The sequence below is a fragment of the Callospermophilus lateralis genome, chromosome 6 (genome assembly GCF_048772815.1).
Source record: "Callospermophilus lateralis isolate mCalLat2 chromosome 6, mCalLat2.hap1, whole genome shotgun sequence".
NCBI classification, from domain to species: domain Eukaryota; kingdom Metazoa; phylum Chordata; class Mammalia; order Rodentia; family Sciuridae; genus Callospermophilus; species Callospermophilus lateralis.
In genome coordinates this window covers 103,299,465-103,371,553 of record NC_135310.1, presented here as the reverse complement: position 1 = coordinate 103,371,553, position 72,089 = coordinate 103,299,465, and the positions used below count along the sequence as shown (strand labels likewise).

The 72,089-nt window shown below is 39.5% G+C and overlaps 1 protein-coding gene across 2 annotated transcripts; it reads left to right on the top strand.

Moving 5' to 3' along the window:
• Window positions 1–16,379: 16,379 nt before the first annotated feature.
• Paqr8 (progestin and adipoQ receptor family member 8) lies at window positions 16,380–65,886 on the top strand. 2 transcript variants are annotated; one of them, XM_076860087.2, is made up of 4 exons: window positions 16,391–16,439; window positions 22,480–22,510; window positions 45,002–45,150; window positions 63,847–65,886. In XM_076860087.2, exon 4 carries the CDS (start codon window positions 63,876–63,878, stop codon window positions 64,938–64,940), a length of 1,065 nt encoding a protein of 354 aa, XP_076716202.1. In that variant the 5' UTR covers window positions 16,391–16,439; window positions 22,480–22,510; window positions 45,002–45,150; window positions 63,847–63,875; the 3' UTR covers window positions 64,941–65,886. The 2 variants fall into 2 exon arrangements, with proteins under 2 accessions (XP_076716203.1, XP_076716202.1); XM_076860088.2 differs by lacking the exon at window positions 22,480–22,510 and having other exon boundaries at window positions 16,380–16,439.
• Window positions 65,887–72,089: the final 6,203 nt, after the last annotated feature.

Genomic DNA, 72,089 nt, shown 5'->3' with positions numbered 1-72,089 from the left:
TGCTTAGGGCCTTGGCTAAGTTGCTGAGACTGGCTTTTCACTTGTGATCTTCCTGCCTTAGCCTCCCTTAGCTGCTGGGGTGTGCACCTCCAAGCCTGGCTCCTTAGCCCCAGTATTAAGAAATGATACAGAGAGATCTCATATACCCTTTACCCAGTTCCCCCCAATGGTAATATCATGCATAATTCTACAATATTAAAACAGGAAACTGATATTGATACAACCCACCCATTTTGTTTAAATGTCACCCATTTTGTATACACCTATTTGGGTGTGTGAGTATGTGTGTGCACGTGCAGCTCTATACCGTTTATCACAAGTACAGATTGGTGTGGCTACCAACATAATCAAGATACTTAAAAGTTCCATCATCATCCATAAATCTGCTCTCCATTTCTATAGTTCCCCTATTCCAATGATATTGTATAAGTGGATCATTCAGTAAATAACACTTTGAGATTGCTTTTTTTTCACTTGGCCTGATTCCTTTGAGATCGATCCAAGTTTTGCCTTGTATTGATGATTTGTCCTTTTTCTTGCTGAGTAGAACTCCGTGATGTGATGTACCACAGTTTGTTCAACTTTTTTTTTTTTTAAGTTGAAGGACATTTGAGTTTGAGTTATTTAGAGTTTAGGACTGTTATGAATACAATTGCTATGAAAATTAATGTAAAGACCAAATGGAAACTAAACAAATGTTAGTTGCAGCCCACTAAACTGATTTCATGACCAACTAATGAACATGACCTGCAATTTTTTGGGTTTTTTTTTTGTGACTCAGGAATTTTTATACTAGTTAAAAGAACTCTTGGATTTATTCAGACATAGAAGTTCAGTATCTAGTATTCTTGTGCATATATAAAAGAAAAATATATGTAAACTATATATGCAATTTAAAAAGAAGTATTTCCTGTAACAAGAACAAGGTTAGTTTAGCCACACTAACCTTGTTCTTGTTACAGGAAATACAAAAATAATGGTAATGGAAAGAGACAAATGGCACTTTTACAGATGTAGAAGAGTGAGGTTTATTCAGCACTGGTGCAGGCTCAAAAGAGTTCTCTCTGAGGGCTGAGCACAGCCCTTTGTTCTCAGTATCTTTTATACAGCACAGACTTGCAGGTTTCAAGACTTTCTCATGCAAGTAGCCTTGATCCCACCTCCTTCCTTCAGGCAGCTCTGGTTCCTGCCACAGGTGCTGAGCAAGCATAATTACAGAAGCAGAAACTAGCGGGTTGTAGCTCTTTACAAAGATAAAAAGAAATATCTTAGGAGGGAATTGCTGCTTCATTCTCAAACCAAAGACAGGTCTTGCTTTCCTCACACATGGCTCTACTTTTGTTCAGGCTGTCCTTTGTGCTCTCCCTAAAACTTCTTTGTCTATTGAAGTCCTTCTTATTAATGTAAGTTAGAAATGTGTTTGAATACAAATAAGGGGAAACTTGACCACAGTACCTTCAATTTTTTTTTTTCCTTGACCTAACATGTATTGCTTAGATCAAGAATCGACAATTTCATGTAGGCTCAGATAGTAAAGATTTTAAGTAAATATTGCAGGATAAGAGGCAATTGAAAATATTATGGAGGCAATTGAAAATTTTAAGTAAATATTGCAGGATAAGAGGCAATTGAAAATATATAACAGGAGAAAAAACTCCTTCACTGCCCCATTTGCTTGAGGTGGGCACACTTTGCAGCTAGTTGTCTTCTCTTAGAGATATTCTTGGAAGAAAGAGCTTATTGGTTCAAGAAGGAGGGGTCTGGCCAGCTGAGTGCATAATGGGAATGGCAACTTCCATGGTCATTTTCACTCTGCCCCAGTGACACCTACAGTCCAATATGTCCTCGTCTATTCCTGGCAAGCCCAGCCAATTCAGCTTGGGCAGCGGTGACTTTCAGGATGACCTTCAGGCTTACTAACTTTTGGACTGAGAGATTACTACCCAGTGGCCAGCAGTTGTCAATGGTAATGTCCCAGTATATTTATGGCAACAAAAATATAAAAACAACAGCACTGACAATACATAGCTATTCACTAGGACATAAATGCTGGGAGCAGAAGGGGAAGTAAACGTAGAAGAAGATGGCCTGGCTCAGTCTTTATTGCCCACAGTTGCTAGCCTGTTTAGGCAGTGCCCCTAAATCAAACAAGACAGATTTGGCACAGGGATTGTAGTTGGACAACACTTGTTTAGAGCCAGGTAATTGTTTGTTATAGTTTGGGTGGCTTGAAGATACCAGGACTATCATCTCTGTGATTCTCTTGATCTTTCCCTCATGATCCTAAGATGACTGCTTCTGCACCAACCATCACATTTACACTGAAGTCAAAAGGAGGAAAAATAGGAAGAGACTATGATGGTCTTCTTTACTAGCAAAAAAGATTTTTTTTCCCCCAAAGCTGCATGCAGCAGATTTTCTTTAAGTTGCATGGGCCAGAACTGGGTCTATAGCTCCAGTCTTAGGCAATGTTTAGTTTGGATTACATTTCCATCCCTGTGGCCATAGGGGTAGGAAATTATGATTGTCCAGTCTGAGACCATTCCCTTCCCATAAATGAAGGGTTAAGATTGTTAGCACTACAAGGTGAAGACAGGGGTGAATTCGGAGTCACTATAATTTTACTAAATTGAAGTATGATTGTGAAGTCATTATACATGGATTTTTAAATACTGCTACCCTGGCAGAATTCTGGGCAGTATAAAAAATGAGCAAATGCTTTTACCTTTGAGAAGTATATAGCCTGGGAAAAACATAGTTATTTGGTTAAATATAACTATTTTGGTGACAAATGAAAAATGTGTAATAAAATATGGAAGACATTATATTCTGAATAAAAGGCTCAGAAGTTAAGTCTACAGTATATTTTGCATAAATGAATTGAAACAAAGAATATTTAAATGCTTGTATCCACAGGTGCATTAAAAGTTGTGACCCAGATGAGGTAAAAATGCAGAGCCCCTCCTTACCTTGAGAGGACTGATCCCACCTCCTGAGTTTATCCAGTTTGAAGTTTTAGAATATGCCCATGGACCAGAGATACTGTGTCCTGACAGACCTGGGGAGTGTTTGCAGGCTGTGATTTTGTTTCACCTGGGCACACTCAGAGCATCGGCTAGACATTAGGCATTTACTACACCTGGAAGGACACATGCTACCATCAGCCTGTTTGGGATTCAGCCAAAGAACCATTTCACACCCTGTGCTATAGGACATCCCTGATGACTCAAGACATTCTAGGTTTCCTCATTTTCCAAGTTTACCCCAAGATGAAGAGTGCAAAAAGTGGCGTGGAAACCACAATGAAATGAGAAGATGGTTTGTCCTGATAAGGTGGAGTCATCACATAGAAATGGTCAGAGGGCTTGGCAGCTGCAAAGCAAAGAGCAGAAAATCCTTTTAATGTGTCCTAGCCAGCTCAGTTTTGTCTTTATTTAATAATTATTGCATTCAACCACTATACCACAAGGCACATCAATCCCTGCTTGTCCACCACAGTTGAAATCTCCTAGCAATCGAACAAGCATTGATTCAGTATGGCCATGCACCCATTAAACCGCAGTTATACTTTTCTTGCTAATCAAAATAATCCGAATAAACAGTAAGAACATTGGTTCATATTTCTGTGAAATTAAATAATGCAAACATTTCCCATCTTTGCACAATGCCAGGGCTGTAAATTGAAGGAGAGGGTGCTGAAGGGTAAGGCTCACGGAGTGAAAGAGACCCACAGTCTCCACCCTGACATCTATGTGAAACCACAAGGTTCTTTAGCTTTCTGGATCTGTTATCTCATCTATCAAATGATAATGTAATTTCTACCATCTCTTCCATTCTGTTTTTTAAATCTTTATGCCTATATTGAAAGCATTCTGAATGTGTCTAGCTCTTTTGTTTATAGGTAACAAAAACTCCCTTGAGCTGGTCAAAGCTAAAAAGAGGTATTTATTAGAAACTCTACTGTACAAGGAATGGCATGTTAGTAAACTTTCTTTCACTCAAAGAAAATCGATTTCTATTCCTCCCTCCCATTGTGCTGGCAGGAACATGAGACATGAGGTGTGTGCAGGTGCAGGGGTGTGGATCTGAGAAGCAGAAATATTCAAAATATTTTATGATCACAGGAGCCACAAAGGTACAAACCAGTTGAACATCAATCACCCTGGGTGAACAGGGAGGAGAATTGGCAGAATGGGAGAGGGGTGAGAGGAAAATAATAAAACACAGGTATCTCTTTTCCTTTCTGATTCTTTCCCCCCAATAAATGATAATATTAGCACCTCAACACATGAACAGCACATAAAGATAGATGAGCAGTTAATGGAACTCCAGGGCTGACGCAGCCAGCTGGTAAGAATGAAGGGGAAACAGGGCCTTAAATGCCCCTACGACTCCAGCTCCATCTCTTGTACTGCTTTCTCCTTAGCACTATTTCACTGGTTTCTTTCTCTTACCTGCTCAGCTTAGTTTTGTCTGGTTTTCCAGTTTGCAAACTTCTAGTATCTTCTGAAATCACTTTCTGTTGTTGTATAATATATCACATAGGCTAAGGATAAGCCAAATCCAAATTCCCCATAGAGGAATGTAACTGGGAAAGCCTGGGTCATGTATTCTTTACTTGAAGAATCTAATTGTGACAAAGGTGGCATATTGGGGGAAAAACATCTGCTGGAATCCTAGAGCTTTTTGTATGTAGATGGTGGCACAGGAAGTATATTGAAAATATTTAACAACTGATATGATGATCTGGGTACTAAGCATTGAGAATAGATGCCAGCCATAAGTCACTTATTGGTCCTAGAGCTGGACCAAAGCATTCTAAGCTGGATATTGTTCTGGGACAGGGGAAGAGGACGAGTTCTAAGAAAAGGCAGAATAATTGTTGTGACTTGAGTTAATTCAAGAGCAGCCCATTATAGAATCCATTATAGAAAAAAATATATAGTCAAACCCATTTAAAAAACAAAATTGTAGTGTTTCTGGAAACTTTGCAGTAATTAGAGAGATTAAGTACCATTTTGGTTTCTATTCAATTGTAGATAAGAATCTCATATAATAATATGCTGAGTTTTGCAAATAGTAAAAGAAAAATACAGCATGAGATAGATTCCCCTTACCTTACCAAGAATTTTCAATGACAGAGAATTAAGATGGAGATTTTACAGAACCTGGAATGTAATCATGTAGATCACACAGTGAGTGCCCTAGGAGTCAGAGCAAAGAGATTCCTGGGGGTCTAGACTGTTCAAGGGCACCTTCAGGAAGTAGCTGAGGATATTTTCCATGGGTTTTTTTTGACATAAAGGTTTTCCAAATTCTATGAGTTGATGAAGGCACCCATGTTTTGGACTCTGAGAGACATACACAAAGGTCTGGGAGAGTCTCCTAAGTCTAGGATGAGAATGCAAAAAAACTTTGCTAAAGATTAAACACCAGCAAGGTGTGAAGATGCATGCCTTTAGTACCAAGTACTCCTGAGGCGGAGGTAGAGGATCACTCAAGCCCAGGAATTTGAGACCAGCCTGGGAAGTACCTGGAGAACTCATCTTTAAAACAAAACAAAAACTGATTGAACACCAGCCTTCTGAATACAGTACTGAGACATCCTATAATATAGGTGGACCTTGAAACGTCATGCTAGGTGGAAAAAGTAAGACACAAAAGTCACATTGTATGTAGTATGATTCCGTCTATAGGAAGTATCTAGAAGAGGCAAATCCATAGACTCAGAAAGATAATTTGTGGTTGTCAAGGGGCAGTGGAAAGAGGGAATGGAGAGTGACTGCAAATGGGGCATGGGATTTCTTTTGAGGATGATGGAAATGTTCTGGAGTTAGACAACCAATGATAATTCACTTAATGAATTTCTTGGTATTGTACATAGATTTCAATAAACAATAAAAGCAGTAACAAAACCCAAAGCTACCAGCTTTCTGTTAGAAATAACTTCTGTGTCTTTCATCCCCTTTGCTTCATTCTCTATATTTATCCTACCCACACCTGTGCTATGAATGTCCACCTATTCACTGACAGCCACCTAATCTGTCTTACCAGACTAAAATCCTCCCCTGGGCTTGAGTTGCAGCTAAATATCTTCCTTTGAGATTCTAGAGACACCTCAAACCCAATGCAATGAAAACAAAACTGCAGTTTGGGACTCAAAACTTCTTTTCCTCCTTTGCTTCCTCTCTTATATGGTAGCTACCCAACCACCAGTCTTTCAGGCTACGAATGTGAGTCATTCTTTACGTCATTCATTTGTTGGTCCATTCAGCCAATCACCTGTGTCTATCAGGTACTGTGTGTTTCAGCCTTCATGGAGTGGCACAGAAGACTTTAATAAGAAATGTTAACCCAGTGAGATGTGAATTCGATTTTGGAAATACAAGAATCTACATGAACGCAGAGTACAGGAACTCCACCTTCTACCTCTTGTCAATCACTAAACTCTATTGATTTTGCCTTCTAGATACCTCTTGAATCTTGGCATTTGCTTGGTCATCCACAACACCTCACCTTTCTTCAGGCTCTCCAACTGCTCCCAAACTTGTCTTCTTGTCCCCATTTGTCATGTCCTCAGCCTTCCCCACCACTACCAATAGCAGGATTTTTCAAAAACTAAACATCATGTAAGTTCCCTGCTTATAACTTTTTATCTCTCATACCAAACACCCCAATACCTGAGGGCTATAAAATAGTCCCTTCAGAACAAAGGCCCACAAAAATAGTGCTGATGATATGAAGTGGGGTTACCTCTTTTCCCCACCTCTGGGGAAAATCTTCACGTAGTTCAAGTTCCTTCCTAGAACATGCAAAGTTCTTCATTCATAAGACCTCTGTTTACTTCTCAAGTCTCACATCTTGTCAGATGGGATATATTTTCTTTGTCCTCAGTCTCTCCCAATCCCCACGGGCTGTGCATCACCAAGCTGAGAATACTACCTAAGGTAGAGAAGTTGTCAGATTTTCTTTTAATGTAATAATTTGCTATAATCTCAGCTACTCAGGAGGCTGAGGCAGGAGGCACTCAAATTCAAGGCAGAACATAACAAGATCCTATTTCAAAATAAAAAACAAAGAGAGCTTGGGGTATAGCTCAATGGTAGAGAGCCCCTGGGTTCAATCCCCCAAATAATAATAATAATAATAATAATAATAAGCAGCAAATGTTTTGTTAGCAGGTAGCTAAACTAGACCACCTGGAAGACCTGATGATCTTTAGATATTTGACCCTGAGACCAGTTCATGGGCTCTCTTCCCCAAACTCTAGATTTGAAGCTTCTGACCCAGTCCAGCAGCAGAAGTGAATAAAAAAAACTAAGACAGTTTTATAAGAAGAGGTGGAGTCCTGAGCAGAGCTGGAAGACGAGAGAATGAGAAAATTTAAATGGATTAAAGAACTGGAGAAGGAGAGAGGAAAGGAAATCAGAGAGGAAAGATGACTGGCTGACCCTAGCTCATACAAGGCAACAGGGCCACTGTGGAAATTGATGCTACACATAGGTGCTAGTTAGGGGGATTGGTGGGGTGAGTGGGGAGGAGCCCCTCTTGAACACCTATTTTACAAAGGATTTTACATGAGTCAGAACATGCCCCTGGAGCCAAAAATAAAGGACTGTGTTTACTTTTTTTACATTCCCTATGTATGATTAAGTGATTCATAGTAAAAGCATTTGGTCATGGACTGTTCTGTCTCTTCCTTCTGTGTTGAAGGAGGTGAGCAGGAGTTGTACCCATATGTGCCCTACAAGCTGGCCATTGTCATTTCCTGCAAGTGTTGTGCTGCTATGTGCCTCTGTGCTTTCTGCACTTGCTGCCCTTGGCTTGGAAGCCTTTCCACACCTATTGTCTGCATATCAGACTCAGCTTCATGACTCACCTTAGAGCTGTTGCTAACCCTCCCAGCACTAAAACATGAGGAGACTAGAGAGCTACATGACCCTTTTGTTTTCCCCTAACATCCAGTGTACCTCTCTTAAGTCCTGTAACACAATGCTGTGATTATTTGTTTAAATATGTCTTCTCTACTAAATGGGAGGGTGGGGATTGCATTATATTAATCTCTTTATCTGGGTCTTAGTAACTAGGAGGTTTCTAATAAATATATCCTGGATAGACAAAAGAATTAATAATAGAATATTAAATATTGAATAACAGCATTGTGTCTTTTTTGTCCCCAGACTAAATCTTATTCAGGGTTCCCAGGGCATCCCAATAAGGTGCTTTCCTTCTAACCTATGTTAGAAATATAGAGGGATCAGAGCACATTGGATTTGTCAAAAGAGGAAGCGAGAGATTTAAAGCAGGCCCCATCCTGCTGCAAAGTTTGCTGGACACAGTCACAAAAAAATTTAGAGCAGCTGACATAATTCTCTTTCAGCTTTGATTTAATAGATAGGATGGAGATGTTGCCTTTAAAGAGGAATGTGGGAGAAAGGGAGACTGCTCAGATCCAGCGTGACTTGTTGAAGGAGCCAGTTGTGCCCATTAAGTAGTTAGGAGAAGGGACACATTGCCTATGTGTCCCCTCAGTGTCCCCTCCAAGAGCCTCTCAGGTTCCTGGAAGTTTGAGTGTGTGGAGTCTGAACCCCCTGCCACCCATTCCTGCTGCACCATTAATGATGGAGTATTCTGACAGTTCATGGTTGCCTTTAGCAGCTTACCTCCTTTAGCATCTAATTTGAGAGACAATAAAGATTCCTATTTGTTGTTGTTATGAGCTCTTAAGCACAGGGTGCTCACAAAGCACCCATACATCACCATTGCAATTGCTATAATTGACTTCACTATATTTTTGTCCTATGATAATCTGTAATTAATTGTAGCCCATTAGAATTATACTTTGGTACAGAGCAATGAACAACAGCATTCATTCATTTATGTATTTATTTTATTAAGGACATTTAAAAATACTAAAAATTAAGTTTTGGAAATATCATTACGAATGTACAGCTTTTTCTTTCTCTTTTTTCTTATTTTGATATGTATATTTATTTAATCATGCTGCACTATATTCTGCTTTGCCTTGCGAAATTGTAGAAAAACAGATTGCATATTTCTCTGTGTCATGTGTTCTACATGATTTTTGAAGACTGTAAGTATTCCATCACATGCATGATTAAGTAGAGTTAATTTAGTCTCCAGTCATCATGTCTTACTTCAGGGACTACTTACCCTGTGAGCTTCCTGCTAGTACTTCCCTTTGGTGTTGCCAAAATTCTAAGACTTTAGTTAAAATCCCCACGCTGTCAGGTGATTCTTGGACACTCTCAGAAACATCAGGGCGAAAGACCCAACAAAGCCTGGTCAGACTCCACAAAGTTGGGCCTTTGTACCCCGAGTGGTTTTCAGGGTCCTTCTCGGATGCCCTTAGTTCTGGAGAATCCCAGGATGGTGGGAAGGATAATCAGAGAAATTTAATTTAATTGGGAGGAAGCACAAAACAAAAGAATTTTACCTTACTTTGAACTATCCAGGATGTTCCTTTAGTGGGCTAAATTCTTGCCACTCAGTTTAATTCAATACTTTAAAAAATTGATAGTCTATTACTTAGCACATCCTATCAGGGACTCAGAATTACTCCTGCTCATTCTTTTTTCTTAGTGTCTCCCTCTCTTTCAGATGGGGACACATGTTTCTCCTTAATTGCTTTTCTGTCCTCATTGTTTTCATCCCTGATGTATATCTGTTTCTTCTAGTCCATTTCTAGGTCATTGTAGCATCCTCCAAGGGTTCTGGAGCAAATGATCATGAACTTCTTGGCCAAGTGGATTCCTGATGTGCTAAGCGGTCACATTATTTTTTCAGCACACATTATGTGCTATGTCACATGGGTATGACTGTGAATACCACATGCATAAATCTAATTCTGTAGGAGCTTACAATCTAATGGAGGAGCCAAAGAAGTAAAAAGAGAAATAGAAAATAATCCAAAAGTATCACAAGAGAAATCAGCTCAAGATGCTACATCAAGATGCTGAACCGAGGTCACCCTTGGCCAAACCCAACACTTTTCCAACATCCATAGGGGTACAAATATGAACTGAAGAAGACTCCCCGTACATCTGTCCCTGTCCTGTGATTTTACCTCAGTCTCATCTATTTTGAGAGGCCTTACAGATGTCCAGTTCTGGCTCCCCAGCTAACCTTTTCACAGTGAAACCAGACTTAGTAAACATGAGCTGAATTACACTGGTCAATTGTTGGATTGATTTTTTTTTTCTTTTTAAATCATTAAAATCCTGAAACCAAGCCAGAATCAAGCATGAATAATGCAATTGTTACTCTTCTTGTCCAAGATTGCCATTTTCATCTTCCCATTCTATTAAAAGGGACTGAGAGCCAAGATAAGTCTTCCTGAGATGGGCTTCAACTAAAGAGCTATGGACAGAACACTCTGTCCCTGTGGGGGATTCTGACCCTCAGCAGTTCAACAAAGGGCAATCTGTGCCTTTGCTCATTAGCCTAACTGAGATGATAAATGTTGGACTGAAATGAGCCATTGGGAGTTGTGCACTTCTATGCAGTTATTAGCACACTAACTGGAGGTGTGACAAAGCCCAGGAATTCAGGCCTCAGTTTTCTCATTCTGTGTGAGTTTACACAACTCTCCTTCTCTAATCCTGAATCTGAGAAAGTTTCTTCCAAAATCTTCTTTTATAACATTGTCCAAATTGAAATGGAATTGAGCAGAGTAAAAAACGTTTTATTTCTCCAAACTTTTGGCATTAGTCTGAAGTTCAATTCTTCTCATTTTCCATATGCTCAGGGGTTTCGCACCTCTTTCTCTCCCCGAGGATATAATGAATAAAAATCTTGAGCAAAATGAATGAAATGAATGAAATTGACAAGACCTTTAAAGAGGGGGAGTCACAGCCATTCATCATGAGGCTTTTTAGTTACAAATGCCCACTGAAGAATAAGGAAAGGTCTTATTTTCATATCCATATTTTTGCCATTAAAACTGTGACACAATTATGCACTGTATTTCCTAAATTTTTGTTTAGAAGCCAGTGTGAGAATTAACACACACATTAAATGTTGTTGCAATTTAGGAATTCACATTATTTTGTTAATAATATAAAAAGTTCCCGATTGGTCATTTTATCATTCATTCCTATAGTTTGGCATCTGAAATTCTTCAGTCACAAACTAGTTACAGCAGAGAGTGGGAGATCAGATGCAAGGCATCATAATTTTAAATGTGCGCAAGTTTACTGAGTGCCCAGGAACAATTTCTCCATCTTCTCTTTTGTTTATAGTAGTCAATTGACTTGCTCTCATAATTGTTATTTAGAAGTGAAAAGGAAAAAAAAAAAAGAGTGAAAAACTGTAGAAGAAAATCAAATTAGCTTTAGGGAGCCCCAACCATTTTACCACTAAATTAGATAAAATAGCCACACGGTACAAGGAAACTATTATTCTTATTTATTTTAAAATTGATTGAACCATAGTTCTTCAGCATCCTGTATGTGAAAGAGGTGAACTTAATATCATAGCTGCTTTCTCCAGTTGGCTGCTGGAAGGGAGTCTCAATAGGAAAACCAGGATGGAGGCTTCTTTCATGATGGAATGTCAAGGAATCAATAGATTTGATTTCAGGATTCAAAAGTATAGATGTTCAGGTTTCTCCAAATTCCTCCCAAGTAGTTCCCTTAAATAGTACATACTTTCTTCAAGTAGAAAGTATTGAAACAAAGATCTCATAAATAACACTTGAATCCAGCAATTGCCTTTTTACCCACACTTATCACCATATCATGTGATAGGCACAATGCTGAGTGCATTACAGGGGTCATTTCATTTAATTTGAGCCCGTAACTAGATGCAGTGAGTAGAATGATGCTTATAGCTACAGCTACAAATCCTGAAATGCAAAAAGGTTCAATTATTCACTGAAGGTTCTAACAGTAGTTCTGGATCTCAAACTCAGGCTGAACTAACTTCCAAGCTCACACTTAACCAGAATCCAAAGTGCTCTCCTTTTCTTTGCCATGGTAGTCTTTCCATAAGATATAAAAAGGAGTAGTTTTGATTTGCATTTCTCTAATTACTAGAGATGATGAACATTTTTTTCATATATTTGTTGATCAATTCTATTTCTTCTGAGAAATGTCTATTCAGTTCCTTAGCCCATTTATTAATTGGGTTATCTTTTCTTTCTTTCTTTTTTTTTTTGGTGTTAAATTTTTTGAGTTCTTTATATATCCTGGAGATTAGAGCTCTCTCTATCTGATGTGCATATCTAGTAAAGATATTCTCCCACTCATTGGGCCCTATCTTCACATTCTTGATTGTTTCCTTTGCAGAGAAGAAGCTTTTTAATTTGAATCCATCCAATTTATTGATTCTTGATTTTATTTCTTGCACTTTAGGAATGTGGTTAAGGAAGTCAGAATGTAATCCAACATGATGAAGATCTAAGAAACTGAACGGACACTTCTCAGAAGAAGATATACATTCGATTGACAAATATATGAAAAAATGTTCAATTTTTCTAGTAATTAGAGACATGCAAATCAAAACTACTCTAAGATTTCATCTCACTCCATTTAGAATGGAAATTATCAAGAATACAAACAATAATAAGTGTTGTCGAGGGTATGGAGAAAAATATACATTCACACATTGCTGGTGGCACCGTAAATTGGTGCAACCCCTATGGAAAGCAGTATGGAAATTCCTTAGGAAATTTGGAATGGAACCACCATTTGACCCAACTATCCCACTCCTCAGTCTATACCCAAAAGACTTAAAATCAGCATACTATAGTGATACAGCCACATCAATGTTCATAGCAGTTCAATTCACAATAGCTAAACTGTGGAACCAACCTAGATGCCCTTCACCAGATAAATGGATAAAGAAATGAAATATTGGGCTGGGGATGTGGCTCAAGTGGTAGCGCACTCGCCTGGCATGCGTGCGGCCCGGGTTTGATCCTCAGCCCCACATACAAAACAAAGATGTTGTGTCCGCCAAAAAAAAAAAAAAAAAAACCCTAAAAAAATAAATATTAAAATTCTCTCTCCTCTCTCTCTCTCTCTCTCTCTCTCTCTCTCTCCTCTCTCTCTCTCTCACTCTCACTCTCTCTTTTAAAAAAAAGAAATGAAATATTACTCAGCGTTAAAAGAGAATAAAATTATGGCATTTGCAGGTAAATGGATGAAATTGGAGAATATCATGCTAAGCGAAGAAAACCAATCCCAAAAAAGCAAAGGCTGAATGTTCTCTGATAAGTGGATGCTGATCATAACGGGGGAGGGGTATGGGGAGAATGGAAGAACTTCGGGCAAAGGGGAGGGAGAGAAGGAGAGGGGGCAGGGGAGCAGGAGCAGGAATGATAGTGGAATGTACGACTCACCTGTGGTATGACTCTACATTGTTCACAACCAGAGAAATGAAAAGGTATGCTCTATTTGTGTATAATGAATAAAAATGCATTGTGCTACTATCATGTATAACTAATTAAAACAAATTAAAAAGATATAAAAAGGAAAACAATTATAACTAGAGCTTTTAAACAATTCTATATGTTGTATAAGTTTCCACGAGTAGGTCTTATTATAGGTCTTCATTTAGGATCGACCAGTAGAAACCAATATAGACCAGGATATTCCAGGCAAATGGTTTTATCTCAGCCACACTTCCAATTCCTCATGTTCCCATCCCTTTGTACTTCACATGAATGTATGAAATTTAGTAACAAGATGCCATCACATGCACTTGAAGCTCCTTGGAAAGGGATGCCATGTAAACACAGAGTAAAAGTACTATAAAAAACAGTGTCAGTCTAGTATGTATACAACAAAAAATAGACCAAATTATTTTGTTAGCGATAGGGACAAAATAACTCTTTAATCTTGCACATTTTTTTAAAAATCATTTTGCATGTTGCCCATGTCTATGGCTTTCAAGGGCAATCTGAAAGGGAAGTGGTGACTGGTCAGCCTTCTTATTGAGAACATACTGCAATATCCAAGATTTTTTTTGCCTATTTCTAGCTTTTAGAAAAATCTCAGGTCAAATTTTATTTCACAATTGGAAAGTTACATGGAGGGAGGTTTAGCAGTGCATTTCCTTCCATAGATCAAAGAGCACCCTGATTGTTTTTTTTTTTTTTATGAAGGATTAATAGGCTTTAATTATTATTCAAAAATAGAAAGGTCACTCTAGAACTCTTTTTTCCAGAGTTATCAAAATATTACTTTCTGCCTAAAGTGAAGTAGGTTATCATCTTACAGTGGAAAAATGGAAGGGGCTTGCATGAAAATCAAGTAGGGTTTTTTGTTGTTGTTGTTGTTTTTGGAACTGTAGATGGAACCCAGGGGCACTTTACCACTGAGTCACATCACCAGTCCTTTTGGACAGCTGAGGCTGTCCTGGAACTTGTGATCCTCCCGTCTCAGCTTCCTCTTCCTGAGTCACTGGGATTAGGAAACCAAGTAATTTTAACAGGCATAAAGCGCCTCCTTTTTTGTTTTGTTTTGTTTTATCCCTGCCCCTCACCCCCACCCAGAGTCTCCCACACTGAACTACATCCCTAGCCCTTTCCATTTTTTTTTTTTTTTTTTTTCAATTTCGAGATAGGATCTTACTATGCTGCCCAGGCTGGCCTCAAACTTGCAATCCTACTGCCTCAGTTTCTGGTGTAGTTGGGATTTCAGGTGTTTGACACCAAGCTCTAGGAGAAACTACTATTCTTAATTTAGTGGCTCCAGATAGCTTCATTTGGTAAACAGAACTTTCTCTCACATAGATAACAATGCCTGACATCCATTACACTTTACATGCAGGCTTACACCTGCCTTTTGATAAAAGATGAAAAGAACAGTTGAAAAGGGATTAGAGGACTTGTTAGTCTCCTAGTAAAACTTCATACTCCAGATAGAGGAACTCTGGAGGAAAAAAAAAAAAAAAAAACATGCAAGAACATCAACAATGGGTTTCACAGCTCCTCTGTTCTTACTGGATAGATCATTGTAATTGGATTGAGACTGTGAATAGGACTTCTGATTTCCTGGCCTGTAATTTTGTTTCTAGAGAGGCTCAGAGTGGCAGAGGAGGGAGTTTTCACCTTCTCTTCATCAACTCTGTTGTACAATTGTAATCTTGGCTTAAAAACAAATGAATGCCAACTAAGGTTAAAGGCCCATATTTTTGAGGATATGGAAGAAGTTCCCTGACAATTTTCCTGATTCTGACTGTGCTTCAAACCTGCCAAGTAAGTGCTCAGTCTAAAATGTCTTCATTTATGGAATTGAAATAGTCCTGTTAGATAATCTGCTTTCTTTGCTTCATGATATTTTGCTGAGGATAAATCAAAGAATGACTTGGATATAGCTCAGTTGGTAGAAAGCTTGCCTCACATGCACAAGGCCCTGGGTTCAATTCCCAGCACACACACACACACACACACACACACACACACAAAAGTGACTTTAAAAATGTCTTGAACAGGAAAAACATTATAAAAAGTGTAAAATGTTGTTAGACGCGTCACTAAAACAAGGGAAAATTTCTAGGAATCAACAGACCAAAATTAGGCCTGTCTCGGAATAGTGAGATGAGGTGGGTGGAACCCCTATAGTAACATTAATACAGCCCATCTCCGCAGGATTGGATCCGATTCTTTTCTTCAAAAAATACAGACTGCTCTGTAACAGCAAAACCGATTCGATTGGTTAACTGATGGTCCTACTACTTAAGCGTATTTTTCTCATGGGAAAATAGAGCATTGTGGGTGAGGGGCAAGTCGGGTCACTGGTGCCAGGACCTAATGGAGTTCTCTATATGGAAGATGGGTTGGTAGAAGTGGGTTTCTTGTCCTGATGGTGTAAGATGTGGTTTGTGTGATGAGCCTTGCACGGGTGTGTTTGCAAAGGCCTTCGTGATGTATTACAGCATGATTTATTTCATGGGCATGACCCTCAATGCTCACAACAGGGCGGTGAAAGAATGAAGGCCAGGATTTAAATCAGTCTTGAAATGGCAGCTTAAGTTTGTTGTTTCCCCTCCCGAGAGATTTGGAAAACAGCCCCCTGGGATGGGTTCCTGGAAAGAATCTTAAGTGCGGTTGGCTGGTCCTATCCTCAACCCACGGATTGTTGTTGTTGTTGTTGTTGTTTCCTTGCAAAGGTGGTTACAAGAGTCTGAGCCCCCAGTGGTAGGAAGCAGCGTCAGTCAACTTCCTTGGCAGCAGTGGCGGCTGCAGTCGGGTGTGCGCTGGGGCTGAGCTGGGCTGCGCTGGGCTGCGCATCCCGCCCCGGGGCCGAGAAGGGGCGGAGCCAGCGCTGGCAGATCTCCTCCTCCCGGCCGCTCCCCCATGCTGAGTCCTAGGCAGTCAGTCGCCTGCTGGAGGCTGGTAACCGGGAGCTGAGCTGGGAGTGCAGGCTGGACACGGCCCGGCTGCGCGCACCCGATAGCCGCCGCCCCTGCGGGTGAGTCCCGCCGCGGAAGGCGAAGAGCGGCCAGGGCTGGGGATCAGGAGGGGATGCTGAAGAGCCTCGGGCCTGAGTTCAGGAGGCGGGGACTGCAGGATCGCGCCATTGGGGAGCTACAGGACTAGAGGCTGAAGGGGGGTCCAGAACCGCAATGTTGGGGAACCCGAACCCGGGGCGAGGGTTAGGACGCCGGTGTTGGAGAGTTTCAGTAACCGAACCTGGAAGGCAGAATACCGGGCAAGACTGTGGTGTTGGGGAGCCCGGAGCTCGGAAAGGCTGGGGTGGGCGGGGGGTCGTCTGTGATATTTGGGAGCTACGGAGCCGGAGTCCTGAGAACTGGGGATGGGGTAGGTGTCAGGATCGCGACACGCGGAAGATTGGGAGGGCGGAACGAGGGGCGCCCTGCCGGCATTCTTGGGGCGCCCTCCGCAGGGCTGAGGGGAACTGAACCTGAGAAGGGAGTGCCCGGAGAAGAAGAACGGGATGGGATGGGGGACTCGAGGGAGGGAGCCCTGGAAAGAGCCGGGTTGGGCGGTGCGTGTAGCTTCTTGCTGGAAATATGGGGGTTCTTCTCCGAGAAGATGGAAGTGATGGGTGCAAAGATCGGAGCTGTGTTGAGAATTGGGGGCGGCTGGTTTATGGGCGGGGTGGTGGGTGGGGTTGGAGGGTGGAGAATGCCGCGGCTGGGTGTCGGAAGTGGCTAGTGGGGCTGGGACCCAGGGAACCTGTCAGCCATGAGAAAGCAGTCTTCCCCTGGAACCTGGTCGTTGACACCTCGAGAGGGCATCTGCTAGAGAGAGGAAGAATGGGTAACTCCAGAGAGAGAAGAGTAGGGACCCAACGCTCTCAGACCTCCGGGAGTTACCTGTGGGCTCCCTGGTGTGAGGACCTGGAGGCGGCCAGAGCATCACAGCTTGCTGTGTAGCTGCGTGGCCCCTGGTACTGATGGACAGGAGGAAGGCCAAGGAGACCTGCGATCCGGATTGGGCTGTTTATCTTGCTCTAAATTGCACCCTATATTTCTGACCTGGCTTAAAAATTATTTTGTCCAGGGACCCGATCAGAAGAGTCTGTGCTAGAAATAATAGTTACGGAGTGAGATTTCAAATAAACAGATAATATCTATAGTATGTGTACCTTAGGCGTAACTCATATAATAAAGGTGTGTGTAATTTTTAGATACACACACTACTTGCTCCTCTGCTTCCTCAGAGGCTGTTTTGGAGCAAAAACTGGAGGAGACTGACAACACACACACACACACACACACACACACAACAGCCCACAAATGCACTACATTCCACAGCCCAGTAAACACGAGGAGTATTGTAGTTTGGGATTGTTTGTGTCAGTGAAGCTTTTCTTTACTGCAGTTAATAGGAAGTTGCCTGTATGGAAGGTCGACTGCCCTTGACTGCCCTGTACCCATCAGCCACAGCCTGTACCCATCCCTGAGCCGCTATACCCTCGGCCAAGTCAACTGAAACGGAGCCAGACTGCTTGGCCTTAGCACTTAATGGGATGGGGTAACCAAGTGTGTATATAAAAACGATCAGATGGCAGAGCTTGATCTGATAGTTTATTTTTTTATTTTCTGTTGTCTTGGGTGCACAACTCCCTTCAATTATTTAAATAATGTTTGACTAACTTTTATTAATATATCGTATATTGCTAATTATGTATTGTAATTAGTTTATTTGCTCTAACAGCTACTCAGGAAGACCCAGGGTCTGTGAATCCTATTAAGTGGATTTATTCATTGCAAGATACCTAGGTTTGGGACAGAGAAAAGGTGTTCCTTCCTCTCTTCCTTCTGTGCTATGTGTATAGGTCCATCTTCTGACACACACTGAGACTGATTAACTTTTTAGGAGGAGTGTTTTGGGCACTAGCATTTGTTGCTGGTTCTGATCTCCTCAGCTTCTTCATAAAAAGGAAATCTCCTCAGTAATTATGCAAGTTAAAGGGAAAGGGAAGTATTCATTTTGCAAGTATCATTTTAAGACAAGTTTTGTTTCATTAAGGAGGTATATGTGTTATTAAGTGGTCAGAATCTTGCACCAAAAATCTGCATTATCATTGCAGCAGCATATTTATTCACTTGGGCATAAAGCTGGCTGATGCTTCCAATTCTTTATCCAAATGTTAAAATAAATATGCCAGTATTTATACATTCAGATGAGTATTTCTCCCTTTCAGATGTCTCCTCTTGGCAAACCACGTACTAATCTTGGTGATGCTGTCATTGCTGGGAATAATTTTGGAGCTCCTGCTTTGTAGTTGCCTTCTGAGTTTGCAGCACATTTACCGAATTGCCTCAGTGATGGTCAACCTTCTTCAGTTGGGAAGGAGCCAAACACCTAGTGGGTCAACTTGGGCTTCTGGGGTAGAAAATTGAGGTTATAGCATAAAGTGTGCCTATTAAAATAATGAAAATTCTCACGAAGGGCTGGTAATTCTAAAAGGTATATGTTTTCAGAATGGGAAAAATAATTACTCCAAAGTACAATCCTCACTTGGGTATTTATGCTCTAGTATGTGTGAGAATAAAACCTGGTTGTATCAGTTGATTGTTATACCTTATAGCATATTGGGCTAGAGGAAATAAACCTTTCTTTTCCCCTTCTTGATATTCTTTGCTAGGCAGTTTCCATTACTGCATATTTTCAGAAAGCAAAACAAATAAGAGACTTGTTTTCTCACACACAAAAAAGATACTCAGAAAGCCACTTATTCCAAGTAATGCCTTGTGATTGAGTCTTCATATGAAAGAATTTTACAGAAGCAAGTGGAAGAGAATGATTTCTGAAAATTCCTTTCAACTTTAGGATTCTAGGCCATGCAACATGAGAAATTAACTAAACATGCAGCTTTTCTTCTATTTCCATAAATTCTACCCCCCTTTTTAGATTTTATGTCATAAATTTTCAGGCAGTCATGGCTTAAATCTGATCTAGCTATGGTCTTGGACAAGTTGTTTCACTTCTTTCAGCCTCAGTTTTCTTATCTTAAAAAGAAGTTACTAATAGTTATGTGTCTCATGGGGTTATGATAAAGATTAAATAAGATTTATACATGTAGAATACCTAGCTTGGTGCCTGACACATAATGAATGCATTGAGGATTTATTTTTATTATTAAAATTATTTATTAGTAGCTTTATATAAACATTTCTTTGAATCCATGTAAAAACTTATAATTTTTCAAGTAACGATTTTCCTTTTATCTGAGTTGTAACAACTGAACATGTACATGAGAATATTTTGTTTTTACCCTCTTATCATCTTAGGAGTATTTAAAGGACAACCTTAAAAACAACCAGTTAGTTACTTTATTTTGAATCCTTATGTTTTAAAAATGAATATACCAGTTAGGACTGTGCATTACAGTTTGGTGTGGTAGTTAAAATCTGAAGGAAAAAGGAGCTTTAAAGCCTCTGCTATAATTTTTTCTCTGATCCAATGAAAATATTTTTCTAATGAAATACTTATCATTCTCTTGCCATGTATTGAAAAGGATGATTCCAGTAAACATCCCTTTAGTTAAAACATGAGTTTGCTATACTTTGTTTTTTTAAAGGACATGGAAGAATGGCTTGGCACTAAATTCTCAGCTCTTTTGTAAATCTTGGTGTGAATTTTTTTCAAATTTATGTATTTTATTTAATATATAGATATGTTAGCAAGATGAAAAACAATTTTATGCTAATTTTAATCAGATGTTAAGGGATTGCTATGAAATAGGTTGTGTTTCATGAAATACTCAACGTTTTATGAGAGTTCCCTGGGGTTTAGCAAGGGAGACACAAGACACAGGCTTTGACCTCCAGAAGTTCACATAATGTGCTCTCTCATGACTGTACATTGTTAGCCAAAGGTTTTTCTCCTAATGGCTTATAGGGCTAAGCATTACTATGGATTTCACTGTAAGTTCTTTTCTTTCAATTTCCTGGAGAAGTCTAAACAGGTAGATCTCTCAAGAGTGTTCATATTTTTAAAAAATATTTATTTTTTAGTTGTACACAACACCTTTATTTTGTTTATTTATTTTTATGTGGTGCTGAGGATCCAACCCAGGGCCTCATACGTGCTAGATGAGCGCTCTACCGCTGAGCCACAGCCCTAGCCCCCGAGAGTATTAATATTTTTGAGGTTGATTAACTCTTTTAGGATGAGATCTCTGTGTATCTAGATGCTACGAAAGGAAGTGATATCTATGAAAGTACTTACTGAATTGTAACTCTAGCAATACTTTCCTGGAGGGTTGTGTATGGTTCTTGCTTTCTCTTCTTAATGATGACTTATGTACTTGTCAAGTAAGGAACATAATATACAGGGTGGTTTATCCCATCACAGTGGTTCTTCATGAAGAGAGAGGTTGATCTTGTCCACTCCCTGGAGATTTCTAGTAATGTCTGGAGACATTTTTTATTGTTATAACTGGAGTAGGAGGGATGTTATTGGCATCTAATGCTGCTAGGCGTCCTAGAAAGCACAGGACAGCCCCTAACAATAAAGAACACTCTGGTCAGTGGTGTGGAGAAACTCTGGCCTAGAACCTGGGATTTGGGGTGAGGATTAACCTGTGCTAGCACCCTGGCACCCAGGTATTGACTATACTATCTAGATGAATTATTCAACCTGAACATCTATAACATGCACATCTGCAGAGATATTGTGAAATTAAATGATAGGGTTTATGAAGTGCTGAACACATTGGAGGTCCTTACTATTATGACTGGTTTGTAGATCTGGGTTAAGACCTAGGGACTATGCTTCAAACAGACATAGCTTTTTTTTTTTTTTTTTTAACTCATTGTATACAGAAAGAAGCCAAGTTTCTTGATCCATCCATGTGTCCAAAGGTAGGGCAGAGGAATATACTTCTTGTTCCTTTTGCATTCTGGCCCAGGTTCTACCAACAGCTAGATATAGTCTGCAGGTCACACCAACCAAATGAACAGGACAGTTCTTCAGACTTGTCTTGTGTAGAGGAAAGATGAACCCAGGATGAAGTTCTCTGTTTCCATCTGGGCTACACCTGGAAGAAGGAGACAGCCAGGCTATGGAACTCCTTCTCACTGAGCTTATCTCCCAGACTACAGAAGGCTCTTCTCAGATCCCTGTCTACTCTTGGTCTGAGCTTCCTCTGCTGTGTGAGCAGGCAAGGAGGACTGGCAGTTTCTCTCAGTTTTTCTTTAGCTCCTTGTATTGAGCACAGAATTCTTGCAGGGGATCTCCTTACTTTTAACAAAATATTCCAATCCACGTTTGTTTTTGTTTTGCATGGCATTATCCTGCCATCTGAGAGGGGAAAGCCCAGATTCCATTTTAATCTCCATTTCTTTCTATTTTTCCTCACCACCCTGGAGCCATATGAGTGAGTAATCAATTCACAATAACATGCTGATCTTCAGGACAGAGATGGGGGTGGAGGTGAGGCAAATTCCAGGCCACAGAGTGTTTAGCAGACTGAGACTAAATAACAGTGGTTACTTGGCTGTGAGCTAGAAACCATTAGAGCTGTATAATAGGATAACCTGAGGCTGCCCCAACTCCACCTCAAACCACTGATTCAGTCTCAGTGGGTAGGGCCTGGGCATCAGATTTTTTAAGTGCATCATTTTTAAGTGCATCATTCATCAGATGATTCTGATGCCCATTGAAAGTTTAAGGACAAAAACCACTGCCTTCTGAAATTAAGGACCAGCATTTAAAAAGGAGAGAAAAGAGAATAGAATTTAAAATATCAAAATAAAGCATTGTTTTGTTAAGCTTTTGCTTTAGTGATAGGTGTATACTGGCTTGCTTTTGATGAGGTATAGTGTAAAGAAGTTTTAAAAAAACATTGTTTTAGAGTTTTACCAGTGTTTAATTAATATTGATAAATTTACCTTGTTCAGTACATCTGTGTGTTTATCTGCAGGACAGTTTTCAAAGTGTTTTCATATATCTTGTCAATTATATCTTTGCTACCATCCTATGAGACATCAAGAGCAGATACCATCATATTTATTTTTATTTTTATTTTTTTGCAGATGATGAATTTACAGCTTGAAGTTGGAGAGGGTAAGAAATTTGTCAAAGTCATAAGAGAAAATGGCAAAAACAGGGGCTGGGGTTGTGGCCCAGTGGTAGAGTGCTTGCCTAGCATGCATGAGGCACTGGGTTCGATTCTTAGCTCCGCATATAAATAAATAAAACAAAGGTCCATTGGCAACTATAAAAATTATTTAAAAAATTATTAAAAAGAAAATGGAAAAAACAGGAACTTGAACCCAGGGCTTCTGATGACTGCTACAGGGCTCTGTCCATCATATCTTTCCGCCTCTTCTGATTTAGCAGACTCTATGAGAAAGAATGGAGCTACAAGTAGAATATGAGTCTGGATTCAGCATTACAAGATAATTACTATTAACTGAGCATTTATCAGTGTCAGGAAATGTATTTATATTACTTTATTTAATTCTCAGAACAACCCTGTGAAATACATATATTATTAGTCCCATCTCACAGATGAGGAAACTGATATGCAGAGAGTTGTGACTTACCCAAAGAGTAGAGTAGACTTTACTCAAATAAAATTCTCAATTGCTTTAGTACTAGCATGTTGGCATTTCTCTAGATTTAAGATTCCTGGTCTTATCAGACACAATGGTATACACTTGTCCCAGGGAGGTTGAGGCAGGAGGATTGCGAGTTTAAGACCTATCTCAGCAACTTAGTGAGGCCCTAAACAACTTAGTAAGACCCTGTCTCACTATTATTAAATAATAATAATAATAATAATAATAATAATAATAATAATAAATGGGCTTGGGAGGTAGCTCTGGGGTAAAGTACCTGGGGGTTCAATCTCTAGTACAATAAAACAAAAGACTCCTTGTTTCTTTTTTTTTTTAATATTTATTTTTTGTAGTCGTATTTGGACACAATAACTTTATTTTATTTATTTATATTTGGTGCTGAGGATTGAACCCAGGGACTTGAACATGTGATGTGAGCGCTCTACCACTGAGCCATATCCTCAGCCCCAAGACTCCTTGGTTCTTAAGGAGGAAGAAAATGGCCCTACTACCTGAAGCTTTCATTCAGCTTTCCTTGTGTGTCTGGAGTCTTCTACCCTCCAGTGATTGAGAGAGAGAACCCCTCTGTTACTCAGACCTATTTTGTGACACTTGTCCATGCTGTTTGTGATACCTAATGCTGTGAATCATTGAAATTCATGCTGTGACTTGGGTAGACCTAGCTGAAGAGAAACCTGAACACTAACCCTTGTGTGAGTGATATCTTGGTAGACTTGCCTGTGGTCTCGGAATCAGAGGATACCTTTTCATTCATTTATTTATCAAATACTGAAGCCAGCAGGTGCAAGGGTCTATGCTAAACACGGGGAAGAAATGATAAGCAAAAGTATAATCCCTGCTGTATGGAGGTTACAGTTTGGAGGTGGGTTTTAAAGATGATACTTTGCTTCAAAAAATGGGTGGAGAAAGTAAATATCATGACTTTTTAATGCTTGTATGCAGGACTAACACTACCAGGGCAAAGCAAATCTCAAGTCCTATGTAAGTTGGAGGGCATCAGTTAATTACCTGCTCAGAAGCTTATAGTGGATGAGTTAGACTTCATGTGATCTCATGTAAATTTAAAAAATGTCCCTTCCTAAAAGGTGGGGAGTCTTCTTGCTGCATTAGGTCAACTGAGTTAGATGATCAGGTTGAACTGAGCCATGGTTGAAGGGAGATTTTCTTCTCTGCAGGTCTGAGAAAGTACCATAAGCTTCAATAGTCTATTCTTAGACTATTCTTAGACTATCCCTACTTTCCTGTGTGTGGAGAATTCAATACCACATCAGAGAAGTATTTGTGGAATGAACAAATTAATGATAATTATGATGATTTTTAATGTATAATAGAGGTAATAGATGACATCAAGATTTTAAGAAGAGTATATAAGGTTTACTTCCCTTTGTAGAGAACCCAAAGACCATTAAAGTCTTTGCTAAGGGATTTCCAGCTTTATTATTTATACTTCTCCCATCCATTGACATGCTTAGCAATATATAGAGAGTGACATTCAACAAACATTTCATAATAAAAACAATAGTCTTGCTGGACTTGAATTGGATCATATTTTTCTCTTTATTTTTTTACTTCTTATAATTTTCTTTCAGTTTAAAAGATAATGTCACAAGACATTTACAGGACATTTATATGTCTTATGCTATGTGATTCATACATAGGATAGGATATATGTACTGATGGTTATAACATAGTTATCCATATATCACAGCTCTATGGAGAAGTCAGTGCACCTGCATCAAAATTTTGTCACATGAAATAGAAGGAAAATATTGAACTGTTTCTAATTATGTGGCAATCCATCTCATGGCCTGGAGAACCTTGGGGTCTAAATACTAATCAAATTCCAAAAGTGATAATAATACATCTATACATAAAGACTCCCAGAGACATAGAATAATTACTATGTTTTCAGCAATTACTATGTTCCAGTTATTATACAATGTACTTTACTTGCTTTATCTTTAATCCCTGCAAAGACCTTGGGAGGGTTTGCAAATGAGAAAACAGAGATGAAGTGGCCAACCCAAGGCTAAGAGAGTTAGTGTCAGAGCTGGAATGGCAAATTCCTTGTTTGTGAGGGCCCATGGAATAGAGTTTGGGAATCCTGATTTAATAAAGGGCTCCCTTAATATCTAGCCTGGGATTAGTTAGGAGGAGATTAGTTCTATCTGTCCAGCTCATTACCCTAAGAAATTTCAGAAGTTGGGGCTGACTCTGAATTGTTATCCCCGAACCTACTGGAGGCATAAACCTAGGATTTAGAGTGGGTTCGTTAAAAATTTTTTTTCATTATTTCATATACCTACATGTGTATGTGTGGCAAATTGCTAACAGATCATGAAAATTAAGAAGTGTTTTTCTTTGGGCTGGGGTGATAGCTCAGATTGGAGTCGCCCACCAGCTCATCTACAGCTAACTTGTGATTGTGTGTGTCTGTGAAAAATATGGGGTAGCTGGGCACGTTGGTGCACACCTGTAATCCCAGCAGCTCAAGAGGCTGAGACAGGAGGATCTCGAGTTCAAAGCCAGCTTCAGCAAAAAAAGCAAGGTATTAAGCAACTCAGTGAGACCCTGTCTCTAAAAAAAATACAAAATAGGGCTGGGAATGTGGCTCAGTGGTTAAGTGCCCTTGAGTTCAATACTCTGTAATACCACCCCCCCTGCCAAAATGGGCTAATAAATACTTAATGAATGTGGTTGATTTAGTAAACTTCCAAAGCATAGAGAACTAATAACAACTTTTTATTCTTATTTTTGATGGTGAAAGTTTGGGCACTCATGGATGGCCTTGAGTGACCGTGAAGTTCTCAGTGTATCTTACCTTTCCGCCTCATGCTGGTGACCCATGCATGTCTCTAGAGAGGCAGGCTAGTCTCATGATGCCCATGTGACCTGGGAACAATGTCTTTAAAACCCTTCCTGATCTATAACAGATTCTATTTATTGAGCACATGTTGTGTGCTAAGAGTTTTACTGTAGTCTTTCTCTTGCTCTCTCTCTTCTCTCTCACACTATAGAAACTTTCAAACAGACAGAAGTGGACAGAATGGTATAATAAGCCCCTAGGTGCTCATCCTCCCACTTCAGTAATTATCAATCCATGGCCAACTTCTTTTGTGCATACCTTACCTCCAGGTTATTTTGAAGCTAATCTTAGATATAGTATTTGTGAATATTTGAGAATCTGATTCTAAAAGATAAGGGCTCTTCTTATAATTTCTTACACTTCAAAACAATCCCATTGATGAGGTACCATTTTCATCTCTGTTTTACAGATGAGGACCATGAGACACAAAGAGGTTAAGTGACTTGCCCAGGTCACCCGACTTGTAAGTGGCAGAGACAACATGCACACCCAAACTGCCTAACTCCAGAGCCTGTCCTTTGTCATATGGTTGTCACTGGATCCCTTCTGCTGTAGCTAATCCTCAAACTATAGAACTGGATCCTGAGACTATAAGCAAACTCCCAGGGACATGACTATTGATTTCCACGAATTCAGCTACCCCACCATTGCTGCAAATTGGGTCTTAGGTACAAAGGCACCGAATGACTATGAAAAGCCTGAGTGGTCATCTCCAGGAATGAAAAGACTAGCTTGAAAGAATAATGGATTCTATTTAGGCAGGAAAACTGACAAAGCCGTTAAGCCATTATTTTTACATTGTTTGAATAATGTTGGAGAAATAATCCACAGTGAAAAAGGACTCAGTAGAAAATGTGACTGTCATTGGGTGACAGCTACTAGGGAGCTAGAAAGCTTTTTTTGAAATGAATTATTCTTTGGTTTGCTCTTTTGGCAGAAGGAATCAAAATCTCCCCACTGAGTCTTTTCAGTTTGTTTCTAGCACAGCTAATTGTGTTTACTTGCCTCCAGAACCACGTGCCTGCCTCTTCTCCCTTGCCTTTTCTTGAGGTCTCTCGCCTGCTGTGTACTGCTTTTACTGCCAAAAATGTTCTTCTCACCTGGGAGCCATTTGGTTGACAACACCAAGAATACATTGGGAGCTTAATTCTGCCTCCCCGGAGATCTGAGATCTTGGGAGCCCCTGGCACCCAAGCTTGCTATGAAGAGAAGAGTGAGAGTAAAATTAGATAATCTATGAAAGTAAGCATGTCTTTTGTTTTACATCCATCCACTTCAGCCATCAAATGTTAAAAACAGAGCAGAGAGCAAGTAAATACTATCTATTGATTGGTCAAAAGAGTTTTGCTAGTTCCAGTTCAAGAAACTGATTTTTCCATTTTTTTTCTTTTCCAAACAAATATCACATTGACTTTTCTGCTTAATGCTTTTCTGTCTCATTGGAATCACTGAAATTTGCTTGATTCTTAAGCCTCGGTTTCCTTTCCTTCCCTCTCTCCAGCCCAGTCCCATCACAGAAGCCATGTAACTTCTGGAGAACTACTTGTCTCTTTCTTCATTCTTTTACCTGTTGAGCACTAAGGTATAGTACTTGTCACGGTGCAATTGAGGAAGAACCCAGAAATTCCACCTTTGTCCCTTCATGGGAATATGCCAACACAGACCTCTCAGATGGTGTTCTTTTCATGGACCATGTATTTTCCTTAACATTTGCTGCTGCAAATATTTTTAGGTTTTCTTTATTGATACTTCTGCTTAAAAAAAAAAAAAGTCTAGTGGGAAAAACAGTGGAACACAAGCTCTCTATAGTATTTACTCAGGGATGGCAAGTTATGGCTCAGTGCCACAGCTCTCTCTTGAGCCTGGCCTCCCTTAAAGAGCCTGTGTTAGACATTCCCTCTGAGCTCCTGTCCAGGCCAGAATGCCCCTCAATACATTATTCCAAGGTTATCATTGAGCAATAAGGGTTGACATGAATGATGAAATATATTTGCCATTTCCTAAATAAGTGGTCTGGAAAGCTCTTCCCATACTGAAATTCTGTGAGCCTTTCGCCTGTGATCACAGTAGGTCTCTAAATGGTTCTCTTCTTGACTAAGAATCAGATCAAAGGAAGGGGAAATGTTATCACTCAAAAATGCCAAACTATTTCTGGGAAGCAGGTGACAAGAGAAAATGTTTTAAACACTGATGGTTATTAGAGGATTTGGAGGTCAAACTCTTCCTTTTGCCTCATAGTAGGCCCTACATTGAGTTTGTTTGTTGGCTGGTAAGCCAGTAAGACTAAATAAAGTCATTCTTATTTTGGGAGAAAAGGAATATTTAATGTGGTGGTCACAGGAAATAAAAGGAAATCAAAACCAGAGCCTATCCTTAATGAGTTCCTAATCTGGTATTAGGTGTTGTATTGAGCTGAATTTAGATTCATTGTAGTGAATGAATCCACTTGATATCTCCACTCAGCTATAACCATAACCCTAGTTTTAACTAACTCATTCTCAATTCACATAATTCTCTTTATTTTTGAAGAAATATGAAGGTATTAGGAATAACAGAACTTCCTTGACAGAAGATGTTTTAATGTTCATGACTATGTTATACTTAATGTATTGGGTAGTAAGAATGGCTTAGGGGAAACCAGAGTCACCAGAAATAATTTCCAGTTGATAAACTGTGCAGGCAGAAGCTGCACAGTCTGTTCCAGGCCTGCCTGTCTCTAGAAAGATTGACAGAGGATGCCATGCTGTCGTCTGCCTGGTTAAGATCAGGCCATGTGTGCACCAGTGTTTTTCTTTTGTTGTTTGACTAACAGCACATTCTTTTAAAGGAAAAATCAAACCCAGGCACTGTTTTTGAATGGTCTGATTTGACAGCAAGAATGGACAGAGCTGTTTGTCCATTTTAGAAGTCTCAACTCTATATTGGGGGTTGGGGAAGGGAGGAGTGAAAACCCCATATAGATCTGGCAATGCATTATACTGACCAAGTATTTTAAGGGTAGTTTTTAAAAATCAGGTGAGATTTAGACTCCCCCACTCCCCAGTAAAGATATACTTTTACCATATTAATTTTATCTAAAACTCATACTTCAGAAGAAATCACTTCTTGCTTACTGTTATTACTTTTTGCATTTTTTCGGATGTCACATAAAAAGAGGCTAAAAATAATTATTTGCTTGTCTTTTGGGAATGTTGAAGTAACTGAATTCCCTGGAGAGACGAGTGGCGGGTGAGGCTAAAAGAGCGAGTTGGTTGGTGAATGCAACTTTTCAGTAGATATGACGATTCTTTGTCAAAGAGAGTGCTGTGGTGATGGAAATGAAACTGCAAATGCTGACCTTGAATTTTCTGGTAACACAGAGTGCTTGTCTCTTCCTAGCTCCAATGATCTGTGCATTTGCCCAAATAGCTTCTTGCTGGCATTGTATCCTTTGTTTGCTAAAGTCACATTGGAGGCTTTAAAATGTTTCCTTTTGGCTTTAAAATTATATCTGTGGTGGTGAGGGTGTACTGGGGATGGAACTCAGGGCCTCACTTATGCTAGGAAAGCACTGTACCACTGAGTTATATCCCAAACCCTTTTTAATTTTGAGACAGGGTCTCACTAAATTGCCTATACTGGTTTCAAGCTCAGTCACTTGAGTAGCTGGGAAATTAGGATTACAGGCATATACCACCACATCTGGCAAAATGTATCATATTTGTATGTTAATGTGATAGCAAAATAATATAATATTGTCTATAAAACAATAAACTTAATCCATTAAGTCCCTAGTTTTCAATTCTGCAAATATTCCAATGAAATTGACACAGGTGCATAACAATAGGTTGAAAATCATAATCTAGAGTTTAGATGCCCTTTATATATATTTTCAAGCACTCCATTCATTCACCTATTACATTCCTCAAAAAAACCCAGAATGTTAAGAATATAATAATTATTTCAACAATTACCATAAGTTGTATATTTGTTGCTCAATGTAAGTTTTTGTATGTATCCACATCTGGGATAATGGCACTTAATGAATTAAAACTCAAAAGTGACTCTTGCTGTACCTGTAATCATCCTAATACTTGCAGTTACATTCATCTTTTTCAATTTTAATTCAGAAATCCCAATTTGTGAGCCTTTATTATTTTTTTCATTTTACAGATGGCACTGCTGGTGCCAGAAGGATTGTGATTTATTTTTAAGTTGTGCTTCATTTAATTTCACAAGAATAGGACTTGGGACGTGTGCCTTCCATCCCAGTTTGCCTCTAAGATCAATTCAACTTCCAAGGAGAAAAAGCTGTCCATTTTTAATGGTGTTTATAATGTATGTGCCTTGTTGATATCAATGACTATATTTACTACACTATAGCTTTAATTAAACACAGTTTTCAATTAACTAACTTTTACTGACATATTCTGTTTCAAAGAAAAAACATCAAAGCAGGAAAATCAATTGCTGATAGAACTTTTAAGAGCAAGTTCCTAGTAAGATCCTAGACCCACCCAATCTTCTTGACTATTGATATCTCCATTAGCCAAGTTATAATGGAGATGAAGGATCTGGATGGTTCTATATTATCAAAATTGTATGCACTTACTCATTTTGGAAAGTGGACCCAGATATCTTAGAGTGGTTTCCAGTAAACCAGTTTGAAACAGAAAGTATTTCCCAAATAGCACAAAAGTTTAGGGCATAGGCTCTGGAGCCAGACTACCTGGGTACAGATTCTTAGGTCTATCCTCTTCTATCTGAGTGACCTTGGGCAATATACTTAACCTATTTCCTCATCTATATCATAGCTGAAAATGGTAAATCCTATTTCATCTACTTGCAAGGAATAAATAAGTTAACATAGGCAATGAACTTAGAACTTTTTATGGAGTAAGTGCTCAATATATGTGAATCAAGTCATAAAAGTAATTATTATCAACAGTTGGTCAAAAGGGAGTACCAGTTGGAGCAGAAGGAAAAATAAATCTCTGGTTTCTAGCTTGAATACCTGGATGTAGCAGTTTATTCAGGAACAAGGAACCTTACTAACAGAAGGAGGGTTAGTAAGGCAAGCTTGATTCTCTTTGGGAAATGTTCATTTTAAGATATCGTTGTTATAGCTGAGTGGGGATATCAAGTGGATATTGAATATACCCCATTCTATTACTAAGTTTTCTATGTATTTCATATTTTCTCTTTGATTTTCCTATAAATTTCTTGAGCTCTGCAAAAACACTAGATTCCACGTGTTTCAGGATTTCCACCTGATAGTAATGAACACAATAACTGTGCATGTAGTAGACTCTCAGAAAATATTTGTTAAAGGGACAATTGCTTTCTAAAAATTCTAAATTTCTTGTGTGAAGGTAACATAGGAACATAAATGTAAACATCCTAGAATCAAAGCCGTAGAAACCAGGAAAGGAAAGGATGGTATACTTTCATGGGGTTTTCTTTTACCCATTCACTCATTCTTACAAGAAATCTATACTAAGCACTTGCTGTATACCAAGCATTGTTTTAAGTGCAGGAGATACACAGTGAACAAAACAAAGATGCCTGTGTTAATGGGACCTATATTCTGGACCAGTAGTGAGGCTAGGAAGAACAGACAACATAATAACTGACAACATACTAAATAAAAATAATAAATTAACACCATAACCATTACAATGGCTACTATTTAAAAAAAGAATAGAAAATAAGAGATGAGGATAAGGATGTGGGTAAATTGGAATATTTATACATTATTGGTGGAATAAAAAAAAAGATTGTAGCTGCTATACAAAACAATATAGCAGTTCCTCAAAAAATTAAAAATGGAATTACCATATGATCCAGTAGTCCTGCTTCTGAGTATGTATGGATGCAGAGAACTGAAGGCAGACCCTTGGAGAGATATTTATACAACCATGTTCATAGCAGCATTAAGCACAATAGCCAAAAGGTGTAATTCAATTTTCCATTAACAAATGAATAAATAACAAAATGTGGTATATGCATATAATGGAATTTTATTGGGTCTTTAAAAAGATAGAAATTCTCTATATAAAGAGCACAAGAATTCAATACTAAAAAAATTAATAACTCATTTAATAAATGAGCCAATGAAATAAACAGACATTTTCAAAAGGAGAAGTATTCTTGACCAACAATTATATGAAAGAAAGTTCAATATCTTTAGCCATCAGGGAAATGCAATCCAAAACTATTACTGAGGTTCTATTTTACCCCAGTAAGAATGGAACTCATCAAAGATACGCATAACAATAAATGCTGGAAAGGGTGCAAGGAAAAGGAAAACTTATACTCTGTTAGTGGGAATGTACAGTTACTTTGGAAATCAGTGGGGAAGTTTCTCCCAAAATTGCAAATGGAACTATCTAATGATCCAGCTATACTAATCTTTAGCAGCTATCCAAAAAAAATAAAGTTAGGGCTGGGGTTGTAGCTCAGTAGTAGACCTATTGCCTAGCACTTGTGAGGCACTGGGTTTGATTCTCAGCACCACATATAAATAAATAATGAATAAATAAACTAATTGATTAATTAATTAAAGGTCTATCAACAACTAAAAATATATTAAAAAGATAAAGTTAACATGCAATCTTATGTTTATAGCAGCACAATTCACAATAGCCAAGTTATGGAACCATCTGGGTATTCATCAACTGTAAAGAATGGAATTTTTTTTTTAAAAAAAAGAATTTTGTCAGGGCTGAAGTCGTGGCTCAGCGGTAGAGCACTCACCTAGCACGAGGTGCTTGGCGAGGTGCTTGGTTTGATTCTCAGCACCACATAAAAATAAAAACAAATAAAAATAAAGTATTGTGTCCAACTACAAGTAGAAACATTTTTTAAAAGAAGGAATTATGTCCTTTTCAGGAAAATGAATGGTACTTAATAGCATTATTTTAAGTAGAATAAACCAGACTCAGAAAGATACATTTTCTCTCATATGTGAAAGCTAGAAAGAACAAAGGGAAAAAAGAGTGTCATGAAAATAGAAGGGGGACCATAAGGGCCGAGGAAGGGAGTCATGGAGAAGGAGGAGGAGTGGGCAAGGATGGTTCTGGGGAGCAAAATTGGTCAAATTATGCCATATGTATGTACATATGCCACAATGAAACCCACTATTCTGTATAATTAAAATATATCATTTAAGCAAAATTTTTAAAAAGATAGAAATTCTGAATTATGCTACAACATGCATGAATTGGGATGGGGAATGAAACGTCACCCTAGACTAGAAGTCCTCAGAGTAGTTCAGTTCTTAGAGATGAAAAGTAGAATGGTACTTGCCTGGGGCTGGGCTGGGGCTGGGGGAAGAAGGAGTCATTGTTTAATGTGGATAGAGTTTCCGTTTTGCAGAATGGGGGTTCTGTTGGTTGCTTAACAACATGAATGTACCTGACACTACTGAACTGTACACTTAGAATGATTACAATGGTAAATTTCATGTTATGTATATTTCAACAAAATAAAAGTGTGAGAAAGAAAATAATATATTGTCACAAAGCCATAAGTACCATGTAAAACCAAGTAGAGCAGGGTAGGGACCTCTGGAATGCCAGGGAGAGTATAAATGCAGCATTAAATCAAGAGGGTGGTTGGGAAGCTGCTTTGAAAAGGTGAGATTTGAGCAAGGACTGCAAGGAACTGCTGGTTTCTTCACTTGCTGTTATAGTCTGTGTCTAAATATTCCAGAGACCATTGTGGGTGGCAATGTCCTGGATCCAGTGGTGTCTATCTGTATAGGTGGCGGGCAGCTGATGTAGAAACTCTGGACATAGGTATTTCAACTTAACTGGAAAAACAAGCCAGGTACTCTGGTAGCAGGCATTTGTACAGATTATAATCAGATGTCATCTGAGACTTGAGGTTGTGTTACTGTAAGGATACATGGTTTTTCATTTATGTGGCACTTTCTAAAAACAAACTGTAACCTAGAAGCAAAAAGCAGGAATTTTATTTTTTAGTTATTCCTAAATTTTCATGTTGTTCTTTAGCCTGAGGAGTCTTGGTTCCTTGGGAGCTGAGAAAACATTCATTTCCAATATGAATTTTAAACTCCTTTATAAGAGTAGGATTTTCAAAGCGTCAGCTGACCTTCCTGTCAACTCAACTAGGGAGGGCAGCTCAAATGTATACTTATTTCAGTTGCTCTCTATCTGGTAGATCATATGGCATGGAATTGTGAGCCACTTATAAAAATCCTGTGACCTGGACCTGTTGTATTATGAATTTATGAGGCTGGTATAAACAGGTATCAAGTTGCCATCATTTAAGCTAATACTTTGTACTCCTGAAAAAATTGAAAGAGGCTTGTAGCACTGAATGATTTAGCTGATTTTTCTAAATGTAATTTTTAACCCCACTTTTTCAGTGGGGTAAAAAGAAGAGTGAACATAAATCTCTACTTTGGAATTAGGAATAAGTCTCCCCTCCCCCTCCTCTTTTTGAACTTGAAGAGAACTGACATCTATGGATGGACATGCACCTTCATCTTATCATTCTATTCCCTGATCAAGGATCTGAAGTCACACCAGCTGCCATTCACAACACACATGGTTGTTTGCAACTCTTTCCAGGCTAAAGTAGTAAAATAATTACTAAGGTCACAGAGACTAGGTGGGGGAAATAGGAACTGGTGCTCTATATAATTTTTTTCCTTCACTATGGCAATAATCATTGGTTTACTGAAAAAACAGCACCAGTCTCAAAAATTGCCTCTCATTCCAGTTTTTAGTAATGTATTTGCCCAATGTTTGATTTCTTTTAGTTCTATATGAAATTCTTTTTTTTTCCCTTTTGTTGGTGCTGGAATTGAACCTGGAGCTTTGTGTATGCTAAGCATACACTTTACCACTGCGGCATATCCCCAGCTCTGAACAAAATGCTTATAAAATTATTGGCATAAATACAGTATCTTAAGTACTAAGATAACAATAACAGAAGAAGAATATTTTCCTTGATTTTTATGCATAGGGAGCTGCCTATAGTCATTTAGCCCCAAATGAGCTCAGGGAACTCCCTGTACTTCTAGTTTCTCCCAAAATACAGTGTTGATGATAGAGAGACAAGCATTTCTTTATCCTCGTGCTGAAATGATATAATATGGGAGTGTAGTAGCTACTAGGTATACATGATTGTCAGCATTTATCTCATTAGAAAGTGGTAGCAGTACTTAGTAACAAAAGAAGGAAAGTTTAGTGGATTCAATACACATTCATTGAGAATCTATTCTAGGCAAACATCTGTACCAGGCTCTAAGTGGGGAGGAGAGGGAATTTAATATCATGCAGCATAGTACTTGTCCATAAGAAGTTTATGGCCGGCTATGGACCCACACGACTGCAGGACAAGTTTGTATATGACAGCATAATCTAATTGATACAAACTGAAGGTTGTGGGATAATGGAAGGAGGAAGGTATTGCTTTGGCTTGGTGAACTGGAAAACTTGGAAGAACCAGCATATTAGAAGTGACTTCAGAGATGGATAACATTTTCTGAGGCAGAAATAGGGAGGAAATCATTCCAGTTAAAGAGAACAACCTGGGCAAAGACCTAAACAGGAATCCTTTTCTAGCATGCAGCTAGAAGTTATTTACTATGACACTGCAGCTTTGTCATAGTAAATAACTAGAAGCAATCTCCATATCTAGTCACAAGAGGATGGACAAAAACCTTGTGGAACATTCACACAATGGAAAATATTTAGCAGAGAAAGTAAATCAAATAGAGAATCATGTAGCAATTCATCTGGAAAAAAAACCAAAACATATAGTAAGTGAAAGAAAGAAGGTTACAGATTGTTGGGTATAAAGCTTATATAAAGGTTAAAATACTCAAAGGTTAAATTATCCAAGGTTAAAATGTTGTTCATGGATATATAATATTATTACATCATTATATGTAGATATATAATCTTCTAATTTCATGTAAAAACGGTGGGAATGAGAATGACACAAATCAGTGATAGTGACTGCTTCTAAGGAGGAAGAGAAGGGATGCTAGTTTCAGTTGTATCTGTTTTATAGACAGAGATAGATAGGCAGATAGATACATATGCATTTGTATGTACATATACATGTATATTTTAAAATATGAAGTAAATATGACATTTTAAGATTTGACAAATTGTTGTATTATTCTTTACATTCTTCCATACATTTGAAATATTTCATAAATTTTAAATGAAGGAGAAAGTCATAGTGCATGTTCAGGAAGGAAAATGGTGTAGATCAGTGGTTTTTTTTAACAAGACCCTTGTTAAAAAAAATATTGTTTTAGGAACCAGGAATTTTCTTACCATGTGGGGTGTTTGTACCCTGACATGTTCTGTTCTATTCACTTTCTCTTTGTCCTGCATGAAATCAAGCAGGGTGATGCCTGCAGATACAGATTAGGAACAGTTCGTGGGGGGCTTTGAATGCCACGCTCAGGAATAGGAGCTTTAGTTGGCAGAGGGGAGAGGGCTGCCAGTGGCTTTAAGGCATGTTATTTTCTGAGCTGAACTTAGCCAAATCAAATTTGATAGAACTAGGGCTAAAGGTTGGAAGATTCAAGATCAGCTAGGAGGTTATCACCATGAGTGTAACTGGACCAGTTCCAAGTCTGTAGGGGAAGTGAAAAGAAAGAACACGTTTGAGAAATGCTGGGTTTAAAAATAAGGAAGAGATTTAATAACTGGGTTAAGGGAAGGAGGAGGGATTTCAAGGCTTGGTGACTAGAAGATTGGTCCTACCAGTAACGAAAAGAAGTATTGTAGAAGTTTGGTTTTAAAATGCGATGTGTAAGGTGCTGATGGGGACATCCAGATGGCTATACTGAAGTCTCAGTTGAGGTTCAAAGGCATGAAATCATAATGGTCCTATAATATGTTATGACTTCCCATAGCACTACACTGTACCTCCTGAGGAAAACAATGAGATTAGGTGTAATCAAGGTGGGGCTAGGCAAGTGGACCCAGCAAATGGATAGGGGATAAAGGGCGAGAAGCGCTGGCTAGGGCAGAAATGAAATAGCTGGCAGGGGTCAGGTTTGTGACGGGATGTCCCTGGGGCTGAGTGAGGTGAGTGGACTAGGAAAGAAGAAGGGCTAGAGGACTAGAGGCAATGAAGAACCCAAAGAGAGTATCCAGCAGGTATGAGGAAATATACAGGTGGAAATCAGGAGTGCTGCAATCAGGGAACAAGAATTTCAAACTGGAGATCTTGGAGTTAAAGTAATTCTGGGTTATAAGTGATCACTACCTTTGTAGAAAATATGAGCAGGCAGGTGGATGGTTATGATATAATGGAGATGGAAAGCTGTAGCTGTGTAATAGTTCTCAGTTATTGATCTGAACTGTGTAAATCGACTTTTTAAATGAAACTCCTCTGTGCAATAACTGATGATAATTTTAACCAGATCAATTAACTACTGATTTATAAATCACTACTTCAAATTGTGGAAAAGGACATCCTGGGAAATGGAATGCAGCCTTCAGGAGTACCTATAGGAGAACCTGCATAGGATATCCTGGTAAAGGAGACTCTGGCTGGTGCTCTTGGTGCACTGCCTCTTTCCATGTAGTTCTTCCTTTTCATTCGTGGTTGATGGACTTTCTTTTTACCGAGACTTAGCCAACTGGACTCTTGGTACAGAGGAGTCAGAGGAGTGGGTTAGGCCCCTACACATTATTGCTGATTTGATTTAAGGCTTTGAATAGGTCATTTCTCATTTTCCCAATCAGGTAACACAAACTAGTTTTTTGTTTGTTTGTTTGTTTATTTGTTGTGTTTTGTTTTTTAACTGGGGAATTGACCTCAGAGCCTTGCATATGTTAGGTAAGTTCTCTACCACTTAGCTACATCCCAAACCCTTTTTAAAATTTTTATTTTGAGACAGGTTCTCCATAAGTTGCCCAAGCTGGCTTAGAATTTGCAATCCTCCTGCCTCTGCTTTCTCAATAGCTGGGATTTGTTTGCCTGACCACAAACACATTTTAAAAAATATTTGAATAATTTTCTTGTATAACTCAGGGACTTTCTTATGCAACTCAGTGAATTTAATGTAATGTCTATAGTCAATTACAGCATAATGCTAAGAGGGCAACCATAGAATAGTTGTGAATGTTTATGTTCTCCTCCCCCAAATTCATAGGTTGAAATCCTAACTCCCATGTGAGGGTGTTAGGAGGCGGGGCCTTTGGGAGGTCATTAGGACCCTCAGTGAATGGGATTACTGCCCTTGTAAAGGAGACTCTGAGGAGCTCCCTTATCCCTTTTGCCACTGAGGTTAGAAAACAGCCATGTAGGACCAAAAGGAAATCCTCACCAGACAGAATCTGCCAGTGCCTTGATCTTAGACTTCTCAACCCCCAGAACTCTGAGAAATAAATTTCTGTTGTTTATAAGCCATCTAGTCTTTGGTATTTTGTTACAGCATTCTGAGTGGACTAAGACAGGGTTTAACAGGATGTTATTAATTATGCTTGAGACTGTTGCTGAACTTCAGAGGAGAGATTCTATTTAAGCCAAATTTGAGAGAAGCAGGTATTGCCAGGAACAGTGGGTATAGTAGCACTGGTGATATCAAGTGAGTGGCTTGTTCAGGAAATCAGGACAGTCTGTTCTGCCTTTTTCTATGCAACAAGAATAGGAAATTAGGTCTCTTGACTCTGCTCCATGTTAATTTACATTATTTTTTGCTGCCAGGTCTCTCCATTTCTTGAATCTTTGCATAGGCATTCTTGAGCACAAAAGTACCAATGGTTGGAGGTGACAAACCCCAAAACAAGCTGGTGATTATATATCTAGTTAGCCATGTAAGTATTGTTATGGCTACCTACCAAGAAGATGAGCCACAGAGATAAACAATGTCCAATTCAAATGTGGTTTCCTTTTGATAAGTACCCCACATTTTTATTATTTAAGATTCCATTGGTTTTTATCTTGAGAATCAAGCAAAGGATAATCTTATTTCACTTTGTTTTTGAATAAGTATTATCAGTTGAGGAATTCTGGGACACCTTTACTCTGAGAGTTTGCTGATAAGAAAGGATGAGTAAGTTAGTATCACTGTCTCAAGGAGCTTGCAAATCAATAGAAGAAACAAGGTTCTTTATACACAGAGTAATGAGATAATGTGTGCATTAGTATTCTACCTACCAAAGCATGTGGAATAGGTGGGTAATGTGGGGGGAGAGGGAGAAATCAAAATTGCTATGAAGTAGGTTTCTTGGTGATTTGGGGATGAATTAGATATCTCAGGGATATATAGACACTGAGAATGAAGTGATATGCTTGAATTTGTAGCAAATAAAATGGTCACATCTGGGGACCATCAGGGGAGTGTACTGTATCAGCTGCTGAAAGGTTAACATTAACCTTAATGGTGCTAGAGAACACAGCAATCTTTATGTGGTGCTCCAGTCTCCAGCTTCATTTGTTATCCAATTCTTCTGCTATGGAAAAGACATTTCCAAGATTGATTCCCAGCCAGTGGCAATCAGTCTTGGAAATATCCTCCCTTCAGGGTTCACCTGGGTTGAACTCAGATCCTAGCAGGTTTGCATATCAGTGGAAGCTTCCTGATAGAACTAGATCACCTAGTGAAAACGATAGTAACACTCATTTGTAAAGTCCATAGAGACTCCTGTCTCTAGACTTTAATTAGGAAGAGTTTCAGGCAGTAGTTTACCTTTGCCTAAGCAAGAAGTCTTGGAAGAAAAATTATTCTTGCCCAGTCGACCTATTGATTGGCCTTCAATAGCTCAATGTATTCTTCTAATTTGTTTCTACTTCCTCTGAATTCTCCCATCTGATGGATTAAACACAATATTTTTTGTTCCGTTGGGGAGGTACATGCTGTCTGTAAGGATGCATTTAGAAATGGTACTAGCTCAAGTGAGATTAGCTGAGATAGGGAGGTGAAGGAAGTGACAGTAGAGAATAGTCAGGAATTCTAGTTAGAGGATTCCATTTGGAGAAAGAGAAAAAGGCACTCAGAGGAATTATGCTGTGCTCATCTTCCCCCAGGGGCACAGCAGGAAATTAAGGTTGTCTTTTCTTTCTCCTCTTATGAATATTGTAGAGAGAGATAGAAGAAAAGATTCAGAGGTGGAAAGGTCACTGAGCTCAGAGGTGACCCACATTCTTGAATATCTGTAGTACACCAGCATACCTCACCTTTTTTATAGGCTGGTTCAGTCTTCCCATGAACCCACATGGTCATGGATTGATTTGCTGCTAGGGCCATTTGGGTTTGTGTGATATCTTTTGACAATATTGTGCATACAAGCTTTTCCAATCTAAGAGAACAAGATGGCTACATTAAGAGAGGTGGTATATTTTTCCCACTTAAACCTCCCATGATCATTTGCTTACATAATAGCAAATATAATCAGGTCATACCTAACAATTTTATTAATATGGAATGCAAACTAGTCAAGTTCAAAATCCACAGAATAAAATGCAAATATGTATGTATCCCTTTATAATGCTGGTGTGTTTTTTGAGGAATAGAAGTATATTGGTGATATCTATTTCACCAATTTTTGGATATTTATGTCAAATATTCCTATTGGCAGAATAAAAATAGCCTTATTTTTCCAGTTACAAAAGTAAACATCTATTGTTAAAAAATATATAATGATCATATCCATATCAGAAGAAAAATAAAATTCCTGATGATCCCACCACTTAGTAACAGCAGTATTGTTTTGATTATATGCACATCTATAATTTTTCTATGCCATATTTGTACGTTTATAAAAATAGGAAACATACTTTTAATTTGCTTTTTCCTTATAACAATGTCTTTCCTTCATTTATTTAACAATTTTTTGAGCATGTATAATGTGCCAGTCAATATTCTAAATATAGGGGAGAATACAGTGAAAATAAGCCAAACACACATGTATCATGTGCATCACACTATAAGTGTAAATAGACTATATAATTATTTTAATAAGCACATAGTATTCTGTTGTATAGATTCATCATTATTTATTCAATCAAATCTTCCTTTTAGAATGTCAAGGTACTGTATTAAGTTTTCTTAAATATAAGAGGAAGTATGCATTGACCTTTGGTGAATTCTAAACCATGTTAAATTATGTCTGCTAATAATAGGATTCAGCTGGTAGTGTTACTCTGTAAAATATGACTTTATAAACAGTGATATGATTCTTGGCAGATGTGGCTAAAAAGATCAGTCAGTGTGGGCCTAGCAGTCTCTCATTTGATGGATGACTGTGGAGATCCTGGAGGCGTCTGAGAGTTGTTTCCAACTCTACCTCTGTCTCAAAGGCTGCTCTCAAAGCATGGTTCCATTCCTTATAAATGGGCACCATGTTGTCATTTTTGACTGCTGTTCCTTCTCAGCCATTTATGGTTATGCAGTGATGTGTGAAGCTGGCCTTCTGGGGATTCTGGAAGCATTTCTCCTCCCCTCTTTGATGGGAATTGCTGTTCTTTTGTTCTCTAGCCAAAAACCAGCAGGCCACCTTCTTGCCATCTGTGTGAGTCCTGCACACAGTGACATGAGGTGATGTCACAGAATCTGTTTGTTAATGATTTGAGCACACTGTTTGATGTTCAGTACAAAGCAAAACATAGCCCAAGAAAATTATAAACTTTTACAGTATTAGAGCTTGTACAGCCTCTGTTTGTGGACAAGGATACTGAGGTTTAGAGAAGTTCAATAAATTGCCTCAAGTCTCATAGTTACTGAATTTGGTTAGAATTTCTGATTTCTCATCACACGCTCATTCCAGGGGATCAGCTATTCCAAGTTTGTGGTAGTTTCATATAGGATCCTTATAACAAGTCGGGGAACACATTGCATTGGAGCCTTTCTATGTGGCCTTCAGTTAAATGTCTTCTGTACCAAACCATGCCAGTTTCCCAAATATGGAATTTTTATTTAATTCTCTACTTTGTTAATCTGGGAAAGGCTTTTAGATAACATGCAATGTGTATAACAAAATTCAGTGATTATTCTCAATTTCAGTGTGCTTTCCATTAGATGTCCAATGTGACCTCCATCTTTAGGCATATGATTGGAACACCTCACTGCTACAGTTTTGCAAAGGCAGCTCCAGCGAACTGAATGTTAAGATGAAAGAAAACCAGCAGGTTTCTGATCACATTTATCTGGGTCATGGACTGACTTGGATTGACTGGTAGATTCTACTCAGATCTTGTGAAAGTCACATTTTCTTCTTTTGGAGAGCACTGAAATCTGATTTTCAAAGAAACTCAGTGGCAAAGGACTGAGACGCTTTGCAATAACATGCTACCACACATGACTGAATCAGTCAGGGTCACTCCAGGTGAATTGGGCTGGCTACTAAATAACCACACAGAGGCAGAAAATATCTTTTGGGGGGTTCAGTGACAGCTCCTCCACCTCAGCTCCCACAAAGGAGGCAAGAGAGGCAGGCAAAGGAGAGAGAGCTCACCTGAGACCCTCCTATTTATTGGGGAGAAGCCATTCATATAATATTCTACCCAAACAAGGCAAGGGGTCAGGTTTCGGAGGGTTGAGTCTTGTCTGGTGATGTCTTGATCAGCAGTTTGACTGACATCTTGGAAAGTCACACCCATATCAGGTGCTGGGTGGTGATCACAGGCAGAGTGAGCAAAAAGCACACATACATCCCACAGCCCAGTCAGAGCAGCAGTGTCAGTCTAGTCCCCTCATGTACTCAAATACGCATAGCTCACACACAGCCATGAATGGCTTTTGATAGTAACGATTGTTTTTGTGAGGGAAACTGCAAAAGATCTTTGTTAATAAAGCACAGCAGTATATCTGACATTGCATATCATCAAAAATTACTGAGGTTTAGTCTTTTTTTTTTTTTTGGTGGTGGTGAGGTACCAGAGACTGAACTCAGGGGCACTCAACCATGAACCAATCCCCAGTCCTATTTGGTATTTTATTCAGAGACAGGGTCTCACTGAGTTGCTTAGCACCTTGCTTTTACTGAGGCTGGCTTTGAATTTATAATCCTCTTGCCTCAGCCTCCAGAGCTGCTGGGATTACACGTGTATGCTACCTTGCCCCGCTGAGGTTTCGTCTTAAAAAGTGTATTTTTTTGAGGGCATAGTGATTAAGAGCCCATACTCTAGGCCAACTGCTTAGGTTTACATTCTGAATATGCCTGTACTGTGTAGCTTTGGGCAAGTTTCTGAATCTTTCTGTCCTCTATTCCTAATATTACTGGTACCAGGTGATATGTTGGGAATCTTAAATGAGGTAATACAAAGTACCTAAAACACTATCTGGCAATTGATAAACACCATATAAGTGTTTACTATTATTATTCTCAAATTTCTTATTTCATTCATTCATTCAATTATTCAATTACAATTTATTGGAATCTCTTCTGTGTGCTACTTAAATAATATAAAGACTCCCAGCCCTTAAGAATCTCATAGCTTAGTGGGTTGAGAGACATGACGAAAACCATGACACTGTAGGTTTATGGTAAGGAAAGTGACATAATGGAGGACTATGAGTGCCATGGAAGTAAGACATAGAAACACCTAAGGGGAAGGCTTTTCAGGGGCTGTTTGAGCTGGGAAAAGAAGAATGAAAATGAGTTGGTCAGCAGTCATCAGGAGTGGGCATTCCAGGCATGTACAGAAACAAGGCCTAAGAGGATGGTAGAATAACTAGAACAAAAAACACAGTGGCTGAGTGCAACCCAATTCAGGGACTGTTGATATAAGCAGGTAGGAACCAGAAAGGCCTATATTCTACAGAGGTTCGTGTGAGAGATGATAAACCTTCAAATGTGGACATTGGCTATGCCACCCTGGAGCCCTCACTGAGAAGGAGCCCAGCAGTGGAGTAGGGTGAGGAGCAATAAGGGCAGTGGGCACACCTGTTATATCTGTTTATGTCTGTCCCACAGCTGATTGGAAGACACCCAGGTGCTATTCTGCTCATTTATACAGTTTTTCTCTGAAACTTAAATGGTTATTTATGGGCATGTGATATTATGAAAAATGTCTATTTTGGTTTTTGTCCATAGTTCCTGGCTTATACCTCCATTGTCTTTATTTCCTAAATGACTACAACAATAAATTTGAAGATTTTTGCCTTTTGGCTTTGGTTCCTGAAGCAGCTTTGTTATAATGTGTGTGTGTGGGGGAGGCACTTTCAGCTTCAGAAGCAGGTTTCCCCCAAACCAAAGGCTTTCTCTCTAACCTGATTTCACCTGCTCCTTTCCCTCTCCAAGGCAGGCCATTGAAATCAGAATGTCTCTTCCCCAAGGCAGATCATAGAAATTAAAATTAGAATCTAATTTTCCCTCGCCTTTTCTTCTATAAAATGAATTCTCTGATATTACATCATAAGATCGCCATTGCAGAAGGAGTCCTACCTCCCACACACTGGAGAAGGAATGCAACATAGAGAGGCCAAGATGAATCTGAACAGACAGGCCATGCTGGGTTTCCGTACTCAGCCTATTAGCACAGGTCCTGTCTTTTTGACCAATTACATTTCTACACAGTTGTCCCATGCTTTATACCTAGGCAATGAGCTCTCCTTAAAAACCCAAGTGGACAAAGTTCCAAGCTTTGGAACAACTAAGCATGTGGCGGCTTACAGGAGAGTAAGTAAGAACTCATCCATGTGCTGGGAAGATGGCACACTCTAACTCCATGGGGACCTCTCCAGACTTCACCCTGTGTATTTCTTCAACTTGCTATTTATTTATATCATTTAAATTAAATCATTAAATTTTCCTTTATAATAAACCAGTAAACATAAGTATTTCAGTGAGTTCTGTGAGCCTCTGTAGCAAATTAAATGAGCCTGAGGTGAGAGATGGTCATTGGAAACCCAATGCAAAACTGGTTGGTCAGAAGTTTCAGAGGCCAGGATTTAGGACTAGTATTTGAATCAAGGGAAGTCCTGTGGGACTAAGCCTTCTATCTGGGAGATCTGATACTATCTGTCAGAACTAAATTGGATTAGAGTATGCCCAGCTGGTGTCCAAAGCAAAATTGCTGGCTTACTGGTGGGGAAAAAATTCCCTTTGCATTTTGGGATCAGAGAGTGATGGGTTGTGAGTATATGTGGAAGAAACTGAATTTCTTTTTCTCTTATCTCCTCAGGGCATGTGAACATATTGTCACCATAAGGGGCTTCAAGGAGATCTTTCCAGAGGCAGAGGAAACATTTACTTGGAACTCACGACACATTGCAGAAGTTAAGGACACATCAAGTTTTAGCAAAGAGGAAAGAGCCTTATTAAAAGTGAAAGGTAAAGATACACATACTCAGGGCAGCATGTGTGTGTGTTCTTTTTTGTTAAATATTTTTAAATATATCTTTTTAGTTATAGATGGATCCCTTTATTTTATTTATTTATGTAGTTCTGAGGATCAAACTCAGTGCTTCATATGTGCTAGGCAGGCACTCTGCCCCTGAGCCACAACCTCAGCTCCCGTGTGAGCTCTCTTGAGAGTGAGAAGTGCTTTTGAGTCTCAGGCTCTTCTTTTAAACAACACTTTATGAAGGGCAGCATGGGAAGGTATGTGGGAACCATGCCAGCTTGATGAACTCAGCTCTTTGATTGTGGACCACAAGATATTTCTGGTGGTTAATCTTCCAAGATTGACATTGTCTTTTTTATCTAGGTAATATTTGGAATGTGCCTATACTGTAGTTTTAAAATACATCTCCCTTTGCTTTATCTAATTTGAAAATCCACTGTGTAGGCTAACAGTACATTAAAGCTTTAATCAAAGTGAGGCAATTTTCACCAGGCATGGTGGCACATATCTCTAATTGCAACTACTCAGGAGGCTCAGAAAGAAATATCACAAGTTTGAGGCCAGCCCCAGCAACTTAGCCAGACCCTGTCTCCCAATAAAAAACAAAAAGGGTTGGGGGGTATTATTACAGTGGCAGAACACTCCTGAGTTTAACCCTCAGTACTGTGGGGGAAATAAGACAATTTTCATAGAAAAGTGAATTTATAGTCACTAAAATTTGTAGATTTCTTAGAAATTTGGGAGTGACAGATCAGGAGGAAAAAACAGGTCTGGGGAGAAGGTCTGATGATGGGGCTTTTAGATTTACAGCTACAGTCTCCTTCCTTCCCTTTTAACTCCTTTCTACTGATCTTTATTCCTTCTATCCTTCCTCCATGTACTTTTTACTAAAAAGGGAGGAGGAAGTCACAACAGTCATCAGAAACATATAATTTCATTGTTTTATTGAATGTTACTGAAAATGAAATGTATTATTGGTAGTTTTCAGTTTAAACTAGGTAAACAAAACATTTTCTTGTTTTTTTTTTTTTTTCTTCTTCCAGTGTTGAGGATTGTATGAAGCCAGGACCCCATGCTAGGCAAGTGCTCTGACACTAGGCTACATCTCCAAGGCCTTTTAAAAAATTTCAACAGGGTCTTGCTAAATTGCTAAGGCTGGCCTCGAACTTGTGATCTTCTTGCCTCAGCCTCCTGAGTAGCTGAGATTACAGGATGCCCCACCATTCTTGTCTGTGATTTTCTTTTTTAAAAAAATATTTATTTTTGAAATGCTAAGGATTAAATTCAATGCTTCACTCATGCTACGCAAGCACTATGCCACTAAGCCACAAACCCAGCCCTGTGATTTCTTTCTAAAAAAAACATTTAAATGAACAATTTTTAGCTAAAATATTAAATTATTACCATGAATAATGCATCTACCTTACTTTTCTCTGGTTTTCCTAAATTATCTTTAAATCTTTAAAAAATATTTTGAAAGGGGCTTCTAAGTTATAAGGCAAAGCTTTAAGATTGAACCCCTACATAGTCCAAGGCATGATTTTGTAACTTTTTATAAATATTAACTGAATTCAAGGCATACCATACTCAATAAATAGAAATTTTAATTTCAATTCCATTTTGAGCCTAATTAAAAATCTTGGGCTAAAGGTATAGCTCAGTGGTAGAATGCATACTTAGCATGAGCACCAATTCCTAGCATCCCAAACACACACACACAAAGGTAGTTCGGGGAGAAGGATTGTGAGGATTGTGAGGATTGTGAGGAAGCACAAAATTTTACATTCTTTTTTTAAAAATATTTTTAGTTGTAGATGGACACAATACCTTATTCTATTTATTTATTTTAATGTGGTGCTGAGGATTGAACCTAGTGACTCACATGTGCTAGGCAAGTGCTTTATCACTGAGCTATAACTCCAGCCCTACATTCCTGTTTAATTTTCAAAAATTGCACTAAAATCAATTATAAGGCAGAAAATATATATAGTTGGCCCTCAGTATCTGTGGGAGATCGGTTCTGTGCCCCCACTGCCCAGGGATACCAGGATCTGAGGATGCTCTGGCCCCTTATATGAAATGACATAGTATTTGCATAATCTATGCACATCCTCCTGTGTACTTTAATACATTGTAAATGCTATGTAAATATTATACTGTTTTGTTTAAAGAATGACAAGAAAAAAGACATGTTCGACCAGACACTGTGTGTGTGTGTGTGTGTGTGTGTGTGTGTGTGTGTGTGTGCTTGTGTGTGGCACTGGGGATTGAACCCAGGGACAATCTGCCATTAAGCTATATCCCCACCTTTTAAAAAATGATTTTACTTTGAGACAGAGTCTCACTAAATTGCCCAGGCTGGCCTCAATCTTGTGATTCTCCTGCTTCAGTCACCTAAATCTCTGGGATTAGAGGTATGTGCCTCTACACCTGACTCACCTACCCTTTTTAAAGAGGATAAAGACACAGACTAATTGAATGTTTTAGGCATAGCCAACAGCTGAGTAGAGCAAGTATTAACAGCCAGACTTTCTACCAATCCATAATTTATTTTTTCTTCAACCTTTATTCAGTAAATAATTATGAAGTGTCTTCTATATTCAAGATGCTATTTTAAACATGGTAACCCGGGTGGCTAATGGAGGAGTGGAGTATATCAATGATCATGGCTCCAGGACAAAAGCAAGTAGAGGGAGGCAAAGCCTAGTCCTATGGGAGCTGGGAATAGATCCAACCTAGTCTAGGAAAGGCTTCCCAGCAGAGCTGGATCCTGGGCAGAGTGTTGAAGATGGGCTGGGGTTGCGAGTCTAAGGGGTACTGGTTTGGGTGCTTAGGAGACAGAGAGTGAGAACACTTTGGAAGAATTCCCAGTGTAATGATCCAGGCCTTAGGCCATAGAAATTGAATGGGGAAGTGGACTCAAAGAGGAGACTGGAATAGAGAGGTCACAGAGAAAAGGCCTGTTTGCATGGCAAGGGCTTAGTATTTATATTACAAACATATAATGGTGAGTTCTTAAGTTTTGAAGAGGAAGTTATGATCATATTTCCATTTTTTATCCTATCACCCTGAAGTGGCTGGAAAATGAGGGAAAAAATGAAGTGAGGGTGTCGTTGTGTGTGTGGGGGAAGCCATTATGCAAGGAAGAAAGGGCATTTATGGTAATTGGTTGTTATCAGCAACTTAAATTAATTTTGAGTGAATTAAGGGAAAACAGTAGAAATGGAAAAAGAAAATGGATTCCAGAGATAAGATCAGCAGCTCTAGATGTTTGTTAGAAGTAGGGGCAGGATCAGTCCTGAACTGATGGAGATATTTGATGGTGAGTTTGAAGTACCTGTGGACATTCAGTTATATACCTGAAGAATGGTTAGATATTTGAATCCAACCCTCAGGAAAGATCTGGCTGGAGGCATATTTGGGAATCAGCTGGTACAGGTTCCAACTGAAGCTAAGGGCCTGGGAAAAGTACTTGAGTGAAAGGCATAGTACAGACACTAAGAAGGGTGGATCTTTGGGAAGAGAGCTGTCAGAGATGGTGGAATAAGAGAATAGAGGCAAGGCAGAGAGGTAGTGTCACTTAATCCAAGAGAGGAGGAACTAGTTAGCAATGGGAGTTCTGCAGAGCTCAGGAGAGATAATCACTCAAACAAGCTAAAAGCTTGTTTCAAACCTTTTCAAAGGTTTCATCAAACCTAAGCTTTCACTAATGCCACTGCCCTTACCCCACTCCCTTATTACTCCCCAGCACCCCTTTACTCACAGACCAACAAGAAGCGACAACATTCTTATGCTTGTATTTTGCTCCTTTCTTGGGATGCCTCATCCTTGTCTCAGTTCTGTTCATCTATCCAGATCTATCACAAGTCCATTTTGCCCATGGCTGCCTGCATGTGCTCCAGTTCTGCTCTATACAGATCTGTATAATTTTACTTTGTGTCACTGGAGGAGTTCCTGGAGAGGGGGACCTTGTCTCAGAATAAATGGGGTCCTTGGTACATGACAGAAAAGCATTTCAGCACAAGCCAGTGACACAGACAGATATATTTAGGAAAGCAGATACACATTCAAGGAGAATGTGGGGTAAAGCAAGGAATACACATCCAAGAGAAGATGCAGGCCATCTCCAGAGGGAGACAGCAACCCCTTGGTCTGGGGTTTTACTACACATAGAGGGAAAGTAGCTAAGAGGTGAAGGGCAGAGTTATGCAATTTCATGCCAGTTTTCCTGCACTTGTGTCTCTCTCTCAAATTATGTTACTTTTTTTCAGGCAAGAACATGGGCCAAAGATATGGTAGGTTGCTCAGGAATTGCTTATTTTGCATTTCAAGGTTCATGGGCATATTCAGTGACTCACAGGACTTTCTCTTTTGAGACTCAGTGTATCTTTTTCTGTATCCCTAAATTCCTATCTCATTTACACTTGATTATGTTCCATTTCATGAAGTCTGACTCTTCTTATAAGCTTCTTTAAATAAGAAGTCATCTTCTTCTGTCGTCTCTGTACCCTGGAATAGTGTTGAACAGATAATCCTTACTCTGAAAAAGCTTTCTGGTTGATCAAAATGATCAATTTGCCTTTTGACTTGTCCAGGTCATGAGGATTCTTTTTTTTTTTTTTCTTTTTTTTCTTTTTGTGGTATTAGGGATTGAAGCCAGGGGAACTCTACCACTGAACTACATCCCAGGCCCTTTATATTTTTTATTTTAGGACAGGGTCTCATTAAATTTCCCAGGCTGTCCTCAAACTGTGATCCCTCCTGCTTCAGCCTCCCAAGTAGTTGGATTCAGGATTTTTTTTTTGTTTGTTCCAAGGATTAAACCCAGGTTGTTTAATCACTGAGCCACATCCCCAACCTATTTTTATTTTTTTATTTTGAGACAGGGTCTCACCAAGTTGCTTAGGGCCTTGCTAAGCTGCTGAGGCTGGCTTTAAACCTGAGATCCTTCTGTTTCAGCCTCCCAAGCTGCTGGGATTACAGTAGTGTGCCACCATGCCTGGCTAGTTCAGGAGGATTCTTAATGAAGATTTGAATTTCAGATGTCCAGGAGTTGGTATGAATCCTGTGCAAGGTAGACGGATCTGAGGTTGCCTCTTGGTCAGCTGATAACCACAGCAGCTTAGGTAGGATTACATGGGACAGAGGCCAGGAATGAGGGAATCCTCACTCAGAGAAGCCACCTAGGAAGGCATGAAGGTGTGTGCCTGAACAACACTATGATGCTGACATGTGTTTCCTCCAAAATAAGCTCAAACTTTACAGTTGGTCTTTTGAAGCTTCTTTCTGGAAGTGCTGCCCACTCTGGCTTGGTGAAAGTGAGGTCTATCTAAGGACACGGGGTGCTGAAAGCAAGAACCCACTAGACAGTGGTCTGTAGTTTATGATGACACAAGATTTATAACCATTTCCATTACTGTGGTTGTATTGGTTGTTCTCAGACAAAAGGAGCATTTCATGTCAGAGGAGGAGGTAGTTGCTAAGGGGGTAAAAAAAGAATATATATCCCTTCCTTTACTCTTAAAGCCTTGCTCTCTAGATGGCCACGTTCTCCCTTCTACTGAAGGAGATTGTAAGTTTGAGGCCAGACTGGGCAACCCTGTTCTCAAAATGGGCGGGGGATATAGATCAGTGGTAGAGCACCTTGAGTTCAATCCCCAGTACTGCAAAAATGTTTAGAATTTTTCATGACCCTGAACATTCCAAGAGAAATTTAAATCCTTTCTACCCACAGATAAGAGTACTTACTTCTTTGTTACCCCCCTCATTGCTGAATGAGATTAGGAATTACATTCTGAGTTGAAGGCCATGGTGGTTGTGTCCCTGGACTACCTGGTCCCTCTGTGAGTATCAGGTTTACACAATCCAGGGCATGTATTAATCCAGAGGAGTATTAAGCCAGAGGCATTAATACCTATGGAAACTCAAAGACTGGTGTGCATTTTAAAGATCTCATTCGCAATTGGTTCTGCCAACTTTTTCTTCGGTGTTCCTTTTCCTTTGTACTAAAGTTAATATCCTTTTGGTCTTACATCTCTCTGCTTCTTAGTATAGACCTCTCCTTAGTTTATTTTCCATGAAAAGTGAAGTAGAAATAAATTTCTGAAAAAAGACTTACCAACATAAAGTCACAAGACTAATCAACATAAAGTTATAAGGGAGGTAATGTGAGAACTAAAGGACTGCCATGGTCACAGTTAAACAGGCCTGGTCTTCTGGAGTTCAACAATACAGCAACATCACATTTTGTCCTTCCTCTATCAGAATAGATGGGACCAGTTAGTTGCTACAATTGACTTATGCTCCATTCCACCCATTAAATAATCAAAAACTGAAACTTTATAAATTCTGTTGAGCCAGATGTGGTGACACACACCTGAAATCCAAGCTACTTGGAAAGCTGAGGCAGGAGAATCACCAAGTCTGAGGCCAGGCTTGGCATTTTAGTGAGGCAATGTTTCAAAATAAAAAGGACTAGGGATGTAGCACACCTGGGTTCAATACCCCATACTGCAAACAAACAAACAAACAAACAATTCAGTTGAATCATCAGGTTTGTAAAAACCTACTGTTTAATTGCCGCAGTCTGTCTGGGCACAATTCAGGAGCCACTTGTCAAAAGAAACTAACTTTATTTTTAGAACCACACAAGATAAACAAAACAGCTCCTCAGGAAAAAACCCTCAGAGCCCAACTGCCACCACCGGCTTCCCACACCACCCACCCCAACAACCTCTTGCTCCCACAATCCTCCTGCTCTTGAGGCCGATTGGCTGGGTCGCATGGGCGGAGCCAAAAAAGTCCCCCAATGAGCAGCTCCGTGGTCTGAAAGGGCAGGGAAACAGCCCAATGAGCATCACCGCAGGGGAGCCAATCAGCTAGATGTTGCTGGGGCTGCTGTGAGCCAATCATCAGCTGGTAGTCTGAAAGGGCAGGGAAACAGCTCAATGAGCATCTCCACAGAGGAGCCAATCAGCTAGGTGTTGCTGGGGCCGCTGTGAGCCAATCATCAGCTGGCAGTCTGAAAGTTTGAATGCCGCAGTCTGGCTGGGCACAATTCAATGCCGCAGTCTGGCTGGGCACAATTCAGGAGCCACTTGTCAAAAGAAACTAACTTTATTTTTAGAACCACACAAGATAAACAAAACAGCTCCTCAGGAAAAAACCCTCAGAGCCCAACTGCCACCACCGGCTTCCCACAAGCCACACACCCCAACAACCTCTTCCTCCCACCATCCTCCTGCTCTTGAGGCCGATTGGCTGGGTCGCATGGGCGGAGCCAAAAAAGTCCCCCAATGAGCAGCTCCGTGGTCTGAAAGGGCAGGGAAACAGCCCAATGAGCATCACCGCAGAGGAGCCAATCAGCTAGATGTTGCTAGATATTTCTGGGGCTGCTGTGAGCCAAATCATCAGCTGGCAGTCTGAAAGTTTGCTGGAGCCCCTTCGATGGTGGCTCTCAACATCTCCCCCTCTCTGTTTAAACAAGAAGCATGTGGCTTAGGGACCGTGTCTGCCTTAGGTTGTCCAATAGTACATATGGTCCTTACCCGTTATTGGATGAGCTGACCTCAAGGCGTCAGCCTCCTGTCTTAGGTTGGTACCATAGTAATTGGATCTTACCCGTCATTGACTACCAGTCCAGTATACAGCCACACCCGTGTAGAGGTCTTCGTACCAGCGGGGGGGTGAGGTTCTTTGCCTCACCTCTGTTGGCCCCCAAATTTTAGCTGAACGATCATGACAAACAGAAGGGAGGGAGATACACCAAGCCAGCTGATGGCTCCTTTTGGAAAAATTGTACCACCGATGACACCATCAGCATAAATACCGCAACACTACCAGAAGTTGCTGCACCAACAGATAGTTCACAATGCATACAAGTGAGTTCACAATGCATATAAGTGATACATAGTCCAGGCAAGTTCTGCAAGCAATTCAGTGATGGCTATTGCAGAAGCTGTAGATTGGTTTTATCTTTGTCTTCATGCAGTGGGATGAAGATAGGAATTCTGGCAATAATAGCTAAAGAAAAATTATATAACATTATATAACATTCCAGAAGGCACTAAAAGAAAACAATTTTCTTAACAATTTACATTGTCTTCACTGAAGATAGGAATTCTGGCAATAATGGCTAAAGAAAAAATTATGTAACATTCCAGAAAGCACTAAAAGAAAACAATTTTCTTAACAATTTACATTGTCTTTAAGAGAATTATTAAATATAATGAAAAGGAAAGGTGAAAGTAAACAAACAGATCTGTTAACCTCCTTTTTTGTTCACATTTTAAAACAATCTTCAACAGCTGTTTACCCAATTTAAATTAAACCATTTAAATCACGTGAATAAAAAAAAAATTATTTGGATCCATATTTTCATGAGTGCTCATCATATATGACATATGGACATACGTACATTCAAACACAAAACACAAGTGTGCACACATAATACATACGACACATAACATAATAGTAAAGGCCTTATAAATTTTTACAGGTGAAATCTTCATTGCAATGTTTAAAAACTCTATAGTCAAAAAATAGGACTGATCAGCAAAACATTAACCTAGGTCTGTATGAGCTCAAAAAAAAAAAATATGGGAAAGGGCAATAATAAAATAGATATTGAAAAAAGCATTCTGGTTCTGTCGCAGATGTAAGAATAACCAAACTGGAGTTCTGGATATCACATCTTCTTTTTGGTCTGTAGAAATCGCTTTAGTTAATCTGTCTGGAATCCAAATCAGCTGCTGTTCTTCCTGTGGAAACACATAAATAGACCCCCGATTCCAGGCAATCACTGGGTCAGGACCTTAGTTAATCTCTCTGGAATCCAAATAGGCTGCTGTTCTCCCTGTGGAAACACACAAACAGATCCCCGACTCCAGACAATTACTGGGTCAGGACCTTTCCATTGTCCTGTTAGAATATCCTTCCAAAGTACCTTGGGCTTATATACATTTTTTGGACACATATGCCTTTCCGCAGCACTAAGCCCTGATGAATCCAAATTTAAAAAGTTTAGAGTAAAAAGGGTTATTTTAAGTTTATCTTTGGGGAATATATACCCCTTCCCAATTCCTTCTTTTTGCTTTAATAAGTACATTTTAATAGTTTGATGAGCTCTTTCAACTATGCCTTGTCCCTGTGGATTGTATGGGATTCCTGTTATATGAGTAATGCCAAATGATGAGCAAAATTGTTTAAAAGAGGTAGAAGTATAACCAGGGGCATTATCTGTTTTTAACTGTTTTGGAACGCCCACAGTGGCAAAATTTTGTAAGCAATGAGCTATAACATCTTTAGTTTTTTCTCCGGCATGAAGGGAGCCCATCAAAAATCCAGAAGAAGTATCAACTGTAACATGCAAATATTTTAATTTTCCAAATTCTGGCAAGTGTGTGACGTCCATCTGCCAAATATGGTTAGGTATCAATCCTTTAGGATTGACTCCAAGATTAACTTGTGGTAAAAAGGTCACACAATTTTGACATTGTTTTATTATTTGTCTAGCTTGTTCCTTAGTTATTTTAAAACGCTTTTGTAAAGTATTAGCATTGACATGGAACTTTTTATGAAAATGTATAGCTTCTTCTAGTGTAGAGAAAATATGTATGTCATGTGTAGTTTTATCTGCTAAATCATTGCCCAAACTAAGGGCTCCAGGCAATCCTGTATGTGCCCTGATATGTCCTATAAAGAATGGATCTTTTCTGTCCCAGATTAGACTTTGTATAGTGGAAAGCAAAAAGAAAATAGTAGAGGAAGGGGAAATCCTACCAGCATCTTCAAGGGATACTGTAGCATTAACTATATACTGACTATCGGAAAATAAATTAAATACAGAATTTTTAAACATCACAAAAGCCTGTAATACTGCCTTAAGCTCTACCTTTTGAGCTGATTGTTTGGGTACTAAAAATGTAAAAGTTTGATCAGGTGTAACTATTGCTGCTGTACCATTATTTGATCCATCAGTGAATATATTTGGAGCATTCCCGATAGGTGTTTTTCTTGTCATTTTTGGAAAAATTACAGGATGCGATGACCAAAAAGACAATAAAGGATTAGATGGTAAGTGGTTATCAAATGAAACATTAGATTTGCACATGATTATTGCCCAAGTATTTAACTCATTAGCTAACTCATCAATTTGATTCATAGTATATGGAGTAATAATTTTATTGGGAGAAATTCCAAACACTCCCTTTGCTGCTTTTATTCCTTTGAGTATTAATTGTCCTACAGCCTCAGGATACCTAGTAAGAATAGTGTTAGGAGAATAAGATAAATGTATCCATAATAATGGGCCTTCTTGCCAAAATACTCCTGTAGGAATATTTTTTGTTGGTAGTACAATAAATAATAAAGGCAAACTTATATCAATTCTATCCAAATGCATATTTTCCATATATGTTTCAATGATTTTTAATGCCTTTCTTGCTTCAGGCGTTAACATTCGGGGTGAATTTGGATCTGATGGACCTTTTAGGATATCAAATAAAGGTCCCAACTCTCCTGTTGGTATACCTAGATAAGGCCTTATCCAATTTATGTCTCCTAATAACTTTTGAAAGTCATTAAGTGATTTGAGTTGATCTACTCGTATTTGAATTTTTGGTGGACGGACCATGGTTGAGGATAATAGAACTCCTAAATAATTAATTGGAAAATTTAATTGTACTTTATCTATTGCTATCTCTAGATTATAATTTTTTAATAAGTTTGTAAGTGTGGCATAACAGTCTAGCAATGTGTTTTTAGCTTTGTGTGCTAATAATACATCATCCATATAGTGAAATATTTGTAGTTCAGGATTTTGATTTCTAAGTGGCTGGATTGCTTTGTTAACATAAATTTGACACATAGTTGGGCTGTTAGCCATCCCTTGAGGGAGTACTTTCCATTCATATCTCTGATCAGGACCTTCATGATTCAGTGCAGGGATAGTAAATGCAAAACGTGGACTATCCTCAGGATGAATTGGAATTGAAAAAAAACAATCTTTAATATCTATAACTAAAACATACCAAGTTTTTGGCAAAGCAGACAATTGAGGAATCCCCGATTGAGCAGGTCCCATAATAACCATCTCATTATTAATGGCTCTTAAATCTTGCAATAATCTCCATTTACCAGATTTCTTTTTGATGACAAAAATGGGAGTATTATGGGGAGATACAGAAGGTTGTATATGTCCTTCTGCTAATTGTTGTTTGACCAGATCATGGGCTGCTAGTATCTTTTCTTTAGTCAGGGGCCACTGAGGAACCCATACTGGTCTTTCTGATTTCCAAGTAATTTTTATTGTCTCAGTGGCCCTTTCTGAAAATCCAACCCATGTCTGTCTGTTCCTTGATCTATTTGTATTGGTGCTGCTATACCTTGTTCTTGTTTTCCTAATCTTTTTCCTTTCCTAAAACCTTGTCTAGTCATAATAGTGGGTGCACTTTGGTTGATGTTATTTGTTAATGTCAAACCTAATTGATCTAGGACATCTCGTCCCCATAAATTTATAGGAAGATGATCCAATACATATGGCTGTATGGTTCCTTCACATCCTTCAGGATCCTTCCAATCTAATACCATTGCACTTCTATGGGGATTAGTCGCCACTCCTAGGCCTCGAAGCGTTTGAGTGGCTTGTTGTAATGGCCAATGTTTTGGCCATTCTTGAAGAGAGATGATGCTAAGGTCTGCACCTGTATCCAGTAGCCCATTAAATTCATGTCCTTGAATATTTAGTTTTAGCATGGGGCGAGAATCTAAATTTAAAGACAGCATAGCCCAATCTACACCTGTGGAGCCTAATCCCTTGGAACCTCTTTCTATAGCACGACTGGAAAATTTATCATGTAGGCTTGGTATTATTAGTAACTGTGCTATTCTATCTCCTGGTGAAATTACTGATATACCATTTGGAGAACTGGCTATAATTTTTATTTCACCTTCATAATCGGGATCAATTACCCCAGGACTTATCATAAGTCCTTTTAGAGTAGAAGAGCTGCGTCCCAATAATAAGCCTACTGTTCCTTTGGGAAGAGGTCCTTTCACCCCTGTGGGAATGATTTGAACTCCCATCTCCGGAGTTAGTACTGATCTGGCAGAGGCGCAGATGTCCAACCCTGCGCTCCCTCTGGTTTGTCTGATGAGGGATCTGATGGACAACGTGTCCTGGGCACTACCCTGATAGGGTCGCTGGGTTCCTCCAGTGCTCCGTATATTTGTGGTTTTGGGCCCCGGAGCATTGGGCCCACCTGTCCATTTTTTGGCAATGGAGCCCAATGCCTTTCTCCACGATATCGTGGATAAACACTTGGTCCTTGTTCGTTTTTTGATAATGGAGTACCCTCTATGGTGGTTTGAGAACGGCATTCATTAGCCCAATGTCTCCCTCTACGGCATCGTGGGCAAATACCCGGTATTCTACTCCTTTGATACCTAGTTTTGTTAAACCCTCCTCCTATGGGGCAATTCCTTTTAAAATGTCCTGTTTGTTCACAATTGTAGCATGTTCTTGGCCTGGAATCTAAAGCCTGTTTTACTGCAGCTGCCACAATTTGCCCTTGTTCATTAATGTCTCTGGCATCTAAAGCCTGTTTTACTGCAGCTGCCACAATTTTCCCTTGTTCATTAATGTCTCTGGCATCTAAAGCCTGTTTTACTGCAGCTGCCATGACTTGCTCTTGTTCATTAATGTCTCTACATAATTTAATATATGTGTTTAAATCTTCATGTTTCCATGGTCTAATGATATCTCTGCACCAACGATTCGCTTGGTCATAAGCCAGTTGTTTTATTAATGGCATTGCTTGTTCTGTATTCCCAAAAACTCTGGTAGCTCTTTGAATAAGCCTATCTACAAATTCAGCATAAGATTCATTAGTTCCTTGTATTATCTTAGATAATTGACCTTGTAAACCTCCATGTCCTTGTAAAGTCTTCCATGCCTTAACTGCATCTACAGCAATTTGTAAATATACACCAGGATCATATGCAATTTGTTGCTGCTGATCCTCATAAGGTCCCTTTCCTAACAACATATCTAGATTTCTCTGAGGATAACCAGCTGCTGCATTTCGCCTAGCCGTCTCCTTGCAAAATTCCTCATTGGCAACCTTCCATAACAGGTATTGTCCTCCATTTAGGACAGCTTTACACATATTAGCCCAATCTGCTGGCGTCATGTTCAAGTTGGTAATGGCTTCGACCAAGCTTACAGTGAAGGGTGCTTGAGGACCATAGGTTGTTACAGCCTCTTTTAGCTGCTTCACTGTTTTGAAATTTAAAGTATGGTAAATTCGCTGCCCTCCTACCTCAAATACAGGGCATGTTAATACTTGAGATCCTGTCTCAGGATCTGAACTATCCACTGCGGGGATTGGGGGCCTCTCAGCATATGAAGGTGGCCTTGTCAGTTGGACACTTACGTCCTCTGGTGATAGAAAGGTGTTAGTAGCAGTCTCCTGTAGAGGTGGTGCTGTTGGTTGGACACTTAAGCCCTCTGGTGATAGAAAGGTTTTAGTAGCAGTCTCCTTTTGTAACTTTCCCCCTGATGGCTTTTTCTGCTCTAAACTTTCTTTCTCTGTCTGATTAGCTCGAAAGACCTTCTCTTTTACTTGAATCTTTTCCTCTTTCTGACTAACTTGAGAGACCTCCTCATTTACTTGAATCAATATGTCTTCTCCTTCCTCTACCTTTGTCTGAATTGAAGGTTTTGGACTAAGAAAACCAGATACCAACGCCCACAATGCCAATGTGCCAGCTGGCAGAGTTCCTGGGCTGTTCTTTTCTATTCTTTTTAAATCTTCACCATGATGGTTCCATTGTGATATATTTAATAACTCCTCCTTAAAAAGCCATGGGCTACATTTTTGCATTGTATCAACGTATGCCCTGACTGCTCTTGATTTTACTGAGATGCCTTCTTCCTCTAACAATTTACTTAAAACTCTTTCAGTTTGTTTTTTACTAGTTTCTGATCCCGTATTTCTACTATAATACAACCCAACAAGATGACGCCAAACAAAACCGAGACAGAATGAAATAAAAATGGAACAACAAAAATTCATTATAGCCTTTCTATCCTCCTTACATGTGCATCTGTCCTTTCTCCCTATCTGTTCCTCAGACGTAAATAGTTTTTCCTCAGAAGTGAGCGGTTTTTCTTCCGTCTCACTCATCTCCAGGGACAGGCAACTTAAAACAAAAATGAAGCAAAACAAAAGAGGAATCTTAAAATGGCTCCCCATCCTCTCACCCTGCCCTCAGGGGCGAGCGGTTTACTTACCCTCAGTCGCTCCCCGTGCGAGCCACCAAATGCCGCAGTCTGTCTGGGCACAATTCAGGAGCCACTTGTCAAAAGAAACTAACTTTATTTTTAGAACCACACACGATAAACAAAACAGCTCCTCAGGAAAAAACCCTCAGAGCCCAACTGCCACCACCGGCTTCCCACACCACCCACCTCAACAACCTCTTCCTCCCACAATCCTCCTGCTCTTGAGGCCGATTGGCTGGGTCGCATGGGCGGAGCCAAAAAAGTCCCCCAATGAGCAGCTCCGTGGTCTGAAAGGGCAGGGAAACAGCCCAATGAGCATCACCGCAGGGGAGCCAATCAGCTAGATGTTGCTGGGGCTGCTGTGAGCCAATCATCAGCTGGTAGTCTGAAAGGGCAGGGAAACAGCTCAATGAGCATCTCCACAGAGGAGCCAATCAGCTAGGTGTTGCTGGGGCCGCTGTGAGCCAATCATCAGCTGGCAGTCTGAAAGTTTGCTGGAGCCCCTTCGGCTGTGGCTCTCAACATTTAATAGACATTGTTTTATTTACTTTAGTTATTTATTGCAGTACTAGGAATTGAATTTAGGAGCTTTCTTCTACCGGTGAATTATATTCCCAGCCCGTTTTATTTTTTGAGACAGCGTTTCACTAAATCACTCAGCCTAGCTTTGAACTGCCTCAGTCTCCTAAGTAGCTGGGATTAGAGCACCCCTGCCCCTGGCTAGACACCTTAAGGATATACATATAAGAAGGAACTGGGTGGTTATGTATTATTTGAGATGAAGAATTGTTGCAGATTGGTCTGGGTATCCAAAGATAATGTAAAATCCTTAATATTAGATGACATCCAGATAGAGCCTACTGGAAAATATCTTTAGAGATTCCTTCTTATAAAGGAATCATACCAATCATAAAATCAGACTGATATTTTCATATGCCCAATGTCTTACCTCAGTTGTCTACCAATCATAAAATCAGACTGGTATTTTCATCTGATTTTGTTTTCTGCTTTGCAAGAGATAATAGAAGCTTGTATCTAAAGAACAGAGCTCCAACAAGCCCAACTCCCCCAGATAATATGTTGTCTAACAGCAAAAGAACAACTTGAAAAGTTATCCCATGTTATCCTATTCCTGCAGTTCTTCCCTCTGAAGTCAGTTGTAGAAGTACTTTTAAGCTTTTCCTTCTTATTTTTAAAAGAATCAAGGTGTTTTTAGATTTATTTTGGGGTTTGTGGGAGAAGGCACTGGGATTGAACCCAAGAGCATTCTACCACTGGGCTATATCCCCAGCCCTTTTTATCTTTTGAAACAGGGTCTCACTAAGTTGCCCAGGCTAGTCTTGAACCTCTCACCTCAGCTTCTCAAATCCCTGGGATTACATATGTGCACCACCACAGCCAGCCTGAATTAAGGTATTCCAATGAACATTCTTTTTAACTTCCATATTCCCTCTCTGATCCTCCTGCCTTAGCCTCCCAAACTGCTGGGATTATAGGCATGTAGTACCACATCTGGCTACATATTCTGGGTTGCTTCCTGGTTGACTCTGTAATCCTTAGTACTTTCCCCTTGACATTATGAACTATGACCTATGTTGAGATTTGGATCATAACCTAATTCCAGTCGGAGACCACTGTCTAGTGGGTGCTTACTTAGAAAATGTCTCAATATAGGGTTATTGGAGCTAAAACCCCAAAATACAAAGATGAAGGAGACATTAGACCCTCCACTCATGAGCCATTCCTGTGTTACACACTAGTGATGGTTATAATGTTTTTTGTGTGTCACTTTGGAACCAAACATTTTGATAACACTTAACAGGCATCAACCTTGCAGGGCAGCTTCTCTTTCATTAACTCTACTTCACAGATGACGGAGAGCTTAAGATAGTAAGGTGACTTGTTGACAGTGGGGTCAAAATTGGAGCTCAGATCTCTGATGCCAGTAACTTATAGTGAACTACACTAGTAGAGTCTCATGAGAATCTCCAGGCTTTCCAGCCCATATCTTGGCAAAAGTTTTTAATCTTGTTCTTTGTTTGGAAATCTCCTTCTTTATATCCTTTCAGAAATTCTGACTTTTCCTTTAAGACTCAGTTCCAGGGTAACCTGGAGAGACCTGTCCCCCAATCACACCTTCTAGTCTATGAATTGGGGCTTTTCTCTAATAGAATGCTTAACTACACTTTTCTATAAGGTCCCACTTCTTGTCTATCTCCCAAGTAGACTCTGACCTTCATGAAAGTAGGGAACCTATCTTATTGGTCTTAGCATTCCTAGTATCTAGCATAGAGCCCAGTTCATATTAATAAAAATAGCAAAAGTATTTAACATTTACTAAGCACCTGTCTTGGGCCAGGCAAAACAATTCATTTTTTTTAGACTCCCTCATTTAACCATCACTACTACCCCATAATATGTAAAATTATGAAGCATACTTTGCATATAAAGACAAAGGCTGAGAAAAGTTCTATAACTTGCCCAAAATCACTCAGTGGCAAAAATCAAGATTCAACTCCAGGTCTGAACTTCTTTCACGTTTTATTGATTGACTGATTGTGCTAAGAAGTGGAACCTGGTGGCGGGGGGGGCTGTAACACTAAGTCACATCCCCAGCCTCTTTTATTTTCTTTTGAGACAGAGTCTCACTAATTTGCTGAGGCTGCCCTCAAACTTGTGATCCTCCTGCCTTAGCCTCTCAAGTTGCTGGGATTACAGGCATGTAGTACCATGTCTGGCCACATTTTCTTTATCATGCCCTACATTTTTTATCTGATTAGATTTTTTCTCCTTCAATGTAAATAAGTGGGAATATTACATTTTTTCACTAAAATTACAGTACTTTCTATATTTTTTCCTGTTGAAGATCTTTGAAGGTAGGGTCCATTTATATAAATTGGTATGCAGCTTTTTAAAAATATTTTTTTAGTTGTAGATGGAAACAATACTTTCATTTATTCATTTTTATATGGTGCTAATAAGGATTGACTCCAGTGCCTCACATGTACTAGGCAAGCACCCTATCACTGAGCTATTACTCCAGCCCACTATATAACTTTTATTGAGGAAACAAGCTTAGGAATTATTAAGTAGAGTTAACTGTATGCTTCTTTACCCAGAAACTTCACAGGGAATTTTGCGTAAATTTTATTAAATATTTTACAAAATAGTTGCTGTGCTTATCAGACTAATCTGTCACATAGACATTCCAAGAATAAGTTAAGCATTTCTGAAGCCTGCAAGTTCAAATTTAGTTATCCAAGATAGACAAATCCCAAACTACCCCATTTCCAGAGCTTTTCTCCTTTTTTGAAAAGAACAATTCTGATGGGCACAGTGGCATAGGCCTGTAATCCCAATAACTTGGGATGCTGAGGCAAGAGGATTACAAATTTGAGGCCAGCTTGGGCAACTCAGTGAGACTTTGTCTCAAAATGAAAAATAAAAAGGGCTGAAGACATAGCTCAGGGCTAGAATACCCCTGGGTTCAATCCTCAGTACTGAAAATAATAATAGTAAATTAAATAGAACAATATTTGCAATTAAGACTTTATGTTAAGGCTTTATGTTAGGCCATGTTTTAATTTTAACCACTAAAATATCTCAAAATGTGCATTGGTTTTTCCCAACCTAATTTGCTTTTCTTTAGTTTGAAGTTAATACAATTGCTTACCTCAGATTTTCAAGTTACCAGTGAAATTAGTGGGGTAATTTAAGATTAGGTGGGTGCCAAAGAAATGGAGCATTTATTAGCCTTTATTTTTATCTATCTATCTATCTATCAATCAATCACCAGGGATTGAACCCAGGTGAGCTCAACCACTGGGCAACATCCCCAGCTCCCCGCCCACTTTTATTTATTTATTTTTTGAGACAGGGTTTCTCTAAATTCCCCAGGGCCTCCCTAAGTTGCTGAGGCTGATCTCAAACTTGTGATCCTCCTTCCTCATCCTCCTTAGCCACTGGGATTACAGGCGTGTACCCCCATGCCCAGCTCTTTATCGTGATTATATTTATCGTTCTATGTTTCAACATATTTATAGTAGTTCGAGCCTAATTACATTTTAATTACATTCAGGAAAACCTAGTCTTTAAAAATAATCTGACGTACCATTAAATCTTGTTTATTATTAAATAATGTTAAGGTGGCAAAGAGACCCGTTTGACAAGACGTGTCTCTGCCTCACCCTGTAGTATGCAGCAGATACAGAATCAGAACACTGGACAGTAAAGGGACCTTGTTCCAACTCCATCATTCTACCGATGAGGAAAACGAGGTCCAGAGAAGCCAGCTGCAGTTCCCGGCTTCTCCTGCCCTAGGTAGCCGAGTCCATTAAGACTGGTCACAGTTCCTCGCTGTCTGCCGCGTGTCTCATGGCGGTTTCCCTCTCTTCCTCAGGCTGCCCCGGCCCCCACGACGCCACCACCATGACGACAGCCATCCTGGAGCGCCTGAGCACCCTGTCCGTGAGCGGCCAGCACCTGCGCCGCCTGCCCAAGATCTTGGAGGATGGACTTCCCAAGATGCCCTGCACCGTCCCGGAAACGGATGTGCCCCAGCTCTTCCGGGAGCCGTACATCCGCACGGGCTACCGCCCCACGGGGCACGAGTGGCGTTACTATTTCTTCAGCCTCTTTCAGAAACACAACGAAGTGGTCAACGTCTGGACCCACCTGCTGGCGGCCCTGGCCGTACTTTTGCGATTCTGGGCCTTTGCGGAGGCCGAGGCCTTGCCGTGGGCCTCTCCTCACTCCCTCCCCCTGCTCCTGTTTATCCTGTCCTCCATTACGTACCTCACATGCAGCCTTCTGGCCCACCTGCTGCAGTCCAAGTCCGAGCTGTCCCACTACACCTTCTACTTCGTGGACTATGTTGGCGTCAGTGTTTACCAATATGGCAGTGCCTTGGCCCACTTCTTCTACAGCTCGGACCAGGCCTGGTACGAGCGGTTCTGGCTTTTCTTCTTGCCAGCAGCTGCCTTCTGCGGCTGGTTATCTTGTACTGGCTGTTGCTACGCAAAGTATCGTTACCGAAGGCCTTACCCAGTTATGAGGAAGATCTGTCAAGTGGTACCGGCAGGGCTGGCCTTCATCCTAGACATCAGTCCTGTGGCACACCGGGTGGCACTCTGCCACCTGGCTGGCTGCCAGGAGCAGGCAGCCTGGTACCACACCCTCCAGATCTTTTTCTTCCTGGTCAGCGCCTACTTCTTCTCCTGCCCGGTGCCTGAGAAGTATTTCCCGGGTTCCTGTGACATCGTGGGTCATGGGCATCAAATCTTCCATGCCTTTCTGTCTATCTGCACGCTCTCACAGCTGGAAGCCATCCTTCTGGACTACCAGGGGCGACATGAGATCTTCCAGCAGCGCCATGGTCCTTTGTCTGTCTACATGGCCTGCCTCTCTTTCTTTTTCTTGGCCGCCTGTAGTGCTGCCACCGCAGCCCTTCTGAGACACAAAGTCAAGGCCAGACTGACCAAGAAAGATTCATGAGGCTTTCGGGTGGAATAGGATGTAGATGTGAACGTGGCCCTTGTGATTTGGGGAAAACTTGATACAACAATGGAAGTTGTCTTGTTATTTTTAGGGGTTGATTTTCAAATTAATATGTATTTCCAAGGATACGCTATGGCTACAGCATTTAAAAGCCAAAGGATTCAAGAGTTTGTTGTTAAGTAAAGGAATATTCCTTTTCCTTCTGGGTCATAGCCTTAGAAGGAAAGGGATCTTGGTAAGATTGATGAAACACTGAACTGAGAACTATCTTCATGCCTGAAAATTTAGCAAATTCTGACTATAGCTTACAGAGGCAAGTCCTAGAACTGAGTGGATAATAAAATAGTACTGGAAAGTAAGTAGGTTTGTCCTCACCCTATTGGAATAACCATCCTACTATGCTGGTCTTTGGTAATTGAATAAATTGACCTAAAGACCTTGTCTTATTGGGTTTCAAATTATCTAGAGGAAAAGTCAGAATCTTCAAGATGATTCAGTGAAACTGTTAGAAATAATGAATTACTCAGTTCATCTGATTTCTGATCCCTACTCTCTCATCCACTCTACCACTGACCCTTTCTCAGGACAATTGTCTGCCTGGCTATTTTTTTTTTTGTCTGAAGTGCTGTTCACTCCTGTCCCCTCTTTGCATGGTAACTCAAAGTACTATGAAGCAGTCATACTTCCAGGAAATGCTTGAAGCCATGTGACATGCAGGAAGTTCATTCTTGTATAATACTAATGTAAATGGTACTAGAAAGTACAGTGCCAAGAGCCTCCAGGAGGCCCAACCAACAAGCATGAATAGCCTTGCTTGTTTGGTGTTATGGGACCCTTCTTTTATACCTGTGAACTGTAGGATTACCATAGCTATTAGGGCTGCCTTACAAACCAGAAGATCTGGGGGTTGCTCTAAGATTCTAAAAAACATATTGACAAAAATGGCTCTTTTGGGGGGTGGGGGTGGGGAACCCTTTGTAGGGTGAATTGGTCCTAAGTTTCCTCTGGGGGTCTGATTATTTCAAGAGGAACTTGAAGTCCAGCCTTCTACATAGATTCTGCCTCATGAAGGACCAACATAACCACCTCAATTCAGGGGCCTCAAGCAGGTAGTTCTGCCTCAGCTTAAAGCAGAACCTTAAAATAATCAATTCCCAGTACATGTGTTCACTGTGGTTGGTCCCTAAAGGGTCCTTGGGTAAGAGCAAGGGAATCAGGCACCCTATAACCAAAATGCTCTGCTTGGAACATTGCTGCCCAGCAGCTTCTGTGAGACAGGTGGTGCTTGCAATTATTGTTCTGGCCATGCAGCCCTTTCTGAGGACTGGCTTCTGCACTAATCCAGTGAAGGAGGCTGCATCAAAGGAAGGGCTGAGAAGCCTTCTCTTCATCGGCTACATTTCCTATCAGTATAAAGTCCCTTGTTTACTAAAAAAGGAAGTGATTTGTTTTAATTCCAGTTTGATGAACTTCCTCCAAGATTATTTTCTTGTCTTCAGAAACAAAGAGTACTTTTTATTCCTTTTTCTGAAAGATTTGTGAGTTTTGTGCCTTATAAATGGAAATGTATGAACACTTTATTTAATATATGCACGTGTGGGATTTCCTATCTTGGGTTATTGGAATCAGAAAAAAAAATCATTGTAAACCTAAGAAAGCTAGAACTATTTATCAATAAAAAGACTTTGAATCTATGTTTTGGCCAAAAAAATCCAACTCAAGCTTTCCTATAATCTTTAAATCAAGAAAGCATGTGTCTTGTTAGCTACAATGTTTTGCTAAGTGAATTTCTTGTTCATCCTCAAGTATCTCAACTTTTATGCTACCTAAATGTCTTGTACGAGCTTCTGTTTGTCGAGGTCAGATTCGCAGCAAATAAAGTTAGCAAAACTGAATGAGGTTGAACTGAAAATAGGGAAGGAGGAATTGTGCAAACATTTCAAGTAGAAGGTCAATTTAAACTGGGAACTTGAAAGTGAAATTTTCATCATTAAAGATTCAAAGACTACAGTGTTTCAAAAATGGAAGAAAAAGAAATAAGGGAGAAAGGTGTGAATCAAACTTTTGAACATAACTATGGTGGTATTGGTGGACATCTTTAGATTAAATCATCCAGATATATTTTTTTTTAAAGTGGAAACAGAAAGTAGAGGAGTTGTCTTCAAATGTACCTCAGACCAATGCCAATCTGCACCTTGTTATGATTTGCCTATGGCACCATAAGTATAGAAAGAAGCATGAAACTAAGATATTGCCATACAAGTTTTAATTTGCAGAAGATTGACCCTCAAGTGATTGGAAATTTTTAAAAAAGAAATAAGAAATCGTTTATTTTACAAGTGATATTTGAGAATCATTGAGATAGGGGACTATAATATAATCTCTCTCCTTTTTTGTTTTGGCAGTACTGGGGATGGAACCCAGGGGCACTTTATCATTAAACTACATCACCAACTCCCCCCACCCCACCTTTTTGTGAGACACTGCAAGGCTGGCCTTGAACTTGTAATTCTCCTGCCTTAGCCTCCTGAGTGGCTGGGATTACAGGTATACACCACCATGCCCAACTATGATATGCTCTCAAAATACTAGTATCTCATTAGAAGTATATAAACACAGGAAGTACAGATGTTTCTAACTACTCAAAACTTTGGTTTTTTTGGTACCAGGGATTGAACCCAGGGGTATTTAACCACTGAGCCTCATCCCTACCCTTTTTAGTTTTTGTTTGTAGACAGGGTCTTGCTAAGTTGCCTAGGACCTTGCTAAGTTGCTGAGGCTGGCTTTGAACTTGGGATCCTCCTGCATCAGCCTCTTGAGCCACCAGGATTACAGGTGAGCACCAAGCCCAGCTAACTACTCAAACTTCTGAAAGAGGCTAATATGCCTTTGAGTGTGTATGTGTGTGGTAGTGTGGTATTGGGGGTTGAATCCAGAGGCACACAACCACTAAGTATGTAGCCCTTTTTGTTTATTTTGAGAGGGTCTTGTTAGGTTGGAGAGGGTCTCACTAAATTGCTGAGGCTGCCCTCGAACTTGCATTCCTCCTGCCTCAGCCACCAGTTCCTGGGATTATAGGCATGTGCCACTGAGTCTGGCCCCTTTTGAAATGTTATCATTAAAATAAGTTTATCAGCCAGGCACGGTGGTACATACCTGTAATCCCAATGGCTCAGGAGGCTGAGATAGGAGGATTACATGTTCAAAGCCAGCCTCAGCAAAAGCAGGCACTAAGGAACTGAATGAGACCCTGTCCCTAAATAAAATATAAAATAGCGCTGGGGATGTGGCTCAGTGGTCGAGTACTCTCAAGTTCAATCCCCAGTACCCAATAAGTAAATGAATAAATATTTATCTATTTATCAGTAAGTCCTAGTTTTAAAGGATAATTAAGAATTTTATAAAGGAGATGGTTATCTTACTCCATCACTGCTCCAACAGTTGACAAGTACTAAAAATTCTGTTTATCTTTTCCTCTCTCACTTTTTAATTAGGACTTTGAATCTACTAAAATGCAAATGTTGGGGCTGCAGTTGTGGCTCAGTGGTAGAGAGCAGCATGTATGAGGCATTGGGTTCAATCCTCAGCACCACATAAAAATAAATAAAATAAAGGTAATATATCCATCTACAACTAAAAAAAATTTTCTTAAATGCAGATGTTCCTGATCGATCTAAACTATCAGTATTTTGCATCTTTTGGTGAATAAAAATTCCTATGGATTTGTATGAGGTCCTATTTAGGGCAGCAGAACACAGCAAACCGTGGATAAATTTGCCTGTTACCCTCCTGTCTAGTTTCTTCCTGACCTGTATTTACTGATGAGCTAATTTTAATGCTCTGAAGATATCAGGGTTTTATTTCCAGTTTTGGCTGAAAGTATCTCGATAACGATATTTGCAAGATTCATTTACTAGAAGCTTGAAATAATAGATATTCATAGCCATGAAATTAGGATGGTTTATTTCTGTCTCTGTTGCCCAACTGTTCATAAATTATAACTTTTAACTCTTGAAAATATTTTGTAGATTTTGGTCACTGCACTGTAGTTTCAAATGGATCCTCCAGATGGCGATCATGTCTTACTTAGAGAACAGCCCTTGCCACCCACTTCTGCCTACTAATTGTATTGGTCCTGTGTTTTGCTTGATTGCTTGGCAAAGAAAAAGTGGAACTCTTTTCTGTCTCTATAAATCTACTTACACAAATTATCATTAAATGGATTTTTGTATATGGATTGTTGTGTTAACGATTTAAAAAACAGTTACCTTCTTTGACAAGGCCCTGGATAGGGGCTACCTTAACAAAGCCTGTCCTAAAGCAAATTTAATTTATACAAACATTACCAGAAGGAGGCTAGGATATTTTATATCCTTCTAGAATTAGTAAAATATATAAGCTTTTAAGTTGTCTCTATGTACAACTCCCCCCGCCCAATATACATAGACCTCTATTCCGCACTTGTAAAACAAACTGCCCCTTAAAAAGTTGATTTCTCTGAGGATTTCAATCTAATTGAATAAATACTCCTACTTTTACAGGTAATAGTGTTAAAAGACTAAAGTTTGAGCTGATGGACTATATTTTTTGAAATCTAAAAATTATTAATGATCATAATCCTACTGTTAATAAGTACTATAGGGGCTGGGGTTGTAGCTCAGTGGTAGAGTGCTCGCCTATCATGCATGAGGCACTGGGTTCGATCCTCAGCACCACATAAAAGCAAAATAATGTGTCCACCTAAAAAACTAAAGATACACAAATAAAATGTTAAAAAAATAATAAGTACTATAATGCATGTATTATGAAATGTGGCATCTATCAACCAAATTATTTTGTAGTCTTCACTATTAGATTGAAATAGCTGAGTAAAAGGTGATTATCTGGGTTACTGCAGCTTTAGTCAATAGTACTATCACCGTAAGTGTAAGGAAACATTTCTGTGGTTGGAGGCTTCACTGATAGAACTATGGAAGTTTCTCTTGCCTCAACCTTTTTTAATCATCATCTGGAGCCGCACACAGTTTCCAAATGCTTCTGTTGTTACTCTTACTTGTTTAACCACTTTTAGTTATTGATTTAGCAAGAATTTATTGAGTACCTATTGGTGGTAACATGGTTGCTCTGGAGATACCATAATGAGGAAAAACAGACACAGAGACTGCAGACAAAGAATCTGTAGTCTGTTGAATGAGGACCAACATCTTCCCTTTAAGGCCCCATGACAGGGTTCCCCTTTTTAGATTTTGGTGCCAGTTACAGCCTGAGTATCAGATGGCCTGAGGAGACTGGCTGCTGTGGGTCAGAACCTTTTCAAAAGGATTGAGCTTTCTGTCTTTTCTCTCCAGAGACCAGAAACATCTCCCCAGCCAGCCAGCCAGTCAACTTAAAGACACTTCAACCTCCTGTTCTTCAGCCATTCTTACTGCCCTCTGGTTGTTTAGGTTCAGGGATCCTTGACACATACAGACACAGAAAGGAACCCTGGATTTTCACAAGCAGTATAGAACTCCCAGGTACTTAAAGTCTCACCCTTCAGGAAAGTGATTGTGGGTTTTGACCAGAGTAAGTTTCCTGTGAGAATCATAGGGAGAAGTATTTACTTATTTTAAGATTTCTGGAGGCCTTTATCAAATTGAAATCTCTAGAGTAATACATCAAATTTTATTATGCATTATCCTTTCCCAGACATTCCACATCCATTTGAACTTCTAAATAACTGTATGAGGCAAATAAAGCCAAAAGATATCCATGGATCTAGAAAACATTAGTTGAGTGACTGGCTCAAAGTCACACAACTAGCCAAATTGTTTAAACTCATTTTTTCCTTCAGCTAAATCAAGGATTCCCCTAAGCAGAAACATCAGAACCAAATATTTTCAGAATATTTTATGATGTATGAAGCATTTTTACACATGTGTATTTTAACAAAATTTCATTTTAACTTATGATTCTAAATCCCTCATGAATAATCAAGGCTGTATTTCTTTTTTGAGTTTAAGTGACTTAACTTTACTATATATCCTTGGATACCAAATAAAGCATCCCTTGTGCTACAGAAGCTTCCCAGAAGGCCCAAAGGTCCACTGTCCATTCTTGGCCTAGATTACAGACAAATCCCATTCTCCCATTTAGCTTTTTGAAAAAAACCTTTGAATCCTTGTATGAGAAACTCATCCAGTCTTAATAATCTTGCCTAATCCCAAATCCTCCCTGTATCATCTTTCACTGTCAATTTTAGTTTCTCAAATGATTAGCTTACTCACAGACTTTGACAAGAGATAGGGATTTGAACATGGGATTTTAAAAACCTTTCTTTTTTATGCAGATTTAGAAAAGTAGTAGAAAGTTTTAAAAAGTCATTAGTTATTTTTCTCATTTTGCAATAATACAAAATTGTTTCAGAAAATGTAGAAAAGTAGGAAGAAAAGATAATCCAAGGGTCTATCAGTAACATAAAATCCCTTTTAGGGAAAAAATAAAACTTTTGTCAAAATAATCTCAACCACAAAGGTAAATAAACAGTGTCACATAAAACTTTCTGAGAAACCAGAACTTAGGAACTAAAAATTTTAAGTAACTTAATACTTTCATTTTATTAAGTACAAAGTCAACAGTCTTTAGTTGAGTTTACAGGAATATATAGACAGTGACATTATACTCCCTTCTAATGTTGTATTATGTAGGTAATTTGATGATGCTAGGCTGAGATAATGGCTCATGAAACAGAGGCCATGATCCATTATCTCATGATGAAAGAATTGTGCCTTTTCTGAATCAAACACCTAGAGTGTACTGTGCTAGAAAGATCTTCACTGGAGGCAAAACCCAGTCTGTTTAACTGATGAGTACCATGAGGGACCAGGCTGTGTTCTAGGTGTCTGCAATTCAGCAATGAATAAAACATACAAATCCCTGTCCTTGTGGAGAAACAATAAACCAAGTAAATATTACATAATCTGTTAAAAGGCGATGGTGCCCAGGAGAAATAGCAAGGGAGAGTCACAGCTGAAGGACTGGGATGAATGTACAACTTTGAATAGGATCAGGGAGGACCCCTAAAAGAGAGGTGAGGAAGCCAGCTATGTTTCTCTCCCAGGAACAGGGAATAAGGGCAAGGGCTCTGAGGTCAAAGCTTGCAATGAA

Bases quoted from the DNA above. Each gene is read 5' to 3' on its own strand.
- Paqr8 (XM_076860088.2), top strand. From the start codon at position 63,876: ATGACGACAGCCATCCTGGAGCGCCTGAGCACCCTGTCCGTGAGCGGC.